This window comes from Haliotis rubra, unplaced genomic scaffold (assembly GCF_003918875.1).
Source record: "Haliotis rubra isolate DU_JTF1 unplaced genomic scaffold, ASM391887v1 Scf725, whole genome shotgun sequence".
NCBI classification, from domain to species: Eukaryota; Metazoa; Mollusca; class Gastropoda; order Lepetellida; family Haliotidae; genus Haliotis; species Haliotis rubra.
Window position 1 is genome coordinate 1 of NW_025767441.1, and position 72,089 is coordinate 72,089.

The 72,089-nt window shown below is 39.4% G+C and overlaps 3 protein-coding genes across 3 annotated transcripts; all 3 read left to right on the forward strand.

Annotated features, from left to right (window-relative positions):
- The first annotated feature begins 5,062 nt into the window (after positions 1–5,062).
- On the forward strand, positions 5,063–10,736 carry LOC124259498 (tyrosine-protein kinase STK-like). Its single transcript, XM_046693628.1, has 7 exons — positions 5,063–5,116; positions 5,683–5,841; positions 6,593–6,739; positions 7,544–7,804; positions 8,018–8,168; positions 8,562–8,693; positions 9,224–10,736. Exons 4-7 carry the CDS (start codon positions 7,577–7,579, stop codon positions 9,436–9,438), a joined length of 726 nt encoding a protein of 241 aa, XP_046549584.1. The 5' UTR covers positions 5,063–5,116; positions 5,683–5,841; positions 6,593–6,739; positions 7,544–7,576; the 3' UTR covers positions 9,439–10,736.
- A 4,053-nt stretch (positions 10,737–14,789) lies between these two features.
- On the forward strand, positions 14,790–26,655 carry LOC124259497 (tyrosine-protein kinase STK-like). The gene is made up of 10 exons (XM_046693627.1): positions 14,790–14,993; positions 17,865–17,961; positions 18,969–19,073; positions 19,507–19,607; positions 20,127–20,282; positions 20,943–21,077; positions 21,548–21,795; positions 23,209–23,356; positions 24,433–24,567; positions 25,551–26,655. Exons 1-10 carry the CDS (start codon positions 14,891–14,893, stop codon positions 25,730–25,732), a joined length of 1,410 nt encoding a protein of 469 aa, XP_046549583.1. The 5' UTR covers positions 14,790–14,890; the 3' UTR covers positions 25,733–26,655.
- Positions 26,656–28,376: 1,721 nt separating this feature from the next.
- On the forward strand, positions 28,377–41,760 carry LOC124259496 (tyrosine-protein kinase SRK2-like). Its single transcript, XM_046693626.1, has 14 exons — positions 28,377–28,506; positions 29,349–29,445; positions 30,117–30,221; positions 31,228–31,319; positions 32,294–32,449; positions 33,397–33,463; positions 33,759–33,782; positions 34,547–34,638; positions 35,185–35,343; positions 36,022–36,168; positions 38,532–38,791; positions 39,050–39,203; positions 39,965–40,096; positions 41,498–41,760. Exons 1-14 carry the CDS (start codon positions 28,467–28,469, stop codon positions 41,710–41,712), a joined length of 1,740 nt encoding a protein of 579 aa, XP_046549582.1. The 5' UTR covers positions 28,377–28,466; the 3' UTR covers positions 41,713–41,760.
- The last annotated feature ends 30,329 nt before the right edge of the window (positions 41,761–72,089 follow it).

Below are 72,089 nucleotides of genomic sequence, written 5' to 3' on the forward strand. Positions count from 1 at the left end.
GTTTGTTGACAAAGCACAATAATTATTTTGTTGTTATTTTTATGCACATTGTTGTTTTCTAGGTGCTTTGACAGCTTCACCCAAAGAGATCACTAGAAGAATGAATAATGTGATGTTCTATGTGGGTTTTCTTTTGTATGTAAACATTTCAAATACAAGGTGATACAAAGAAATGAAGAATTACTGAATTGTTTCCAAAAGCTGACGCCGACCTCAAGGACCCATCCATCCCTTTGTGTGAGATTGGGTGTTATCTAGAGGACTTTCTATACAGGCGATGTCTATCAGATCTGATAATGAGCCTGTATGTACCATCATGTGGCAACATGTATGCAGCCATATTTGTTCTTTCAAGGCTATTTATCTTCCTAGCAATGTATACGACTTTGAGAACTGGTCGCAGGGGATGACTTGTCTTTTGTGAAAGGAGACAGACTCAGGAAGGTTAACACCAAGGTCGAGTACTGACAGGTACTTCTTTCAACATTTCAACCATATGTCACAGTTACACTCGAATCCACCATTTTGTTATCGTTTTGGGCATGAGTCTCCTCATACATTTATGTTCCACAGATTTATCTCGCTCCCTATAAATGAAGAGTATTATTGTCATTGTTACTCACGACAAAACATGTATCATCAGTAAAGAGAGGCCTGTTTCTATAAATAGTTTCTGTCATAATACTTGAATATTATTTTTCCTTGAATACGGTATCCCTTATATAGCTGTAAGGCATTATAACTCAGTTGTGCACTATATGAAATAATCCTGTGGACCATTGGTGGATGCAGGGCTGGGGTGATGGACTGAGTACATGTTAACTGACCCGTGAAGATCCGGGTTAAATTGTTCTTCTGCAACGTAATAAAATTTGTATCCCAATTGTGTGAATCAGTTAGCTCATGATGTTAATCACTGGATTGTCTGGAGACTTTATTATTTACAGACCCGCTGCCATATAAGCTTGGAATGGTGTGGTGAGATTGGCGTTAAATGACAAGCAAACTAAACCAGAAACCAAAACATGCTTACTGCTCCAGTCACATTATGTCTTAGATGATTTAACCTATGTATATTATAAATTCTGGTTTAGCCACTTGCAGGGACACCTGGCCACAGAATGTGTATGCTAAATGTTTATTTATTGTTTGTGTGATGATTATTCTCTGTTGAATGATCATGCCCTATTGTTTGTTTAATTATTTGTTTTAGGAATTTGCTGACCCTAAACTTTATTGAATAACATCGAAATTTAGATAAAAGTCTAAAGAGATAAACGTCATCTTCATGAAGGGATCTGTTAACTTCTTCAGTTAAGGAAACGGGGGTGAAGTATATATTTTTATTGACCACTGTCACAATAAGTAATTTTTTACACTGTATCATAAATGTGTACCAAATTGGATTATTTCTGTTGTTTGCAGTGACACTGCTGATTGGGTGATCTGCACCAGACCTGATGACCAATGGGAAGAGAGGGATACATCCCTGTCAACTATGTGAAGGTGGATGATAACTCCCCTCAGGCTCAGAATTAAGATTCATCTCCCATTGAGTCTGTGACTTGAACCATGAGTCTCAAGCCCCTGAGTCCTAGTAGATTCCTGTTTGGATAGAAATGGCAGCTGAAGGGTGGATTATCAGCACAAACTCTACAGATATGTACCCCAGATACATGTATGCACAGAAATGTACTCTAGAAACAAAGTCAAAGTACAGAAGCATTACCTGGTATGCTAAAAGTCGGATGAGCCCATATTCCATAAAACCAAATGCGAGAAACCGTATGTAGTTGTTCCTATTCAGCTAATTGTGAAGTGGTGTTGACTGCACCCGTGAAAGGACTCATCATAGGCAACATTTTTGAATACAGAAGCATTGCATAGATTACAAATCTGTCAGTGCCGGCTGCCAACAACAACCCCTTCAGCATAAGTAACCGCGGCTAATTACAGTACATGTGATAAAACTTGACACTACTAGAAAATGATGCTGACTCGTCTCAGATGTTTTTGGCTAAAATGGCAATTTTCTACTTCAAGATAAAACTGTTTTCATAGATTCAACAATGTGAATTTCTATTTTATTCAATTAGATACCAAGAATGATGTTGTGAATTTGAAATTTGAATCTCCATTCTACCATGCCAAAATATATATGAAACCTTTAAAGGTGAAAAGGAAGGAAGAGGCATTGGTTGAGTCATTTGGTTGAATGGATTAAATCTTGGGATCAATTATTGATGCTGTCAATCCTAAATATCACCATAATGCTTAGATCGCACTTTTCCGCACCTTATCTGCATCAGCTCTACCTCATTCATACCACAAACTCCCCAGGAAATAGATGAGCCCAATCCACTGCTGGGGTTCTTCCTGCTGTGTGAAGAAGGAAGGAAGGATGTGAATCTACCTGTTAGTCGACCAGAAACGACTCGAGATAAAACCCCCTGCACTGTGAATATGACACCCCTGGTGAAAATGTTTCCTGTTTAAGATTGTTTGACAAGAGTTGCACTTTCCACATCTATTAGAATACTAGTTGTGACTATCCACAAATGACTGGATGCCACTAATTACATACATCATACATACTAACATTTTGTATAAGCCCATATCCAGCTCAGCTCAGCTGCTCAAAGAAGCTTTGTTTTCCCTCGTTCACTGGATGTCAATCTCAGCGGCACATCGTATTGTCAATCTCTCTCAACTCCCTGGGGGAGCATACAGCTCTTGCAGCCACTAGGTGCACCGAGTTATTGTGGCATTCCCATCCTTACGAGGTGTTGGGACATGTTCCCCAAGTGGTTGAAAGTTGGTTTGTTTTAATATAGCCGCTCTCAGCAATATTCCAGCTATATGGCGGTGGTCTGTAAATATTCAATCCAGTGATCAACAGCATGGACATTGATCTACACATCTGGGATACGTTGACATGTGTCAACGAGGACAGCGAGTCTGACCCCCGATCCTGTTAGTCACTCCTTCACGACAAGCATGGATTTCTGAAGATCAATCCCTAAACTGGATCTTCACGGGACATGTTCCCCAAGTGCCTCATGGTGATACTGTGTTGCTGACTCGGTGGCGGTTCGCGTAGCTTCTTTAATGATGTAATTCAAACAGGGTTATCGTCTGTCTTTATGGTGCATCATGACTTGGTTCTTATGTATAGACTTGCACTCTCTTTAAAGGGCATTACAGATTTTTATACAGCATAGGCAAAAGCCGCACTATGAATGCAAAGGATGCAAAATCAGTAGTTGATGCCAGGACACAGTATTCAACTTAATAGAATCAAATGGTCCGACATTGACTCGTTACAACTGCAGGGTTATAACGAAGAATAACATCCAACTAAAACATTGGACATAATACAACACACTTGATATGGATGTGCAACTTCTTTGTTATTTACACACGACGTTTCTGGGCTACTACTTGCCCCTTCAGTAGGTGAATGACAGAGAATAGTTACAGAGGTATTACCCTACCAACTTCTAAATGCCTATCAAACATCCGATTGGACATATTGTACCCAGTGATATAAGTTTAAATCTTTTGTTGCCATCTGTTCTCATTTACATTTATTGCCCTAAATTCCCTGTGTGTTATGATGATATGTGTAACGTGTGATATATGTATGATGTTATTCACAAACATTGTCAGTTTTGATATGTGCTTAAGTTTGGTCTGTCCATTTGTCCACCGTCACCTTGTGGCTTGCGGATATGGTTAACCTGTTTGGTCATTTCATCAAATATCTGACCTTGGATTGAAAAGTCCATAATTTGAATCCATCATAGAATTTTAAAGGCCACTACACAAAGTGAGTGAGTGAGTTGGATATTACGCCACTTTTAGCAATATTCTAGCAATATCATGGCAGGGGACACCAGAAATGGGCTTCACAAATGTAACCTTGTGGGGACTTGAACCGACAAGCAGCTTTAACCACTGGGCTGCCTCACTACACAAAGAAGGATGCTCTGGCTAGCTGCTGACACTATTGTCTGTTGCCAAGGTTACATAGAGCTGTCCCCATATCTTGCTGTGTGTGTTTATTTGTATTCAAAGTTATAAATCTTTATGAATACTGACTGACTGAGTTTGGTTTTGTGCCGCTTTTAGCAATATTCCAGCAACATCCGCGATTGGGGACACCAGAAATAGGCTTCTGCACACATTGTATCCATGTAGGGATTCGAACCGGGTCTTGATTGTGACGAAGCCAGCGCTTTAACCACTAGGCTACCCACTGCATGCCCTTTATGAATACATTGTGAAAGGAATTAATAGATAAAATATGTTTTATGCAGCAGTCAGCAATATCCTAGCTATTTAGGGACTATGAGCAGTGAGGGCTTATGGATTATCTGTCAGAGTGATGGAATGATGTTAATCTCAATCCATGGCGAGCATCTGACAGCAGGACTTGTTGGTTACAAGTCACTGATGTTTTGTAAGAAGTGAACATGAAGAGAAATTGTATAAAATGTCAACCCTACACACAGACTTAATGTGGCCCTGTTGTTCAGATGGTAACAATTTGGGACACTGGAACATCATGGATGTCAACCCAAATGTTAAAAGAACAAAGCATTGTACATATTTGGTCTCCATTTGATGACCAATCAGCATTGAGAATCACTAAAATTCATGTGTGCAAATATCAGAGAGTTATTACACATATTATCTTTCTGTCGAAAGTACAATGGATTGAATGTCAAGTGTCCCTTTTTGTTGTGTCACAACACCCGGATCATGGCCATTGTTCAAATGTTACTGGAGACAATGGGCCCTTGTTAATCATTTGTTCCAGGTGAAATTATTAGTCGCTATTATCTTGACTGTCAAAGTATAAGCGTAACTTCCTTTGTGTGGGTCATATAGATACATTTCCAACAAGATCATCCAGAAGGCAGGGTGTTTGTACAAATGAGGTGTTACTGTGCATTGTGGGACTGTAGTATACCTGCATGATTTCCTGTCTGCCATGGTTCAAGTATTGGTGATGGTTTTCAGCTGGTGGTTTGACTGTAGCCCGGCATGATGGGAGGCATGGCTGAAAGGGAGAGCGTGATGACAGGCAGCTTCCTTGTTAGGGCTTCGGCAGGTGAGACACTACCCTACACACAAACTGAGTGAGTGAGTGAGTGAGTGAGATTTTATGCTTCTTTGAGCAATATTCCCGTAATATGAGAGATGTGGACAGCTAAACTTGGCTTCCCGTTGTGTGTGCAAGTGAACCCACACACTGGTGTGACAAGCTAACACTTCAACCACAATGTTACATAGCACACTGCCTGGGAAGTGTTTGAACACATTATAGGAATATTTCTGTAGTTCCATTCTTCTAAGGTGCTGCAATGTACTGTACAGAGTGGAGTCCTTGAGGTGGGCCAGCGATCATACCACAGATGGGGACATCTGTATTGAGATTCATCAATCTGACCCACATTGTGCATTTACTAGATCATCATAGAGCTTTTTGTTGTGGTAGGTGAACAGTTAATAGCCACTAGGCTGTGACTGAGAGACTGAGCAAGTGAGTTAAAACTTGACATGTCATTGGGGATTTTTCTGCCATTTTAGTAAGTACATTTTCAGGACTTCATGCTAACTTTGGAGATGAGCTTATGGTAATAGAAATATATAATCTAAAGTACTTGTCATTTTCAGACAAAAATTCCTATGCATTGTCTGTGCGGTGTCTGGAAGCAGACGGCAGAACACCGTCTATCCGACATTACAAGATACGTAAATCGACTGATGGGCAAGTATACATTGGAGTTAGAAAACTCTTCCCTGATGTCATCAAGCTTGTGGAACATTATCAGAGTGAGTGTCATTTGCATTGACTTTGATTGATGCTTGGAGCATGTTCCAGTGGAAAAAACAGTGTTTGGAGTTGAACCTTGACCTGATTAGTATGTAGTCTAGAAAACTTGTAAGCATCATCGGGCAGCCATCTTGGATTTCTAAATCAGGCAATCATCTTGAATTTGCATAATTGTAAAGGACCATTCATAATTTATGCCTAGTGGGGGTGGGGTGGGATGAAGATTTCTATGGAGAAGCATGCATGTTCAATGGAAATGCCCCCCCCCCCCAATTTGTGTGCATAGTAAATGACCCCCCCTCCTCCTGCATGTCATGTACAAAATCAATGCCCCCCAAAAATAAATAAAAATCAATCATCATCACCCCCTAGCCATAAATTATAACCAGTCCTAACTACCGTTACAATAGACCAATATGCAAGGCCTCTTGATCCTGAGAACACATTTCACCAAGAGTGAATGCAAGTGAACAGTTCAAGAACAATGGGACTTTTGGAGCTGAACCCAATTGTTCTCTCAAACGTTTGGTTTTTGTTCGAATTTTGAAGTCACATGTTTGTATCAGGATATGTCAATGTCCCAAAATACCTGGTGTCTGTGCACACCTTTGTATCACGTACATTGGTTGGACAATTAAGTGAGGTTATTAGAATACACTAAATGCAGTGTTTAAACCACAGTATTTACATGTTTTCTAAGAACTATGGAAATCATAGTAGCTGTGACATCACATGGGCTTGTGTTTGCAGAGAAGGAAGATGGTCTGGTGTGCCGACTCACCCAACCCTGTCCCAGGACAGCCCCGGTCACCCATCTCCGCAGTATGGAGGTGAGCCGAGAGAACATCCGCATGTCAGAGAAGCTTGGTGCAGGATACTTCGGGGAAGTGTGGAAAGGTATTACTTTGATCATGCTCTGAACTGTCATAAATGTAGACAGTGAGACTTGTTCTAGTTATATCACAGTGTGTCGACTTCATGATGGAAGAAAGCCCTAAGTAATGCAGGTCTTGAACATAAATGTATCTAAAGCATGTTGTGATTCTGAATAGGTAGACTGCAATCACTGCTGGGACAATGATGATGATGACGATGACAATGATGATGACGATGACAACAATGAGGATAATGATGATGACAATGATGACAATGAGGATGGTGACGAGTACAATGATGATGATGATGATGACAATGAGGACAATGATGATGATGGTGATGAGGACAATGATGATGATAACAATGAGGACAATGATGATGATGGTGATGAGGACCATGAGGACAATGATGATGAGGAGGACAATGATGATGATAACAATGAGGACAATGATGATGATGGTGATGGGGACAATGATGATGATGGTGATGAGGACAATGATGATGATGACAATGAGGACAATGATGATGAGGGACAATGAGGACAATGATGATGATGATGGTGATGAGGACAATGACGATGATGGTGATGATGGGGACAATGAGGACAATGATGATGAGGACAATGATGATGATGATGATGATGATAGGGACAATGATGATGATGGTGATGAGGACAATGGCGATGATAACAATGAGGACAATCATGATGATGACAATGACAATGTGGACAATGATGATGACGAAGATGGCAATGATGATGGTAGTGATGATGGATGTGATGATCAATGTGATATAGATGATTGATGTTGATTGTTATTATTTCAGGAAAGCTCGAGGAAACTTGACATTGCCATCAAGATGTTAAAGCCTGGGAGAATGACTGTGAAAGAATTTATCCGTAAAGAGGCGAGGACAATGAACAAGTTACGTCATGTTCGTCTGGTCCAGCTTCTAGCTGTGTGTACAAACTGTGAACCTGTGCTGCTCATCACAGAGTACATGGCTCATGGATCTCTACTGGAATTCCTCAGGAGAGAAAGGCGTTCCAAGCTGGATCATACCATGATGCTCAATATGACACGGCAGGTCAGTAGCACCAAATTTGACAACTTGGTATCCTGTTATAGAGATGAGGTGACTCTGAATTGATGAAATTTAACATGGAATAATATTGTAATTCCTATTGAGTTCCTTTCAAATTCCAGACATAAAGATCTTACACCCTTTCCCTGAACACTAACAAGAACATAGTGGCTTATTTGGATGCTATGTTACTGTTTGTTGATTGCATATACACAGGTAGCAGAAGGAATGGCGTTTCTAGAATCTCGCAACTTCATCCACCGTGACCTCCGTGCTGGCAACATCCTGGTTGGGGAACATCACGATGTCAAGGTCGCTGACTTCGGACTGGCAAGGGTAGTTGATGATGGCCAGTATGTTGCAGGAGGTAAGTGTTGGGCCATTCTACTCATTTGTCTTCATCCATGAGATGCAAAGTGGGGCAAAGAAGGTACCATGTATTTCTTACCATTTACCATCGGAACTAGCATGTGGTACATCCATTCACAAGAATAAGTCACTGATTCCCCTTTAGATTCAATAATTCCCCTAATGTAACACTGTTTCTGTGTTGATTTGCTGTCAAAGACATGGAATTTCCAATACCAGTATTTTTTGTGTGTGTTGTGAATGAGTGAATATAAGCTGTTGCATCAGATTCAATTCAGCCATGTAGCAACTTGCATGGTGTGTTTGGATATGTGTGAGTCAGTGTGTGGTAGTGGTATGAATCTATGTTGTATTTGTGTGAGTCTGTTTATTGGATTTGTTGTACATGCAGGTACGCGGTTCCCGATCAAGTGGACTGCTCCTGAGGGAGTGTTGTTCAGCAAGTTCAGCATCAAGTCGGACGTGTGGTCCTTTGGTATTCTCATGTATGAGATTGCAACATCGGGGAAGGAACCGTATGCAGGTAGGGAACTCACTGTTTTCTGTATGTTCCAGGTGAAATCCCATAGAACTGAATCAAGTAAAAATATAATGCAACAGAAATATATGCTTATATATATGGTGTCTGGGCATGATGTTATCAGTAAAGTTCAAATGGATAACATGCTTGCAGTAAAAATAACTAAATGAGATTATGAAATGATTTTAACACAGAAAACTTATACATAATTATTTATGTTGTTTTTATATATTTTGTCAAAAGGAGAATGCCTATGAAAAATCTGTTTCATAATATGTTATTGCAAAGTTTGGATAACCTTATTAGATTTAGATTTCCATTTAAAAAATACACTGTTGTATCAAAATACAATCCGAAAATATTGATTTTGCAAGAAAACTATAACAAATGAATGAGAATATACATGAAATAATTTCTTAATCATGAAGGCAAACACATTAGAAACAAATTTGTGACACACATATTTAGTAACCTGTTGCAGGGGTTGTATCTATAGTGAGTTGTGACCAGTACACCAATACTCTGTTGATCAGGTATGAGAGCATCTGAAGCTGTGGATGAGATCCAGAGAGGATACCGACTTCCCAAGCCACAAGAACACTGGCTTCCTGAGCAGATCGACCCGTACTATATGATCATGCAACAATGCTGGAAGTATGACCCAGTAACAAGGCCCTCCTTCTTCCATGTACACTCTGTGTTCGAGGACTTCAGGGTCCAGATGGAGAGAGACTATGGAGATGTGTAAGGATTCTGTAAGGATTCTGTAAGGATTCAGGGGCTAAGCTGGGGCCGTAGCTGCATGTTGAGAAAAGATGAGGTGACAACATGTGTGAAAGCACTGGAGACAAATGTTCAAGAGAGCTAGCTTCAATACAATGTGGGATACTAGATCTGAATGTGTTTCTGTAAACTTGGTGTTACATGTGTGGAAGTATTGACCTCATCAGCCAACACAACAGGATGTGAGATATGGCTGTGCCTCTGGTATTTCTGTTGGACACGGACCAAAGGACCAGCATTCAAATCAAGTCCACCTTCACTGACACCATGACACCAGCTTGAAAGATGTGATGGAGATGGTGATATTGATGTTGATGGTGATGTAGGCCGTGATGGAGATTAAGATGGTGTATTTATGTTAACTCAACATGGGGAACAAATCTCCAACAAAGATGAGTTACCCTTCAGCAAGCCAGTTCTTCTGCTTCATAATAGGATACCAACTGTGAATTTCTTCAAGTGATCCATTTTGGATGTATAAAGTGGCTTCTTAAAACCTTTTCAATCAGTGTTCCAAGGTACAAAACACCTCTGGGTGATTCTCTACAGTCATATCCCGTGATATCCACAGGGATTAACATGTGGTGAAATTTGAACTTTGATCTGTAGTCATTTGTGTCATACCTGATTAATGTTGACTCAGACATGTGAACATGTGATATCTGTTTTTACTTGTGATATCAATTAGCAGCATGATATCTGAGATAATAGAACCACAGTGACCATGGTATTAAAACTGCGATATCATGTTACATCATAGCTTTTATTACCTAAGATATGAGCAAGTACTTCCATGATATCACATAGGCTTGTGATATCCATGATATCTGTACATAACTTACATCAATGTCATTCAGTAATTATGTTAAAAGGTGTACTTTCAGTCAGTAGTTATTGACTCACAGGATATTAATATTCATATTTCTCATTGATCATCATGAAAGTGACTAATGGACCTCAGTGACACATACAGACTGACTGGACATTCACTTCTCAGAAGACATTTTGGCGACTGACACATTCTTCGGGAGACTGCTGAATGGCGATGTGGTGTTGTGACCTTGTGTGCAGGCTGACCGGGAAATGCTGTTCAGTGAAGACAAGGAAGAAAATAACTCACTCTTGACTGTGGAATGTGTGTGAACATACTAAGCAGATGGGCACTATTCAGAACATTAACCAATAATGCTCTGATCTGGCCGGTAATGAAGAGGCCAAATGAGATATAAATGTTATGAACTGATACACAATAGAAACCAACTGATATATATATATATATATAGGGTATAAAGACAGCCGAATATATATATATATTTAATCATCTGATAGACAATGAATACCAATAGAGATATATGATCTGATAGACAACAATCCAGTTAAGATAGATATTCCATTATCCAAATAACACTATCAACATATGTATTGTTTTTCATATGACAGAAACTGGGATAGAAGTTTTGGTGGAGACAAAACATATTTCAGTCACTGATTGAAAACATTAAATATACAATCTGTCCACTGCACACTAGTGATGCAGCCACTACTTTTAAACGTGGTCTTTACACTATCCCAGCAGAGCAACTGTGCCTACTTTTACACAATGACGCTACCGAAATTACATTGTTTAGTAAGGCACAGCCATAACATAATCCATGGGTGTGCCAACACTTCATTATGACATAAGCTCAGATCTGATGTTTCAGAGTATTTCTCAGTTGCGCAATGACCTCCAGTATCTTCTTGTGATGTTGGACCAGGGTCAGTTTCAGCATTGTTGGAGGACGTTTAGATGTAAATACTGGAATACATGTACTAGTATATTACTCACATCCATGTACATATTACATTGTTTATGTTGTTACATTGTTTATTTTGTTACATTGTTTATTTTTTCACTGTTTCTTAATACAATATGATATAAGCTGACATAAAATATATATACACTACACTACATTACACACACACACACACACACACACACATGACCGTTATAATGTGGTATGACACACACTACACTACAAACATACACACACCACACAACACCACACCACACTAGTATGTGGGTGTTTTATGTATATTATATTTACATACTCAAGTGTATATATGTTGAAATGTTTGGCTCACAAGTCCCTATAGTCTTTCAGGAATGTGTGACTGTATGATGGAAGGTGCACGAAGCCACTAACAGAGACACCAGTTACAAGGCTCTACTCTAGCCATACACTGTGTTGGATTACACTCTCAGCACTTGTGTCATGATATACACAACACTGTATGTAAATCTTGTCACTTGTCAGGTGCACAGACATGTTCCATCATGATGACCTCCAGCCAGAACTCACATAGTTACCTTGCATAGGTCAGAGCAGGGAGACTATATAACGTTGTAGATTATCCCTGGTCAGAGTAACAATGTTTCTCTTGTACATACCATCTGAAAATATCATACCTGCTCATGTATACCTCTAATGATTCGTGGGGTAGCCTAGTGGTTAAAGCGTTGGCTCGTTACGCAGAAGACCCGCGTTCGATTCCCCACATGGGCACAATGTGTGAAGCCCATTTGTGGTGTCCCCCGCCGTGATATTGCTGGAATATTGCTAAAAACGGCGTAAAACCATACTCACTCACTCACTCACTCTAATGATTCGTGCTGAAACATGGAAGGCATATCATGACACAGGATGTCAAGGGTGGCACAGTGGTTAAGGTGCTGCAATTCATTGTTTGTAAAATGTATGATATCCAGTTTGAATCCCTGTTTATCCAACACGTTCTATGTTTTGTTGGCGCTCATGGTTATTCATGTTACCTTCTCTCAATGGTAACATATAAGTGAGTCATATGAAAACAGATTTGTATTTCAACATGGAATGAAGGGCAAAACAAAGTATGGTAAGTCTGTTTTCAATGTAATTGAACATTGAATGAGTAAGTGATTTTAGTTTTACGCCGCACTCAGCAATATTCCAGCTACAATGTATATGGCGGCGGTCTGTAAATAATCAAGTCTGGACCAGACAATCCAGTGATCAACAGCATGCGCATCGGCCTGCGCAATTGGAAACCAATGACATGTGTCATCCAAGCCAGTGAGCCTGACCACCCGATCCCGTTAGTCGCCTCTTACGACAAGCATGGGTTACTGACGGCTCATTCTAACCCGGATCTTCACGGGTCATTGAAAGAACTGATGTTGAATGTTATGTTTATCTAACAATAATGTTCAAACAAAATACAAAGATGTAGAAGTATTCTTTGAGTGCTGAAAAAACATCAGTAGGGTACATTATTTGACATAATATTACTAACTTAAGGTAGTTTTATTTGAAAACCAAGCATAATCATATCTACTGAGAGGTATCTTTTGCTTGATTTATTTAAGAAAGTTTATTTTAAAAAAGACATAATAAAAAGATCCATTTTTTTCTTTTGTGAAATTTGTATATATGTGTAATAACTTAAACATTTCATGTATATTTATTAAATATTTTATGAAGTAATATTCATATTTCATGAGGCGGTTGTATTTCAGATTTGTTAAACGGTAGTTAACATATCCCATTGTGTGTGCGAGAAATCTGTATTCATCTTCGATACATCAGTTATACAACTTGAAAGAAGTTAAGGACCATCTGATTTGTTTGTATTTTTTTAGTTAATCTGTCATGGCATGAGAGAACCTGAGGCGACCCTTAACTTCTTTTGAGTACTATAGATCGTATGCCTAAACACATTGGAACACCCATCAGGGCCCTCATTATATAATGCTATTTGACAGATTCACTGTGAATATGTAACGATTTAAGACTAACCTGTTCTTGTGTGTTTACCTTGTATCAATGTACATACCCATTGTCTCACTGCCTAAACATTTGGACCAGTTTTTGCCTTTGATAATATTTAGATTTATAAACTGTGCTTCGTGCAATGTGGTAGACTTCTTGGTGCCATGTCATGTTTATGCCATTTGAAATAAACAGCAATGTTTTTATGTGATAGTGAAATGTTATATTTGAATCGGATTCACTCTCTGTCTCTATTAATTCACATTAATACCAGGTAAATGAAAACCTCTTTTGACTTTCTCTGAGTTAGTGAATGGAAGTGGCTGTCAAACTACCGTATATCCCTGCGTATAAGGCAAATTTTTAGTACTTAGAATTAGAGGATAAAGGGAGGTCACGTGTTGGTGTGCGTGCGTGTGATGTCACCACTGATCGACTGGCATGGTGCCCCATTTGCTTGAACATGTTGGAGTGAGTGAGTTCAATTTTGCGCAGCAATATTCCAGCGCTATATGGCATAAATAATCGAGTCTGGGTAAGAAAATCCAGTGATCAACAGCATGAGCATCGATATACGCAGTTGGGATACGATGACATGTGTCAACCAAGGCAGCGAGCCTGACCACCCAATCCCGTTAGTCGCCTCTTACGACAAGCATGGGTTAATTCACGGGTTCTATTTGATGTACCATGTTGGATGTTGTTCAACCGAACTCAGGGTTTCAGCTACACAAGGTAGAATATTAATGACATGAGGCAGTACTCCCAAACAAATTAATAGGAGTAAGTTTATCATTTTGTAGGCCAGTACTTTCAAGTCCAACGTGTGTGTGTGCGTCCGTGCGCACACCTTAACCAAAATTACCCCAATTCCAGTGTTATTCTGAAATCGTCTGAACCATCTATGGTTTAACTCACAGCTGGTGGACTTTTCGCTCATGCTAGCATTTCACGATGCAAGGGAAACAACTCCCACATCGTTGGAAACAAGCCAAAGTGTCAACAGTATATGCGGAGTTTGACTGCTATTTATAGCAGGCAAACAATTTCGAAATTCCCCTAATACTTACATCCGACTATGTGAATTTCACAAGTGGTTCATTGGCTATTGTGTACACCTCGCCCTGGGGTGAAAGAAAATCGCGATACGCTTTCACAACCAAAGCATGATTAAATCCGTATTACCATTAGTTCTATTCTACACAAAATGAAAGTTTATATTATTTTTCACAGTCATGTAAAAAGGGTTGGGATAGGAGAAGATATCACAGTTAATTGATCATACTAGCTGATAGTGATGGTGTCAGTCGGAATCGTGCAACGGACTCTGGGTTTCCACGTCTACGAACCAGTCTGGTCTACGAATTCACCTACAGCCTTTGTTACGATTATAAAAAGTTTAGTAACTTCCAGGACAGGAAACATGCGTTCGTCACACCGGGTAACCCATTGGTTTGGCTGTTCAATGTATTGAAATATGCGAGGCTATTGCCACACTGGCGTAGATCGAGGTCAGTAAATGCACTGAAGCGTACCCAGGTTTGTAGTGAGAGTTATGTTCCGGGTCGGTGAAAGTCACACAGTGTTAGTGAGACGCACTGGCACAGTGACAGCACTCTCTCCGGCTTCATGGAACCTCGTTGCTGTTTTTATATACCGTTTTGTTGTTGTGAAGAGTCAACATCCCAGCCCGAACTGGTTTCTATCACGTACCATCCTAGGCCTAAAGCAGGTAAATATAACAAGCAGTGTCATATACGCATACCTAGTCTGTCGCACAGACCCTGAAGCAAATATATCCAAGAAAGCCCACACAAGTCTAGAAAATGTGGCAAGTCTAGATTTCCTCAGCTTCAGGGCTCCTTTTCATTATATTTTATATTTTTTTACTATGAACTTTTTTCAGTAAAATATGTTCATTTCAGAGACTAGTTGTTAGTCTAACGCATACCATGCTGAGACCTCTCTATTATTTGAGCGTTGTACATTGTGAGTTAAGCGCCCCAGTCTGCTCAATAACATATAATACAATGCAAAGGGATAGATCTATTAGTAATTATGCCACTAACATTAAGTTTGCATCAAACTAATAAAAAAAAATGTAGAAACATATTTAAAGAACATATTAACTGTGTTAATATGAACGAATAAGGTGTTCTTTAATTTCTTTGGGTGAGTATTAACTGAATAACACAAAAACCCCTTAAATAACAGGATGTCAACGTAATATGAAAGAATTGGGTCTCCTTTATCAATATTTCTTTAAGTTAGTATAGATCACATACTACAAAAAGGCTTAAGGCACAGGCGAACTGTTATGGTAATATGAAATAATAGGGTTATCTTTAACATCTTTGAGTAGTATATGTCACAAAGTACTAATACTATTATCACGTGGTGACACCGCGAGAAAGAATACTGTCCCTTGTAGGTAACACCTCTCAGACTAAGGTCATGATGACCGTTACAATACCGTTACCTGCAGAGATTGTAACATTTCACCGTGAAGGTGCAGGAGTAATATCTTAAGGAACGGGTGGGTGACGCTTCTACATATATGTCATGCATTATCATTATCTAAAACATCTTTTTTTATGCAAGCATACTTTTCTGGCTACCTGATTGGTCTAGAGGCGTAGACGTGACCGTCGACTGAAAAGCATATTGACTCCAACCCAGGTCCGACCAAAAGTCATATTGACCTGAGTTACTATGACGTCAAGCTATGACGTCATTCTATTGTTTACATGTCGCAGTATTGTTGACATTATACAATTATAGACTGGTGATGAGGTCAATACCTGTTTTTATGGACCCGCGAAAGCAATATTGACCGAGGACAAAGTCCGAGGTCAATATTGCTTTTCGCGGGTCCATAAGAACAGGTATTGACCGAATTCGCCAGTCTATAATTGTTTTATTATGTAATTACCGAAAAAAAGCTTCTAAAATCGAAAACATGTCCATTTAGTCAAGAAAAGTAATTTTATTTTCACTACAAACCGATAACGTTATGTCAACAATACTGTGACATGTAAACAATAAAATGACGTCATAGCTTGACGCGAATGACTTCATAGCTTGACGTCATAGTAACTCAGGTCAATATGACTTTTGGTCGGACCTGGGTTGGAGTCAATATGCTTTTCTGTCGACGGTCACGTGACCGCCTCTAGACCAACCAGGTAGCCGGAAAAAATATGCTTGCATAATAAAACGTTATTATAAGGGTAATGCTATTTTTGAGGGCATTATGATTTGCAGAAGCCTGAGGTCTTCCTATTTTTGAGGGCATTATGATTTGCAGAAGCCTGAGGTCTTCCAATGGAACAGAACACAACAGAACTGATAGTGGCCCGTCGTTAATGTTGAGCGGTCCAATATCATTTGCAGCGGCCCGCAAATTTCTGATAATAGGAGGTCCGTTTCATGATAATTCCATGTATTTTGGCTATAATAACGGTAATGCTATTTTTGAGGGCATCATCATTTGCAGAAGCCTGACAAATTCCATGTATTTTAGCAATAATAACGGTAATGCTATTTTTGTGGGCATTATCATTTGCAGAAGCCCTCGGTCTTTTTCAACTGCCCTTCTTCGTCGGGCAGTTAATGGAAGACCTCGGGCTTCTGCAAATGATAATGCCCTCAAAAATAGCATTACCCTTATATTATAGCTAAATTACATGGAATTATCATGAAACGGCCGAAACAGTTGAAAAAGACCGAGGGCTTCTGCAAATCATAATGCCCTCAAAAATAGCATTACCGTTATTATTGCTAAAATACATGGAATTTGTGTTGAAAAGAAAAAGGAAACAATGAAGGAATTTGACTGTAAATTTACCCAAATCAACTTCTGACGGGGTTGACTGCCCGAATACAATTACGTCATCGAACAATTGAAGTGACGTCAGAACAGAAAGTGACGATATTCGACCTTGGCCTTTGACAAGACCATAACCTTCAACATGTCAAACTATGTCAGTGTTCGGTTTTGGTCCATCAACAGCCTTAATAGGGCAATTGTTAAGGTTAGCACCAACAAGAAAGCCAATATTACCGTTATTTAAAGCGCTAATTCGGGTTGCTTTGACTTGTTTGACCCAGAATATCTGCCAGTCGAAAGCAAATTAATGTCGAATGAACCGTAAGCTAACGCATCCAATATGACGTCACTTGACAACAGAACTGATAGTGGCCCGTCGTTAAGGTTGAGCGGTCCAATATCATTTGCAGCGGCCCGCAAATTTCTGATAATGGGAGGGCCGTTTCATGATAATTCCATGTATTTTAGCTATAATGGTTTTTAGTGAAAATACAATTACTTTTCTTGACTAAATGGACATGTTTTCGATTTTAGAAGCTTTTTTTCGGTAATTACATAATAAAACAATTATAGACTGGTCCATCGTCGGGCAGTTAATGGAAGACCTCGGGGTTCTGCAAATGATAGTGCCCTCAAAAATAGCATTACCCTTATAATATCAACTGATTATCATGATGCATTTCTGTTCATTATTTAGCATCGAGAAGTAAATTGTGGGATGTGTGGATGAAACAAACTTCAAATTTATATGTTATTTCATTGATTTCGATTTAGAGCATGTTATCTTACGGGCGATCTACGACTTCAATGGAGTTGAAGATGGCGACCTGTCATTCAGTCAAGGAGACCTCCTCAAGAAAGAAGACCCTGGGTTAGCATACCTTGACAGACAATGCAACCTCAACTTTTATAACTTGGGTTTGGTGAAACACTGTCATGTTTTGTCCAGTATACAGTGTCTGTGGTTCAAATGCAAGATTGGTAGGTTTCACCATAGTGGTAAAGAAAAGCACCCATGGGTACGGATCCGTTGTCATGGAAGCAGATGACTTCATTCCCTCAGTCGGGTATATTTTCACCGCTGATGTTTCCTTTCACGCCTAATGAAATTCGTTTCTTTGGATAAATGAGACTGGCTATTTTCTGGCGTGGGCGCTTTGTGTTTTGAGTGAGTGAGTTCAATTTAACGTCACATAGGCAATATTGCAACCATATCGTGACGAGGATTTGCATAATAAATAAAGCCGTAATAAATAAAGTCAAATTATAAAAACCGTGTCAACGAAGGACAGTAAAACAACTAAAGCATCACAGATATAGATATAAAACAAGTATGAAAAACTAAAAGCTTTTAACTATAGAAGACAATACAATATAAAAACAGGCTACATATTGCCAACAACTGAAGGTAGATCACCATACTGGGGACCATGGGGACTTACAGTACATTTGCTTCCTGCATAGGCCCCAGCTGGATTTACATCATCCCTTCAGTTGTTAGCAATTTAGAAGAATTTAGCCATACTTTAAAAATACGCATATTCTACGATTAAAATTGTGGAAAGATTTAATTGATTTTGAATGTTTTGGGACTTCCGTATTCTTTGTGTGTTGATGACCTAGTTGTAAGTCACGTTGACGTCGTGCCATGTCACTATTGTGACATATCTCTAGATACTGACACCAAATATGTGATACCGTTAAACTAGTATGCGTCTTTAAACTCCAAAAATGATGAACATATACACAAAGCAGCTATATTTTGCCCCCGTCCGGTGTCATTACCAGAAAAGTACTATTGTATTCAACATTGTGGAATGCCTTCACCTTGATGTAGATCTGTCTCACAAGGGACTACTCTTTCAATCATTTTGTCAGTGACAGATCCGAGTGGGTTGTTTGCATCAACATGAGCAACGGGAATGAAGGATACGTTCCGACCGAGTACGTCCAACCTACTGATATGTCTCCCAATGATGACGAGTAAGTAGGCGCGAACCATTTGCTATTTTAAATTATTGGTTACGGCATAAAAAATATAAAGTCTATGAATATTCCTTTTGCCGTGTAGGCTCTGTTGTATGGCGTCCCTGAAGCCGCGAGTACAATCTTAATCCACACTGATTCATAACATCGAAATTTCAGGCTGGAGATATAGGGATTGGTTGATCCACATCCTCTAAATGCCAACCCGGAGATATACATGTGTATATACAGGATTACTGATCCACTGCTTGTGGTAATAGTTCCATGCTTCTTGAACATCGATTCCTGCTTCATCATAAAAGTACTTGAGGGGTCAGACAAAGCCGTAAATCTAAACGTTCTGCTAGCATCAAGCCATTTTGATAAAACGAAGTATTATGAAAAGTCGTGAACATTTCGAAGCTTTTCAAATGGAGTTAATATGAATAAGTTTCAGTTGGTGGTTTCACTGTGGCAGGGGCGAGGCTGAGGCATTACTGATGAGATACAAGGTGCCCAATGGAAGTTTCCTCGTCAGGAGGTCAATCAGCCGTGAGTATCATGCTTTAGAAAATGGAATACATTTGAATTAATGTTTATAACAATAATAATATAGGGTCTATAACAGTCCAGCATATTATTATTATTATTAAATATGACAGTTGCTGGTAACGATTCTCAATTAGATCAGATTAAACCACAAGAAAGCGTCACGTGACTCTGGATTACATTGGCGCATCTTGTTATATGTAAAGTACTTATTTGAGGAAGAAGAAATCTTTTGAACATTGTTACAACCGCATTATAAAACTAGCAGGTAGAAACAGATGGCATGGTAGTGTATCAATATTTACCTTTCGAATGTCATTTTATACTGAATGATCGGGACGTGGTCGCCGTTGTGGGAGGTGTCTTTTGAACAGTTCTGAACATACTGCTGACCGTTTTAAGCCTCTCCCACAAAGTTATCAAAGAAAGCTTTTTTGTAACGCGAAAAGACTTAAGATGATGGTTGATATATTCATTGAAAAATTACATGAAATGTTTAAGTTATTGAATCCTGGTTTCCAGAGAGCCACAACGTCTTGTCAGTTAAGTATCTGAAAGAGGCTGGAAAGACCCAGTCTGTATTTCATTACAAGATACGTCAGGCGGATAACGGAGAGGTATATGTATCAGCTAGGAAGGTGTTCCCTGATCTCAGCACGTTTTTGGCACATTATAAAGGTACGTCAACGAAGAAACAGCTATGATGAATAGAGTATGGAAGACGACAACTCTTATTGGTCATTATGTCTTTTCAGGTAGATCAGTTTTTCTTTAACTGAGCCCTCTGGTTTAATTTCAAAGGATGAGTACGTTAGATGAAGGCGTAGTAGAAAATAACAATCACCTGGTTCCAAGTGATTCTATTAGAATTTGACGACCCGTGAACTTGACAATTCATGATACTTAACGACAAGGTAAAATTGGACTACACAGTGGTCAGATCTGGAACCAACCAATAACATTTGCACTTAAAAGCAATTTCTGTGTTCTGTTAAATGTTAAATTATAACAGCAATGTACAATACACAAACTTGATTGTATCAGTTGGATTCTAGGAAAGCACGTATGGTTTCATTTCAATTAAATCGAATTGAATGTATAACTTGTCTAATAAGCCGAAAATATCGGAAGTGGATTAACCTTTTCCTTAATATTTTTAGTTCTGTATAATATCTTAGCTAAACTTGTATGTACTACCACAGATAAAATGTAGTACAATAGTCAACCCGTATAGTTTAAACTTTCATAGATGTCATTTCTTATGTTTTGTGAGGACAAGATTGAGGACAAGATGGTATCAGTGGTAAATTAATAGTTAACTTCCTACGATGGTTACAGAACATCAAGATGGCATGAAGTGTCTTTTGACCGTTCCTTGTCCGAGGATGCCGCCTATTAGACATCTTCGTAATATGAAGGTAAACAGAGGGACCATCCAGTTGAGTGACGCCCTGGCAAAGGATGTCTGGCGAGGTGGAGTAACTGACGATCTTAGCTGCTTATCATGCACTTATATGTCTGCTAATTTATGCTCTACTAAAGGAAATAGTTCTACTGAAAGTGACTTTATTTTAGATAGAAACAAATAAAGGAATTAATTATGCATGCACATACTGTCACTATAAGGACAGTGTAAGCATCTTCTGATTGTTCAACGCCGCAGTCAGCAATATTCAGCTATATGACGGTGGTCTGTAAATACTCGAGTCTGAACCTTACAATCCAGTGATCAACATCATGAGCATCAATCTATGCAGGGATACCATGGCATGTGTCAACCAAGCTAGCGAGCCTGACCACACGATCCCTATAGTTGCCTCTTACGTCAAGCATGAGTTGCTGAAGACAAATTCTAACCCTAATCTTTGCGGGTAATCTACTAATACTGCTGGTAAAAATACAAATACTGTGAAACTGTTAAGAAAACAAACACACATCTTCAGGAACGCTGTACGGTAAACTGGATGTTGCGGCGAAGGAGATGACATCTGGGGACATTATTAACACTGAGTATTTGATAATGGAATCACTCCGTCACGTCCGCCTGGTCCAGCCTCTGGCTGTGTGTACAGACTGTGAGCCTGTGCTTCTCATCATGGAGTACATGAATAACGGATCTCTACATGACTTCCTCAGGAAAACAGACTGTCCTCACTTGGAGTTCAACATGGTGAAAAGCATGTGTCAGCAGGTGAGGAGATTTTGTAACAGATTTCCACAAATGTTATCAACATGAAACAGTATTGTTTCCTTATAGGATTTGGTACTGACAAGCTACTCGTGAAAAGTCTTTCGAAAATGTTATTATCAAATGCGTGGGTGCAATTTTCTTACGCAACGAAGACAATAGACTCCATAGTTTGATACGCACAGGGAAGATATGTTTTTGAGAGACAAGACAAGTTGTCTAATAACTCAATAATTGGTACAATCTTTCGTAGGGTAGGTATAAAATATGGGTCCACAAAACATGTGTGTATGGTAAATGGGCTCACCATCACAAAAAGAAAAGCATCATCCATTTGCTGTGAATCACGAGTAGATTAATTCAATATTAGCGAAATGTACAGTGTATACGTATGTATACAGGCAGTGGAGAAACTGACTCCCTGGATTAAGGCATCGCAGTCTATACCGTTGGTATATCAACGTCATACACATTATCTCAAGTTTCATAAAAGACCTGTACCACCAGTTTTTGCCCTTAACCCTGAAAAGCTGCAGGGCCTAAGGCCCCAGAACCATTAAAAGTTGTGGGTCCTGATCAGAATGTGTTGGCTCTTTATTTTAGCCACAAGATACGTAATTCCCACAAGCAAAAAATTGTGACAGCTTACAAACGGAGTTAAAGAGTTTAATTTAACTCTATTGATTGACTAGTCTTTACAACAAAATCAACATCCATGTCAAGATCCAAGTCTTCTGAAAAGTCTGTAATTTTAATTGCTTCACTTACAGACAACAGCTACTGGTCGAGATAAAAACTAAAAATTACTGAATGATATTTTCTGAGAAATAATAGTTATTGGGGATGAAAAAACTGTCGCACACAAAGACCTGCAGAAAACAAAAGCTGTGTGTCCGAGTTTTTTTTTCAGTCGGCTACGGGCCTACGGACCGACATTAATAATATTGGAACGCTTTGTACCACCTATCCTGTATTACACGACACAGTGATGTACCTGAAATACTGTGGAGTGAAAACCAACTGGCCCAGAAAGAGAGAGTGAGTGAGTTAATATTTTACGTCACATCGGCAATATCTCAGCCATATCGTGACGAAAACAATTTATATAATACAAAAATGAAAACCTTGTGAAGAGTTAAACCTGTCGACGATGGACAGTAAAAATACTAGAGTATCACAGATTTGAACATAAAACTAGCATGTAAAACTAAAACTGTGTAATTAAAGAAGACAATACAATATAAAACACGGGCTATAGATCGCCAGCATCTGAAGGTAGATCACCATACTAGGAACCATGGGGACTTACATTGCTTTTGCTACCTGCATGGAGCTGGCCAAGAAAGAGAGAAACAGTAACATATGTACCCCATAACCTTGCCTGTACACTATAGTAATGTGTTTTGTGTTATATAGATTGCAGAAGGAATGGCGTTCCTGGAATTCAGATCCTTCATCCATGGAAACCTGCAGTCATCTAACATATTAATGGGAGAACACCACACTGTCAAGATCACAAATGCGTGGCAAGGAACGTATGACAGCCAGGAGTGGGTGGATGGAGGTATGGCGGACAGAAAGATGACTTGTTTGAGTGGCATTCTAGAAGTTGGTGGTATAGGGATGACAAGACTTTATGGATGAAGTTGGTGGTATAGAGATGACAAGACTTTATGGATGAAGTTGGTGGTATAGGGATGACAAGACTTTATGGATGAAGTTGGTGGTATAGAGATGACAAGACTTTATGGATGAAGTTGGTGGTATAGGGATGACTCGTCTTTGGGGATGACGTTTGTGGTATAGGGATGACAAGACGTTATGGATGAAATTGATGGTATAGGGATGACAAGACTTTATGGATGAAATTGGCGGTATAGGGATGACAAGACTTTATGGACGAAGTTGGTGGTATAGGGATGACAAGACTTAATGGATGAAGTTGGTGGTATAGAGATGACAGGACTTTATGGATGACGTTGGTGGTATAGGGATGACAAGACGTTATGGATGAAGTTGGTGGTATAGAGATGACGACTTTATGGATGAAGTTGGTGGTATAGAGATGATAAGACTTTATGGATGAAATTGGTGGTAGAGATGACAAGATTTTATGGATGAAATTGGTGGTATAGAGATGACGACTTTATGGATGAAGTTGGTGGTTTAGAGATGATAAGACTTTATGGATTAAATTGGTGGGATAGAGATGACAAGACTTTATGGATGAAGTTGGTGGCATAGGGATGACAAGACCTTAGGGATGAAGTTGGTGGTATAGGGATGACAAGACTTTAGGGATGACGTTTGTGGTATAGGGATGACAAGACGTTATGGATGAAATTGGAGGTATAGAGATGACGACTTTATGGATGAAGTTGGTGGTATAGACATGACAAGACTTTATGGATGACGTTGGTGATATAGAGATGACAAGACTTTATGGATGAAGTTGGTGATATAGGGATAACAAGACTTTATTGCATAACAAATAGGTAACAATATTTAAAAAATAGCATTAAATGTATTCAGCCGAAGTTGCCTCCTTTTTACTTTTTGAGATTAGAATAAGCGACTAACTTTTAACTGTTCATGCATACCATCAATGGTTTGAGTAACACGGATATGGATGTGATATAGATGACTGGTCTCTCAATAAATGGATGGCGCCCGAGGTTGCTTTATACAAGAGGCGAAGTGTCAAGTCGGACGTGTGGTCATTTGGTGTCCTGATGTACGAAATAGCCTCATCAGGGATCATACCCTACAGTCCAAGTAAGTCACGCATAGAATCAGTTGTGGGTCAGAGGAAACACGCTCTATAGTTTGTTAAGGCAATTAGAAGTGATACATATACGGGATATAGATTTATAGACCTTTCTTCCTTTATTATAACTTAAGGAACAACATGTGTAGGGGTATATGCTTGCTCCGTCAGCGATAATAAATAATTTGAAATCCATAACTTTCTTTTTTGTTAACTTTGAAATGTCCTTTTGAAAACCTTTTGAAAGTTTACACAGGCCTAGAATGATGTAACCTGACCATTCAGCATTTGAATCGTATGACGCTCTTTCAAGTCTTAGAAAGAGCTCGATTGTACCTTAAACATGAAATGTGGACGCCATGGAATATTGGTTGACACGAATGCCCTTTGCTACAGACCGTGAACTACTTCAGTCATAACTTAAAGTCGGCTATTTTATTCTGCACATGTGGGAGAAAGTTGTGTCTGTCTGCAACAGTTCATTGACCATGTGAATAATAACATGATCCTTCATTTTTCAAAGTTCTTGTATCTGAATGCTATCGCTACTCTAACTCTTGGCCGTCTACAATAACAAATTTAGCCAGTGACATTCATGGAAGTCACAGGCAACCTACACCTGGTGTAAATATGCACGGACACCTGGTGCACTTATGCACGGACACATGGTGTCATCGCTGACTTCCAGTGGTACATTCATATACGTTTTTTGCCTCATTTGCCTCTTACAAACAATACATCTGTTTGGGCATATAATCGAATCCGGTAATTTCCTGGCGTTGGCTTTTATATTTGGAAGGGGTGCAGACTGGTAGCCCAGTCGTTAAGGCGCTGTAATATTCACTGGTTAGAGTAGTTCCCCTTGGGCAGCCAGGATCCTGCCATAATACCCATCACATCGCAGGATCAGCATAATAACCATGCTCGTGAGCTTCACCATAGTAGTATGAATTAAACTAACCACGTCGTTACGATTCACTCTTTTCTTCAGTTGGGGATCTGCACAAGGTATTTCGTGAGATTGAACAGGGGTATCGCCTGCCTAAACCCCAAACACACTGGCTTCCGGAGCAGCTCGATCCATACTACAACATCATACAACAGTGCTGGAACACCAGTCCGTCGGACAGGCCCTCATTCGTCCATCTACAAAAGCAACTGGAGCACTTGTAAAAACAATCTGGCGTGTTCTTGTGATACTTTTTAAAATGATGACATTATTGAAGCAAGATCTTTGACACTCTTCCTTGCAAAAGATATGCTTTGTTTGTTTTTGTTGTTTAACGCCACAGTCAGGTATAGTCTAGCTATATGAGACCGATCAGACAATCCAGTGATTGGCGTCATGACGTCTACTCAGTTGCGATACGATAACATGCACAACCACGTCAGTTAACCTGACCCGCCGACCCCTTTAGTCACGTCATATAGCAAGTATACCGGAACTATAAGTATGTCTTTCAGGTTGTTCTAATACTGACTGCCTTGTGGTAATACATTACTTTTTCCTTTCTGGGAACAAAATAATCCATAATTTGAAATAACGTTTGATTTCACAGGTCCAATATCATATTGCTGCGTGTTGAATAAATGTTACATTTTAATCTCAATGCGCATATTGACCCATCATTGATGTATAATTTACAAATGACAAATTAATCGAGGATGTTCGTTTTGATGAGATATCAGAAACGTTCGTATACAAAATATACCGTACACGAAATGTAAATTGGTTTGTTATTATAGTGACAGTGATCTTACCTGTAGATTGAAATTTAGCTTGCCATCAGTAGAGTGTTATGAAGTGACTATATAACCGCAGTGCATGCAAATGTCTAGTTATACGTTTAGTGCAGACCCGGGAAGATCCGGGTTAGAGTTGGTCTCATGCTTGTAGTCAGATGTGACTTAAGGGATCGGGTGAATGCATGTATCAGTATTCTAGTTACGTCGATCTATGAAGGTTCTCGTCCAGATTCGACTATTTACATGTCTGACAGTGGCTAAGAGTGAAACATTTAAGAAATGGATATTCGCTGAAGACATATCTGATTCGATGACCATGGACTATATTGCTCGTGCTCGTGAGCTTTACCAAAATAAATATATATGTATATATATGTATGTGTGCGTGTGTGTGTGTGTGTTAGTCATTTTATTAGACAGAGTAGTTATGTTGAATTTCTGTTAATTGTTTTATTTTATGATATTTTGCTGGTTGCAAAATCCCACTGATGGCAAACCCTTTCCAAATATACATTTTGAAATAAAGTGATTTTTCAAATTCTTTGAATTGTCTTATTTCCCCGTCTATCCTATGTCAGTGAGTTGTCTAGGAGACCAGACACTGTGCACATTATAAATTCATGTGGAGTAAAAATACTATTATAAACAGGGATACCTTTTTGAAAATTAAATTTAGCAAAGACCTTTAGGTATGATGAGTGTGTATTGCTTTACGCCACAGCAACACAGCAACAAATTGCCATCAACACCTCACATACTTGTCAATAAACGAGTCTGGATCACTGGTTGCTGGCATCAGAAATGTCTTACATAATCTAGGTTTTATAAAGTAGTAACAATGTTACCCTATTTCTTGTGTAATTTATAGTGTAAAGGTGTCATATTCTGCTCTGGAACATCCAGAAGAGCCCCATCACACAACAAATAACTTTAACTCGCATTCTAACATTAGAGTTCAAACCGAAACAACCAACAAGATTGAGTATAGACGCGATTGTTTGTCGATAGAACTCAAAATATGATTTAGAAGTTACTTTTGAATTCCCTGAAAGCTGGACAGGTGAACATCAATAATGGTATTGGGCATATAACAGAGTTCACACCTGTAAAGATATATGCGCAGCTGAACTCCATGTCATTCAAATCTGACTCCAGCGATTTTACTTGCAGTGTTAACAATTTTGTCTATTTTAGATTTGAGATGAACTGAGAGAGACCCGTACCAACAATGGAAGGAAAATGTTAAATTGTAGATTGGGGAATACCCCACAGCTTCCAGTGTTGCGATGTATATGATCCATGAATACAACACCATACAGAGAAAAGAATATATCTATTCAGTTGATGCCTAAGGCGTACCCTGGTTTGTGATAAGGGTTGCATACCGTGATAACAGAAATATCCCCCTCAATACAAACATACGTACGAGGAATGTCTGTCGCACATGACTTGACTTGTGATATTTTATCAATCTTTAGAAAGTCAGCCCATGATTATACCTCCGTAAATGGACCTGCAACTGCGGGAAAATAACTAATGGTGTCCTGCTTCACCTTTAGTCCCAACAACTTATGCATGCCCTACACAGACAGCACGAGACAATGCTGATGATACGAAGTATCAATACTAGGTGTGTCTGATCCATACTCCATTGCTGACAAACCGCTGTTATGTAGCTTGGCTATTCATAAGAGAGGCTTTCAGCGTCAATCAAGAGACATACGGCAAGTGAGTGACGTCAGTGACTCCCCGAGACAAACATGTTTACCTTTCTGTCAATAAAAGTGACGTTTTACGCAGCAGCCATAATTGAAGTGAACTCCATTCGAGTTGCACAATGGCCTTTGAACTGTACGTATTCCTCGGAGTTCACGTTGTTCAGCTGTACTCATGCACAGCGTGGGCTCTCGTATGAATGTATGAACAGACCATTAGCAATAACTGTGCTCGGAAACAGTAAGCCACAGTGAGAAGCTAGATCCTTTTGCGAACACGGTGAGCTGGTAAATAGACGACGATATAGGGTCCTGTTTCAATGTTCAAGTCTACATATGTGTTGGAGTTCCAACATACTCCGGTGGACAGATCTGAGTCGGTTATGCGAAGGGTCGGAAGTGTCTGTGGTCATCAGAAGTTCACCTTATTTGATTAATTGCTCAAAATGCCGTTGACGGGATGTTCACAGGCACACAATTCAACGGGTGAGAAAATATTTTCAGAAATACAACATCCTATGACTTTTGTAGCGGTTAACGTGAAATCGTAGTGAATGAAATGTTCAAACTGTGCAGATTATTATTTCTTTATCAATTTCAGTATTGTTTAATTGTAATGAGGTGAATGAGACGTGAATGCAATTGATTTGTATTGAATTGGCGTGAATGAAGCCAAGTGTTATTGTGTGGTTTGAAAAAAAGACAACCCTGATTCACATTAAATCTAATGATGATACAATATATAGTGTAAACATATTAACTACTTGGTCCAATTGCCTCTGAAACATAATGATCAGCTTTGACCAAACGTTTGGTCAAGTGACATATTCATTCACCTGTGATTGGGTGTAGGCAGAGCATGAGTTCCGTTTTTCACACCTAGTTTTCGTTTATGATGTGCTGTTGTCAGTAGGGGGTCTCGTTGGTGGGCCAATCGTGACAATGACTGTTAAAACTTATCTATGGGCCTTTGTTAACTATAGAAACTCCAAAGACCTAATAACAGATCGAGTAACTCGGTTATTTATAGCCCCGAGGAGACGTAGGGGAATCCCCTAATATATTTCATACAAGTAATTAATATGAAGATAATCTGTACTTTTGCTTACGTTAACGAAGAGGTACATAAGCAACTCATCGCGGTGAATAGCTGCAAAATGTCTGATGTAGCGTTAAGTAATATTCATTCACTGACAGAAGCGATTCTTAATTTATTGCATTGTATGGGACGTGATCTAATGTAAGCAACGGCTTATTCAAACCATGGCCCTTGCATACATGTGTATATAAAATAAACCTTTCTGTCATTCATTGATTATGGATTCTAGCACCAGTTATCTACCTTGCCTTGTACGACTTTGAAGGAAGTTACGTAGATGACTTGTCATTCAAGAAGGGGGACAGACTCAGGAAAGTGGACGCTGAGTAAGTTGACACATATCTACATATGATACCAGTCACAGTAACAGAACCATGTTTAACTAGATTCTGCATAAGACTATGGTATAAACAAACGTAATAGTGAACATGACGATATATTGAAATTGTTGGCGCTCAACTATTTTCCTTTGTCCATGAAAACGTTCGGCAATAACTATAACCCTCATGTTACATGGTTAAATCAAATTGCTTGATATACGTTTGTAACTTCAGGGTGCCGTTGTACAAAGCAATCTTAGCGCTAAGGTGACCGTAGCTCCCATACCTTAACATAGACTTAAGGTAGTCTTAGCGCTAAGGTTCTTTTGTACAACGGCACCCTGAACTATAAACGCATTAACGCGAGAGAATAGCAAGTTTCGATGACCCACAGAAACAGTAAAAATCACATGATTGGATCACTTAAATCTCTGTCGACATCGGGTGTTAGCGAAAAGGCTAGACATGCTCTACCCTACTTTCAGCATTCGACACAATTAGCTTTATTCACGTGTGTTTGTTGCCGTGCGCCACATCGAGCAATACACCTGCCACGTGACACCGGTCTGTAAAGAAACCGCCTCAAATAGAAGCGACAAAACCCTTTCCACCTTTCATAAGAAATCTCTGCCCACAAAAACACGATACTAATCCATCTTTCTTTCGTCCATACACAGCGAGACATCTGACTGGGTGGTATGTGTCAACCTGACAAATGATGAAGTCGGGTACATCCCGACCAACTATATGAAGGTTGAAAACAACTCTCCAGAGACTCAAGTGTACGTGTTTCAACATCATTTATACTTACTAACGTTAGATATAAATATGCAAATTGGTAATTTCAGTTTTTGCATTCAGCACAGACATACGTTTCAAAGCGAAGACGTGCTTTGAACCATTTTACTTTATTCATATGTTATGAATGAAGAGACATAAACTTCTTTAAGTACAACACACAACAATCAAATTATCTTCAGGGTGTTGAACTGAAAAAGGGGCGGTGGGGGTAGCCTAGTGGTTAAAGTGTTCGCTCGTCACGTCGAAGATCTGGGTTCGATTCCTCATATTGGCACAATGTGTGGAGCGCATTTCTGGTGTCCCCCGCCGTGATATTGCTGGAAAATTGCTAAAAGCGGCGTAAAACGAACCGACTCAATCACTCAACTGAAAAATGTATGTCTCTCTTAGAAAATAAGTTATATAGAGACAGTCAATATTCAGAAAGATAATACATTTATTTCTTTCGTGCGTCTTTGTCGGAAACTGGTATGTTAGATCATTATACATATCGTAGTTCAAGGGGGCGGTGGGGTAGACTAGTGGTTAAAGCGTTGGCTCGTCACGCCGAAGACCCGGGTTCGAATCCCCACATGGGTACAATTTGTGAAGCCCATTTCTGGTGTCCCCCGCCGTGATGTTGCTGGAATATTGCTAAAAGCGGCGTAAAACCAAATTCAGTCAGTCAGTCAGTCGTAGTGCAAGACGAACGACCTGTGTTCTCGTATGTGTATTCAGGTGGCGGTTCACCTCTACAAATACATGAATACATGGATGCGTGTTGCTGCTGGTGGTACACATTTATGAATGTATGTTCATCATCAGACTAATATTTGTATAGCGCCAATATCCAGCTGAGCTGCTCAAAGGCGCTTTGTTCTTCCCTCTATCATTGGATGCCAATGGCAACGGCACATCGTATTTTCAATCTCAACTCACTGGGGATCATGCAACCCGTGCAGCCACAAGGCGCACCAAGTTAGTGGGGCTTTCTCATTTGTGTTGCAGCTGGTGGTTTGCCTGTACACGGGAGAGAGGGGAGCAGAGACTGTTGAAGGAGGGTTTGACTGATGGCACCTTTCTGGTCAGACCAACGTCAGGTAGGAGCACTGCCATAATACGTCACTTGACGTTCATTTTGCAGTTGTTTTACATTTTCTTTCTTCATAAGTAATAAAGCGTTTGAGTGTAGACATAACTTCGAAGGCAATAAATTACACTTTATAGTTCTATATATATATATATACTATTCACACTTTGCTAAGGATCAAATCATTGATTCAACGAAAAATATTATGTGGGGTCTAATTTGGTTTAAATATCTAAGCTTATTGTAAGCATGGATCCTAGGTTTCAGTATGTCACTGCATCTTGTGGATCCCATACCTGCTATTGACAGGTGTTGTGTACTTGTTAATGACTCGTTCCATGATTTGCAAAATGGTTGATTGGTGCCATGAAAACCATTTTGATGTTACTCATGTATCAAGTGCATAAGGTTACATTAAAGTGGCTGTTAGCCTAAAGAGGGGTTACCATATCAATATGTATCATGCTTTAAATGGATACAATTTCAAATTATAAATCTATATTTAAGTAAAGCTGGGAATTATTGTGATCCTTAGCAAAGTGTGAGTAGTATATCTGCGCCCCGTAATCATGTTGTCAGTTGACCTGTTGGCAGAATATAATGATTATCGTTTTGCCATTTTTGTCACTTACTTGCTAAATATTATTAACTGCATTTAGTACAGGTCTGTTTCTATTTGGGATTCTTATGCAGCTTCACGATAGCCGAAGGTTGACCCACCTGGTGCAATCAGTTCGACAGAAGTAAGGGTATCCTCATCTAGAAGCTAACAATCAGCACAGGGTCAACCTACTGATTCTGGTTATATTGTTTGATCGGAAGTTGGCGACATACAAATGTAGGCCCTCTTGTTACGATCCAGATACAAAGCTTCCACTCAGTTTACTGTATATCGGTGGTGCTGCACACCATAGCTATAGAACATATGTTCCTGATGGTAGAAGAATGTCCTTGTGTAACCCCATCAAATGTTTCATCTTTAAGACACAAATTCCTACACATTAAGTGTGAGGTGGCATGAAGGGGATGGGGCGCCATGTGTCAAACATTACAAACTGCGCATGTCAGAAGATGGGCAGACGTACATCGGGCTCAGAAAGATGTTTCCTACAGTCAACATGCTTATAGCATATTATCAAGGTAATACCATCACAAAGCTGCACATTCCTATTCCTTATGCTGTTTTAGGCGAGGCGGCGTGGAAGCCCAGTGGTTAAAGCTTTCGCTCGTCACGCCAAAGGCCCGGGTTTGATTCCCAATATGGGTACAATGGGTGAAGCCCATTTTTCTGGTTTCCCCCGCCGTGATATTGCTGGAATAATGCTAAAAGCGGCGTAAAACCATACTCACTCGCTGTTTCTGAGACATGCTTACTCCAATTTTGTTTAATTTCCATATGTTTCGCTGGTTCACTTGTTAATCTTACTCCTCAACATGCAGTGGTGTGTGCTCAAATATCGTTTTCTATATAGCATACCCCATATTGAAGTATAAGGTGTGACTTTGAATAACACATATACTGGATTTATCAATTGAAAGGTATTGATCTGTGCTTCTGTGCCAAGAACATGATACTGACGAGTCATTTTACGAATACTTCACTCGAAAGCTTTGTCGCATATTTCGAATTTGAATATATTTGATGTAGATGCATACATTTGTCGCTTGGTTTGCTGACACAAACTCTTGGCAAGTGTTGTATGAAAGCAAAAATAACTAAAGACACGTGTTATTGTGACATATGTTTATTCAGACATATGCTTCTGTCACATGTTATTCAGACATATGCGTTTGTCACATGTTATTCAGACATATGCGTTTGCCACATGTTATTCAGACATATGCGTTTGCCACATGTTATTCAGACATATGCGTCTGTCACATGTTATTCAGACATATGCGTCTGTCACATGTTATTCAGACATATGCGTCTGTCACATGTTATTCAGAAATATGCGTTAGTCAAGTACTTTACAGACAGTTTAGCACAGGCTTTACATACATACGTGTAGAGACACAACCTTTTCACTGACACTCTCTATGTTCATATAGCTTGCAAACATTTACTTCACCGATTGTGTTTACAGTCAACGATGACGGTTTGGTGTGCCGCCTTACCACGCCATGCCCAAGGATTGTAAAAGCCCAGCAGGGGTAGGTAATAGCGACAAAACCCTTTCAATCTTCACAAACAATCTCTGCTAAAAGTTGAGTTATTGTAAACGTATTGTTAAAAACGTTAACACTATTAACATTATTAAAACATGGGCTTCCATTTGTGGAACCATGTGTACACAGCTGCCCGGTTATGATGTAGTATATTTAAATGTATAACGAGAAGCGACAAATTGAAAATGCCACATATTGAAAATGAAATAATCTTGCTAGTATACAGTACACTTATATGTTCACCCTCAAACATAATACTTTTGACATGCTTTCTCCACAGAAGCCGGTCAGTCAATGGCGAGAGGTAAATAAGCATTGATTCTTTTACTGCTCCGCAATATAGTGAGTGAGTGAGTGAGTGAGTGAGTGAGTGAGTGAGTTTAGTTTTACGCCGCGCTCAGCAATATTCCAGCTATATGGTGGCGGTCTGTAAATAATCGAGTCTGGACCAGACAATCCAGTGATCAACAGCATGAGCATCGATCTGCGCAATTGGGAACCGATGACATTTGTCAACCAAGTCAGCGAAACTGACCACCCGATCCCGTTAGTCGCCTCTTACGACAAGATAGTCGCCTTTTTATGGCAAGCACATGGGTTTGCTGAAGACCTATTCTACCCCGGATCTTCACGGGTACCGCAATATATACACAGTCACCAAATTATGAGAAAAACACTGCAAAAGTAGAATGGTAGTTTTCCGCAGCAGGACATTACTCTGAGTTGGCCATATAATATATATATATATGTGTGTGTGTGTGTATGTATGTGTGTGCGTGTATATGTGTGTGTGCCTGTCTGTGCGTATATGTGTGTGTATGCGTGTGCGTATGTGTGTGCATGCGTTCCTGTAGGTAGGTACGTATGGATGGATGTACGTGTGTGTGCATGCACGCGTGTGTGTACGGATGTGCTCTGGGGACAATGACATACGATCATTTGTCTTTTTTCATATTTCACTGACGCTGACGTCAGACTCAGTCCAGTTAATTACGTATTTTTCTCACATATGCATGCATTCGTACATGTATGACAGACCGTGTGAAACATACGTTGTTATACTTCTAGTTGGTGGTTTGATGCGGGGCGCCATGATGCAGAGGCACTGTTGTTGAAGAAAGAAGTGGTACTTGGTAGTTTCCTCATCAGGCCCTCCGCGGGTGAGTCTGACCAGCTGAGGGGCGAACGTTGTTCCCCTCATATAATAATACATCTTTTGTTAATCTTTAACTATCGATAGTGATTCTAAAGATATCTCTCATATTGGTGGGTACTACTTCTCTACCTCAGCAGTCCACATCTGAAGAGACTCCTTCGAAATATATCACACCTTAAGTAACTCAAAATTCATTTTAAAAATTCCAGAGAAACAACGTTTTACTGAATTGAAGAATAGTTCAGATTTAGTCTAAAAAGGAAAGACAAAACTGATCAGGTTTTAGGTGAATGCTTTTGAGTTGTTAGTACACATGGCATTACGTTCCCCACAAAAGCCATCCTTCAGTCAAGCAACAGTAGCTTTAACAATCTGGCATTAGATAGTATAGATGAGCATCTATCACATCCTTACGAACAGTGTATTGTTGTTGCATTGTTCAACTGCTTTTTCGTATCTCTGAATCTGTTGTTTCAGGTAATAGACCATTTACTATTATATATACGGTTGTAATTGACCTGGTATATAAATTCTTGGTAAATTGTTCCAGGACCAGACTCATATGCCCTGTCTGTGAGGCTGCAACACGGAAACGCCGAATCCCCCTTTGTCAAGCACTATAAAATACAGACGGCGACGAACGGACAGGTGTACATTGGAATCCGAAAGATGTTTTCCAGCATCCACGCCCTTGTAGCGCATCACCGAGGTAGATGCACATTCGGTTTAATATACTATATCACTATATGTAAGTACAGTGAAAATGCACTGTGGGACGTCCCCACTTCGAGATATCCGAGGTTTGATACAGCCGCAAAATAATGACCAAATGAGTGAGTGAGTTGTGTTTTACGCCGCACTCAGCAATATTCCAGCTATATGTCGGCGGGCTGTAAATAATCGGATCTGGACCAGACAATCCGGGGATCAACAGCATGAACATCGATCTACGCAAATGGGATGCGATGACATGTGTCAACCCAGTCAGCGAGCCTGACCACCCGATCCCGTTAGTCGCCTCTTACGACAAGCATGGGTTGCTGAAGATCAATTCTAACCCGGATCTTTACGGGTCGATGACCAAATGAGAAATACGCAGGGACCCATTTTTCCTTCGAGAAAACCGTACGTTCCACACAATTATAACATCCACATGTGCGTAAACGGTATAATACACACATTAAGACATCGGAAATCTATCTGCTAACATTCCCCATTCCTTAAAGATATTTAATTCAAATATTTAACAATTAATTCATTTATGCACAAATATTTTTATAAATCTTAAATCGGCACCAACTGCATGCATATGCGTACTGTTTAATATTACAGCAAGAAAGAAAGTTGGGTAAGAATTCTGTATGATCATGCTCTGACACATTGCCAGGGAGGGAAGACGGGCTGGCGTGTCGCCTCACGGAACCATGTCCAAGGATGGCTCCAGTCGTCCATCTTCGTAACATGGAGGTGGACAGAAGTCACATTGACATGACGGTCAAGCTGGGATCTGGCTACTTCGGCGAGGTCTGGAAAGGTACATACAAAGGGGATGATCATTGTGATGGTTTGATACCGAGTGCTCTGTGTTCAAAAGTCAAAATTGAGCAAATGGCGTACACCTTCGGGCAAAAGAATAAAATGGTCAAAAATGCTTTGATCGGAATTCCAGAAGTTTTTTTTATTTTTTTTTTAAAATCTTTTTGTTTGTTCCCATAATTGAGTACAAGCATATAAAGTAAAGCAATAAATGCATAAATACTTGATCAAAGTTCATTAGGTTCAACAAAAATGTTAGGTCAACTGATAGCATAGAGAGAATATACTCCAGTAAAATTATTCCCCTTTGATTAAAGATTACGTCAGAAATTAAAGGTCACATGCAACGTAAAACACAACTTTACAGATTCTGATACCTTTCGGTATGGACATACCGAAACAAATCGTCAAAAATGCAAATTCAACTTATAAAGTTGAAAAATAACGCGATGAAAAAAAAGCGCGAAATCGGAGTTCAAACGTTTCACTAATTTTCCCCAGACTTTTCTGGGGAAAACGGGTTTCAACAGCTGGGCTGCGCTCATAGCACGTGCGCAAGTAAATAGGTTCGCGCAGCTTGGAAGCGGGTTGTCTGGTGAATACTCGGTGAAGGCTTTGGTGTGAGCTATTTTTCTAATGTTTTGTTGATATTTCACAGGCGCGAGCTTTTTATATGTTATGACAGTAAATTAACTGTTTATATTATTTCATTTGTCTATTTCACCACACGTTCTTCTTACCGAGTCACTTTCTCAGTTCGATACTTAAAAGCAATGTCATTATTTAGCGTTGACAGAATTTCAATATATAGATATGTCGTTGTCACAGACAAAACTCAATGTCTTGTTTCATTGACACCTGTGTGTCTGCCTGCCTGTCTGCTAATGACAATATTCAATACACAGCTGCTATCACTGACCACATGCAATTTGAACTTAACACCAATCAGGCTATACATCATAAACAAAATGCATTGATTTATGACCCGAGTTCGGTCTCTGTCACATTATGTAATTACACAGACAGGCAGGTGTGATACTTGAACACATGACATGTTATGATGTCTGTTGATTGCAAAATGTTTTACACAAAAAATGAGCATGTATTTACAAAACCCAACATCTCAATATATATATACACACAATTAGCCGGGAAGGCATCTGCAAATGAACCAGCCGTTACACTTGAGTGCACACCCACCCGCTCTGACTGGGTTCGGTATCCCGGCTGCTTCGTTTCTCGGGAAGTAAACCGAAGTTCACAATTTTGCACTTTCGATTTGCGATTGTACGCTTATAATTTTGTTTATATATTTTTTCGTAACCAGCAATGTATATTATATGTCATGAATAAGTGATAATGGTGTTTTAATTATGTTTGATTTTTGGGTTGCATGTGACCTTTAAATATTGAGAATAAAGGAAACTATTTATCTGAAAATTTATCAGATTTATTGTTCCTTCTGGATATGAAATTTTCAACCGTATAAATGTCTTTCAAAAATTTAAAAAAATTATTAACTTTTGGAATTATTTTCTTCAAAATGCAAGTATATATATATTTTATAGCAGATAAGATTATATGATTTAGTAATGGCTTATTACCCAAAATTCCAAACCTAACCATGGTCTTTGTTATTTCAAATTTCTGTATATTTTGGATTATCCAGTTTTCAAGTTCTTTCCAGAAGGTTTGGGTTACACATTCCCAATATATATGACATAAAGTTTCACTATCAACATTACAAAGGCTACATACTGCTTTGTCAACCAGTTTCATTTTCATAAGTTCTTTTTTTGTATAGATAATTCCAGAAGTTGGTGAGTCAATATTGAAGCTTACAACATTATGGATGACAACTGTCAAGCTTGATGTAAACTTCATTATAAACAAAAGAAATTGGTTATTTGACGGTGAAGTACTTTGTTATATGGGTATTATGGTTGTGCTTCGGATTAACGGTCACTTTAAGTATGCAATGTTCGAGGGACTACTTTCAGTCTAGTAACGTTGTGATAGCATATTTTATTTCAGTCCTGTGGTCAAACCCACTTTTTATGTATATGCGTAATTTGCCGGGCAATTTTACCATGTTGAAACGAATCTGATGACAGTAGTGATAGAACTAAATGAAATGGCAATAATGATTGCCTTACTACGAAAGCAGATATTAATAACGACATTCTTGTTGTTGAAGAGTATGACGATGGACATGACATATACCAGTCCGGGTACCCTATCAACAAAACCTTCGAAGCTATAAGCTATTCGTAAGCCTAGTATGATAAAGTATAGGGATACGGTAGGACGTAACGTTTTGAACTCTAGATCGGACCCTGAGAAAAATATATTTCATTCTAGGAACGCTGAACGGAAAGCGTGATATCGCAGTTAAGAAGTTAAAACCTGGCAGGATGACTGTGGATGAATTCATGACCGAGGCGAGAATAATGAACCAATTACGTCATATCCGCCTGGTTCAGCTTCTGGCAGTATGCACAGATTGTGAACCTGTGCTGCTCGTCACTGAGTACATGTCTAACGGGTCTCTACTGGACTTCCTCAGGAAAACAGACCGTCCTAAGCTGGAACATTCTATGATGATACACATGTGTAGGCAGGTGAGCTCAAAACATCTCGCGAAACAGAGTACATCCAATGCCATTTAATTTAGCTAAAGTACTTTTGATTTTCGTTCGGAAGTTGACATATTATTACACTTTCATAAGTATTTGAAAAAGCAACATATGAGGCAAATGCGGCCTAATTACTGATGAGTCTTTGCTTGAAAGTTATCACAAATGTAAATATAAGTTGTTGCCATGAACATACAAAAACACCGGGCTGTTAGTCAATACAATAAGTCGTTTTTAATACAGATAGCAGAAGGAATGGCGTTCCTAGAATCGCACAACTTCATCCACCGTGACCTTCGTGCTGGCAACATCTTGGTCGGGGAACATTACGATGTCAAGGTCGCCGACTTTGGACTAGCCAGGATCGTTGACGATGGCGTTGATTATCTTTCAAAAGGTAACATACTGGCAACATGTCATTTGTTCTATTTATTGGTTTGTTGTTTACCGCCGCAGCAATATTCCAGCTATATGGCGATAGTCCATCAATATTCCAGCTATATGGCGATAGTCCATCAATATTCCAGCTATATGGCGATAGTCCATCAATATTCCAGCTATATGGCGATAGTCCATCAATATTCCAGCTATATGGCGATAGTCCATCAATATTCCAGTCTGAACCAGACGATCAAGTTATCAACAGCATGATCTACGCAACTGGGATACGATGACATGTGTCGGCCAGGTCAATGTGCGCGTGCGTATATATGTATGGGTTTCTCTCTCTCTCTCTCTCTCTCTCTCTCTCTCTCTCTCTCTCTCTCTCTCTCTCTCTCTCTCTCTCTCTCTCTCTCTCTCTCCCCCTCTCTCTCTCTCACACACACACACACTTTATGTGTAAACTAAAAAAGGGGTGCAATAGCGGTGCTGACTAAAACTTTACCTCTGCTCTTTCATGGTGAACTCAATATTGAGGTCTAATCAGCAAGACCAAGAATTGCACCGTTTTTCAGTGGCATGTGTGTGTGTGTGTGTGTGTGTGTGTGTGTGTGTGTGTGTGTGTGTGTGTGTGTGTGTAATTTTTCCATTAACGATTGTAACACATGATAATTCCAGAATGTATCAGAAATTAGAATTAGGAATGTAGAGTTTACATTCGAAACAACAATTTGTGACTTTCACCAAGTGTTTTCACACTGATCTGTGTCCATGTAGGCAGCCGTGTACCTATCAAGTGGACAGCTCCTGAGGGAATTGTATACAGGAAATTCAGCATCAAGTCAGACGTTTGGTCTTTTGGTGTGCTGATGTTTGAGGTTGCAACGTCAGGGAAGGATCCTTATGCAGGTAATGCCGTTCTGGTTAGACTTAATCAAAGGTTCAGAGAGTGATCGATTGGGAAACTGAGTGATTGAGTAAGTCTGTCAGTCACTAATTGATGGTTTGATTGTTGTTTAACGCCGCACTCGGCAGTATTCCAGCTATATGGCGGATGTCTGTAAATAATTTCGTCTGAACCAGACAATCCAGTGATCAACTGCATGAACATCGATCTATGTAATTGGGATACTATGACATGTGTCAAGCAAGGCAGCGAGCCTGACCACCCGATCCTGTTAATTGAGTCTTATGATAAGCATGGGTTGCTGAAGACCTATTCTTACCCGGATCTTCATGGACCGGTTACTAAACTGGGGTGGTAACCCTCAAACTTGGATTTAACCCACAACGTTCATGCCTACTAATGTGTATATATAAGGACCACAACTTTAGAAGAAGGTCTCTCACTCAAATCCCGATAAAAAGAACTCACTCTCCTACCCAGAGTTCCATGCGGCAAGCCAGCATAGTACCTCTGCCACAGGCCAGAAAAATGTGACGATTCGTCACATCTTGCAATGTCCATTCAATATTATGTACAGATTTCTTTTACTCTTTTACTTTGGATGAGGCTACACATCTAACTAAACATCTTTAATTGAATGGTTTAGTTTCACTGAGAAAATATCCAAAAGCATGTAACACTATTTCGATTTGCGTAGCGATCCTTTGTTTACATTGGTTGTACGGCTCCACGTGCAGTCATCGAAGCCGACGGAGAGCAAACGATGCAGCAAGTTTGATATCTAAATATGTACTGCCATACACTTAACTGTCGCAGTTGTGGAAGAATATATATGTAACAATGTAAAACATTATATAGAGAGCGCCGAAAAGCTTTCGTGAGTCCAGTCTCTTCTTATTTTGAATATGCGCGTTTGATTACAAACAAGAGAAAAGTCCGGTCACGTGATATGCAAATTAGCCTGTGGCAGTGATGTTATGTTAACTCATCGCTGTGCCGGAGAAAAGAACTATGGTATATTCGTTGCGGAAGCATTGTTTCAGTTTCCTTTTATCTTCATGCTATATGTTACATGTTATATTTATGCACCTTCCAACCCCAAGTACCCGTGAAGGTCCGGGTTAGAATGAGCCTTCAGTAACCCATGCTTGTCGTAAGAGACGACTAACGGTATCGGGTGGTCAGGCTCACTGACTTGGTTGACACATGTCATCGGTTCCCAGTTGCGCAGATCGATGCTCATGCTGGTGATCACTGGATTGTCTGGTCCCAGACTCGATTATTTACAGACCGCCACCATATAGCTGGAATATTGCTGAGTGCGGCGTAAACCTAAACTCCCTCACTCACTCCAAACCAAGGTTGTATATGGAAAATATCACGGACTCTGTTCTCTGATACAGGTATGAAGCCACCAGAAGTTTTGGAACAAACAGTCAAGGGGTATCGCTTACCAAAACCACAAGAACACTGGCTTCCTGAACAGATCGACCCCTACTATGAGATCATGCAACAATGCTGGAAAGAGGATCCCGCAAGCAGACCCTCCTTCTCACATCTCCACAGTGTATTTGAGGACTTCAAAGTTCAGACAGAAACACCTTATGATGATATCTGATATCAAATTATATAGAAACGGAACATTATTAAATAAGTTAAGAAGCTATTTGCGTTGGTAACATTTTTGGTTACGGTAGACACCGGACAGTGACGTTTTCGGAAGCTCGAGAACTGCAGTAGATCAGTTTGCCTAATTATGTTGACATATTTAGACTGGGCAGAAGGTATGCAGGGGTAACTCTGATATTGTTGTCATTGGTGGAGCATAGTGTGTGTGGAGAACTGCCATGAACAAGGGGAGTGCAAGGGAATGTGTGATCAGAAAGTGACATGGTGATCACGTTTGTAGCAGGGGAATGTGTGTAACGAACATTGTCATCATGTTTGTAGCAGGGACATGTGTGTAACGAACATTGTCATCACGTTTGTATCAGGGGAAATGTGTGTAAGGGACACTGTCATCAAGTTTGTAGCAGGAGAAATGTGTGTAACGGACATTGTCATCAGGTTTGTAGCAGGGGAAATGTGTGTAACGAAATTTGTCATCACGTAACGAACACGTTTGTAGCAGGGGAAATGTGTATAACGGACATTGTCAACACGTTTGTAGCAGGGGACATGTGTGTCACGGACATTGTCATCACGTTTGCAGCAGGGGAAATGTGTATAACGGACAATGTCATCAGGTTTGTAGCAGGGGAAACGTGTGTCACGGACATTGTCATCACGTTTGTAGCTGGGGAAATGTGTATAACGGAAATTGTCATCAAGTTGGTAGCAGGGGCATGATTGTAACGGACATTGTCATCACGTTTGTAGCAGGAGACATGTGTGTAACGGACATTGTCATCAGGTTTGTAGCAGGGGAAATGTGTGTAACGGACATTGTCATCAGGTTTGTAGCAGGGGAAATGTGTGTCACGGACATTGTCATCACGTTTGTAGCAGGGGAATGTGTGTAACGGACATTGTCATCACGTTTGTAGCAGGGGAAATGTGTGTAACGGACATTGTCATCACGTTTGTAGCAGGGGAAATGTGTGTAACGGACATAGTTATCACGTTTGTAGCAGGGGCATGTGTGTAACGGACATTGTCATCACGTTTGTAGTAGGGGACATGTGTGTCACGGACATTGTCATCACGTTTGTAGCACGGGAAATGTGTATAACGGACATTGTCATCAAGTTGGTAGCAGGGGCATGATTGTAACGGACATTGTCATCACGTTTGTAGCAGAGGACATGTGTGTAACGAACATTGTCATCACGTTTGTAGCAGGGGAATGTATGTAACGGACATTGCCATCACGTTTGTGTTGGGCAAGGTATGTATTGAGTAAATGTTGTCATCACTAAACTGGCAATTGCAATATGTCACTTTCATGCCATCGGGAAATTATAACAATGTTGTTAAACACGTCGTTTGTACGTGAGTGTGTGAGGTAGGTGTTGGTGAGGAGGAAGTTGTTAGATGGGTTAGGGTGTTTTTTGTCACCAGACTTTTAATTAGATGTTTCGAAGGAAACCATGTAATTGTAATTGATGTTTGGGCTTACAACCGGTCACTGAGGTTTCATCGCATTATAGATGTTGGCCAATCACAATCGTATCTTTGCCTCTGACAATCTTGCCGACAAGCAAAATCTGACGATAACACACTCTCTACATTGGTACTTTGTTGTGATCTCACCCATGTTAATCACAGTTCTAATATCCACAGAATCATCTGGGCCACTTTCTGTTTCGAACTCTGATTCACTGGCGCCTTGCAACTATTTGGAAATCACATCACCTTTGAATTGACAATACCACCTCGTGTAATAACAAGCAATAATTAAAATTTTCACTGTCGACTCACAAGGATTCTTTAACACATAATACCTTCACAAACTGCCCGTGTCGCGTCCACATAACTTAGTTTCAGGGGCTCTGTCGTCCATCCGCCATCTTTCGTGTTTTAAACACACACAAATAACCGTTTAAGCTGCCATTAACTGTATGGCGAAAAAGATAAAGATACATGCAGTGTTACGTGGCAGTGTTATTATTTGTTAGAAACCATTGTTTCTGTTAGAATTCAATAGTGTTGAGTGCCAGCATCGCCAGTTGCTATATTCAGACTGTCAAAAGTAATCTGGAAGCTTCAAGAACAGTATAGCCTAATCTATCATGTCACGGTATCTTCTGAAAGTCATTTATACTATATATATCATATGAATGTCGCAATTTTCATCATAGAAATCCAGACAAGAACGTGTACATGAATGACATGTTTGCTGTTTGTTGATTTGCCAGCCAATGTATTAGTTTAACTTTGAAATGCACACGTAGCACGATATGTGTACCAAATTTGAATAAATGAATAAAAACATGTTTAAACATCACAGTTAAAACTATTCTAGCCATGTACATCACTTAATACCGGTTGTCAAATTTTGATATTTGAATACATTCGAGTTTGTGACCATCGAAGTGCAAACATGTTTAATAGTATATATAACTTTATTCAGAAGAAAGGCCACAGGCCCATCTACAATATATATTACAATACAAAAGGTATGATGTGCACAATAACTAAAACATATTTTTATATATTCACAATAATAATGCGCTACGTCGCATAAACGCTTCCTTAATATAATTTGCATACATATATAAATAATTGCTATTTTCATTTTGAAGAAGGCGAAAGAGAGAGTTTCTATCTTTACAGTCAATATTTAACATGTATCCTGTTCTTAAATCATCATATTGTGGGCAAATAAACATAAAATGAATTTCATCTTCTAAAATGTTCTTACAAAATGGACGAAATCTTAATTCTCTTTGGATATTATTGCTTCTGCCTGTATTCTTCATAATATTTAATTCACCGAATCTTAAAAGTGATAAACATCTTCTTAAATCTTTGTTATATAATGTTGACAAGTATGATTCCATATTAAACGTACTTTTGACACATGAATAGAACTCTAAATTAGAATGTTCATTTAACATAGAAAATATACACTGGATGTTACAATCTTTAACTCGTTGAGAGAACTGTTTACAAAATAAATCAGTGTTAACAAGTTAACAAGTTAACATGAAGTGATGGGGCCACTGTTCATGCCTTTGGTCTATTACATAATTATTTTATCTCTCCTTCCAGTCTCAAAACAGTATCTGGTAAGATTACAGAATACCGGATACCTTCCTAACTCCTAGGGTTAGGGTAAGGTTTAGGGTCAGGGTTAGGGTAAGGTTTAGGGTTAGGGTTAGGGTAAGGTTTAGGGTTCGGGTTAGGGTAAGGTTTAGGGTTAGGGATAGCGTTAGAGTTAGATAGACGTGACATTAACAATATGGTTGGTATGTATCCGGTATTCTGTAAGTGTACCCTGTATCTGTTCCTACTACATTTCATCCGTTAACTGAGTGTTAGGCCCATTCACCACAAGGAGTGCATTTGCATAGTTGAAGTGACTGGATGTAGCACGATTCGTGTCCATGATTAAAGACCTTACCTTCTCCAAACACTTGAACCTCGCACATCATCACGATGATATATATCGTAGGACACTTTCACTTACCTGGACATAGCCTCCTGTCCACACGTAACAGTCTTGGATGACCTTCTGGTTGTCACAGACTTTCGGGGAGGCTGCAGAGGGTAGGATGCTGAACAATGCCCTCTATACTCAAAACATGCGGGTAACCAAAACCAGCATGTAATTTATGTTATTATGCTCCCTTCCTTCTTGATCAGAGAAACCCTCCCATTACACCATCAACAGCAAAGAAGCCATGTCACCAAAATCCGTAAAAATATTGGGTTATTCGCACAGAAATTAATGAATACGTTTCGTACGTATCATGTTTCTCAAAATTGGGGCGGTGGGTAGCCTTGTGGTTACATCGTTCGCTCATCACGGTGGAGACCCGGGTTCGATTTCCCACATGAGTACAATGTGCGATTCCCATGTTTGGTGTCCCCGTTGATACTGATATTTAATATGTTATAATATTACGATAATTAATGAAGTTAGTAACACCTCAAGTTCAATATTATTGAACTTTTGTTCAAATATTTTTGTTATCATCCAATAAAACCATTCTCTCAAACTCTTAGATTTGTTATTGGTCATAAAAATAAATCTCTTAATTTCTGAGTGTTTGGGCTGGTCCTTTGTATGAAATAGGTAACAGGCAGGAGGTTAGCAACGCACTGGACATGAACTTTGTTGTAATAAGCTGTAGGTTTATGGGCTGTAGGGCTTTGGGGAGGTTACCCTAAAAGTTGCTTTAAACCGCTTTTGGCCATATTTCGTTGTGTATAGCAATTTCGGTTACCAAAATATAGAAATATGTCTGATCAATATTATGATAGCTGTAGGTATATGAGAAATCTGGTACAAGTGTCGTAAAATATAATACGTCCGGAAAATGTGTAGATTCTGGCTGTCAGTAACGCTGGATTTAGTGAGAGTTTGTCAAGTATCGTTTTTGAGAACTGATGAATGCAAATGTCATTGTGGTTCAATGAAAACTGTCACATGCGAACTCTGCATAAAATACCAAATGACACTTTTGTTAGTTGGACTACGATCGTGCGTGGAACTATCTAATAGAAATACAGACCTTTACGTAATTCCACCGACATTAAACATCACACTCACCAGATGAAGGAAAAAAAATATACTCCGAAACGTCGTGTTCCTCAAATAGAGAAATTGACATCCAATTGACATCCTTTATGGTGTATCACTTCTAAATGACGTTCAAAGACGAAATGATAAGAAAAGTAGGAATTTCATAACATTCTGGATACGTCTGTCAACACTGTTGAGTATACAGTATAAAGATATAATTCATGTAAGTAAATGTCTATATGTTAGTGAGAGTTCTTTATTTCTGAACTGTTGGCCAGAGGCCCATAGTACAAGTAAAAAACAGTTACAATGGGTGTGTGGTACAAGCGCGTTTGCGTTTTAACAGTGCATGGTGTATAAACGTAGCAATATTCTGAAGTAGCTGTATATTTTCTGTTGACATTAGTATGGTGAATTTGTAAAATGTGGGACAGGGCGTGTACTTTGATGGCATATACTACTTTCTTAGGTCTTCATACTGTGGACAGATGAGAAGGACATGGTATTCATCTTCAGTAAAATCTCCCTGTCACACATTTTGCAAGATTGGCTCTCAGTAACATGACATATTCTTTTAAAATACATTAAATCATAGTAGCCACATTGAAACTGCGATAACGATACTCTTAATTTCCTTATACTTACGTCTGTTAAATACTTTTCACACATAAAATGTTGTTTAAACAATGAATACGAATAAGAACATTTTCCAGTTTGAATATTTCTGATCCACTCTTGCTGGAAGCAATCCTTACATCGTTGTTGAACAATGGATAAAAAAGCTGTAGCATCCCCAACTCCCTGTCCAACCCATGCATATCCAAGACCACGTTGGAACAATGTCTTTTTGATTAACATAGCCCAGTTGTGCTTATTTCTGGCCTCGCTAGCATTTTCAACCAGATACAGTAGCATCTTATAGGCTTTTAAGGGGTTGCGGTGAGGACGCATTGAGATGACTTTCAACCAATATAAGATAGAACGTTTCAGTGCCAAGATATAGATTGGGTATCTTCCGCATTCACCTAATACAATATCGCTGGATGTTGATCTGCGGATGCCCAGAAAACGTTTACAAGCTTGCAATTGAATCTTTTCAATGCTTTCAAATCTTTGAACACCCCACACCTCAGAACCATATAATAGAATTGGCAGGATTTTAGTGTCAAAGATTTTAAAATATAGTTCATATGAGAGATTTTCAAACTTAAACAAGCTACGTTGAACGGTTATAAGAGCCTTCTTAGCTTTAAGAGTCAGATTGTTTATAGCTGCGTGCCAAGTGAGATTTCTAGTAAATAGCATGCCAAGGTATCTATATGATGATGAAACTTTAATTGGAGCAAGTTTGTAGGTCCACTTTTCCGTTCTAGAAAGTCTGCCCCCATGTTTAAATACAACAATACTTGTCTTGTTTAAATTGACTTGGAGACTCCATGTTTCGCAGTAATTCTCTAAAATATCAATTTGTTTTTGGAGTCCAATTACCGTATCAGAAAACAGAACAACGTCATCAGCAAATACAAGAAGGAACAGTTCGAGTAGGTCAGGGAATAACTGAACGCCATTTGTACAAGTGGACGTGATTTGATCGACCAATTCATTAATGAAAAATGAGAACAGAAATGGACTAAGAACACAACCTTGCCGTACCCCTAGAGGACATTCAAATACTTCTGTGTTTACGTTATTCGATGTACGCACACATGCTTTCACGTTTTGGTACACACATCGCAACACTTTATCCATTTTTTTACCCTAGTCCGTTCTTTTTGAATAGATACCAGAGTGAGTGAGTGAGTTTAGTTTTACGCCGCACTCAGCAATATCCCAGCTATATAGCGGCGGTCTGTAAATAATCGGGTCTGGACCAGACAATCCAGTGATCAACAGCATGAGCATCGATCTGCGCAATTGGGAACCGATGACATGTGTCAACCAAGTCAGCGAAACTGACCACCCGATCCCGTTAGTCGCCTCTTACCACAAGCTGGTCGCCCTTTATGGCAAGCGCATGGGTTGCTGAAGACCTATTCTTCCCCGGATCTTCACGGGTCGAATAGATACCAGAGCTTTTGTCTGTTGACGGAATCGAACGCTTTTGAAAAATCAATAAAACAAGCAGTTTTCCACCCTTTTTTGAGAGGTATTTACTGATAAGGGCCTGTAGGGTAAAGATATTATCAATGGTAGAGTATTCTGATCGGAATCATCTTGTTCCTCTTTAATTTTATTGCAGCACTCGGCCCAGAATACAAGTCTATTGTTTCAGATACTTGTATATAACTTGCCAAATACACTGAGAAGTGATATGGCACGTTAATTTGCAGGCAAGGTTTTATCTCCATTTTTATAAAATGGGATAATGATAGCTTTGGACCAGGACAAAGGGAACTCTCCTTTATCATAAAGAGAATTGAATGAAATTTCCAGAAAAGGTAGGAGAAAATTTGCTGAAGACTTAAACATTTCGCCAATTATGTAATCATCCCCAGACGCTTTATTTGCCTTGAGCTTGGTAATACTGGAGTACAAATTATATTTCTCCTATACTAATTGGTGAATCAAATACATCATCAGGGGTTTGCAAGTCACATTGACTGAACAAGATGTAATCATCGAACGATGGATCGTTGCTGGGGTCATTCTGGTTTTCAGCAAACAGGTCCCGAAAGTAGTTAAACCAAGTCTCTGGAGATATATTATTTGTATCCGATGATGAAACCCCACCGGTTAGGTGTTTCAGCTTTCGCCAGAACGATTTAGGGTCACCCACTGAATCATTCAATTCAATTAATTGCTTATCGTCCTGGTTGCGCTTGGCCGTCTTACAAGCTGATTTGTATGCATTTCTACTTGTTACATAAGCGGCTAGAGACGCCTCGTCTTTGCGTTCACGAAATATGTTCAAGAAATGACAGCGCTGATGTTTAAAAGATCGACACGCATTGTTAAACCAAATATGTACCTTGCTGCGTGACGTAACAACTCGCTTCATACAATCAGCTGACCTCAATAATACGTCAGTAAACATGTTAACCCCTTGATAAATATCAAATAAAGAAATATACGTTGCATCATTCAAAGAGTCAGATGAGCTTTCGAGCATTGACACATACATATCTTCGAAATCGTGCTTCCACGTGTACTTGGTAAAGCATGAATCAGAAGTAGCCGTGCTGTTATCAGAAATATTACTCGAACCTGTATTGGTAGGTAATGAGAATATAATTGGCAGGTGTTCAGATTCAGGTTTTGAAAGGATGTCGAAAGATAGTATTTCTCTATAAATGGGTTCTGATCCAATGACATAATCAATAACGCTGCAACCATTTTTACTAATAAAAGTAAAATCCCCAACACCCTTATCGCTTCCAAAGTGACCATTGAATATGTGCAAATTATGGAGTCTACATAGCTCGATCAGGTATTTGCCAAATACATTTACTCCGTTGTCACAAGAGAACCGTCGTTCCTTAAAATGATCAGATACGTAATCATTGTCTATATGTTGTATGCGTACACATATTGGGGTTTCTCTTTTACAATGTCATAGCGAATGTTAACTTAAATATGATTGTGTATTTCGTGTGGTGTGTGTATGTAGTAAGATTTATTATTACATTATATACTCTTAAAAAAGGTAGGGGAAATTCATATTTAATTTACGATTGAAAAACTGCGAGATATATCGGAGTCAATCAATGTTGATGTGATAATAATGAATGTTGTGAGAGTGCATCACCACTTGCACTTCCTTATGACCATAGTTGTTGGTACAGTAATCGCTCTTGAAAGAGCATGTGTACGATGTGTGCATGTGAACACCGGCTAGAAACAAACACTAACAACTATATGATGCAAGCTGATTGTCAAAATTAATGGTCTACATAGAGAATCTCACCCAAGTGTCTACTGATATCAATTATATCAACACAAGTTGATAAAGTTACAAATATCCGAGGCTTGCCGAGGATATTTTTACCTTTATCAACGAGTGTTGATATAATTGATATCAGTAGACACGAGATTGAGATTCTATTTATCATCAAAAATCATTCTTCATTAGTTTTTATTGAAAAATGTACATATCTCAACACTGTACTATCATTAAACTTGCAGTGCAGTGATGTCATAGCATTGTGACGTCATCACGTTGATGACGTCATAGCATTGTCAGGGCATTGTACAAAATCTACTGTCAAAACGATATCTCCTAGGAGATATCATATGATCTTACACAAGTGATATCTCCTGTGGAACACAGTTTTGGATGATAAAGTGATTTATCTACCTTCTTGAATACTGTCAACATCAAGAATGACATCCCATTCACGTGTATGTTTCTAAACGCTTACACCCCCTTTTCAAATCGAAAGTTCAGGTTCCCCTACTTTTTAAAGAGTATAGATCGCGTTGGGTATTACGAGTCCTGCCCGGAAGAGGTTTTGTACTATGAAGCGATACACCGAATGTTTACTGACTGTATTAAAAAGACAAAATTGCACTTTTGACATGTGCTGAAGCACGTTTTTAAGACAAATATTGAAATATTGACTATAATACAACTAGCCTTGCTCACTTGTGAAGGAGAACTTTTATGTATCTACCATTTTCCCTTCTTGAGAAGATGTTCTATATAGTTATAAACAATCTGCATTTTGAGCATGTTCACTGCGGTCCCATAATGCGCGCCATCATACGCCATCACTCCATTCGTAAATGGAAATGTGTCCAACACGTCAACATGTAACTCTCTTAGTTTGGTATTAATGAATTCGTTATAAAGCCGCAAGTGCTCGTCACTTTGATTATAGAATCTTGGAATCTTTAGTAAACCGTGAGCATGTGGACTCACCCACACAAACTTCGGCCATTCTTGCTTCGTCTGGTTATAGATATGTACAATTGGTTTCAGGGCATGTTCCCACGCATCTTCTTTGTTATACCCACCATGGATACCTTGACCTAGTAAAATGATTGACCGATTTTTTGAACGCAGGGTGTTAATCAAAGTAAAGACGGGTCCTGCTTGGTTTGGTAAATTCACTTCTATATGTTTTAAAAGGGTATGACCATCACACACTCGTTTGACCTTATTGATGCCGTAATTGAGAAACTGAAACTGGCCTTTGTATCGCTTCCGGTTTTCTGAAATAATTAAATCATCTGTGGTCAGTTCATATGTTACAATCGGTAAACCTCAAAAAGAAAGAGACTATCTTTTACGCTATATGTTGAATAGGTTTTCTAACAAACACAGGACAGTCAACTTATATTCAGACAATTACTATTGATGGTGTTCGGGTACTTACGTAACGCTTCGTTGGGTCTGAAAGTTGAGTTCTCATAATTGTTTGTCAAATGCATTATAGCCATTGTATGCATCTGTCTCAAATAGGAGTCACCGATGAAATATATCTCAGACCCATACAGGAGTTTGCAGGATGAGGGGGCTGTGTGATTTTTCACCTGACACCTGGTGTGTCTGGGTTTCCATGTTGCATATTCGGCATGAATCCGCTGCCGCATGTCGAAACAGGTTGGACAGGAACATTCTTCTTCGCTTCTGGCAACGCATTGATTGTTGTAACAGCAAGGAGTCTTCCCCAGGGGATCACATAAAGCTCGAAACTTCAGAGCAGGGTGACTTTTAAGGCCGGGAAACCCAACATTCCCACACTGTTTATCTGCTCGTTCCATACTAGCAGAGACCTTGTAGTGAGATCGAGCTTCAATGAGAAAAGCGTGGATTTGTTGAGACTCGTTCTTTGTCAATGGGCGGGTAATCCATGACCCTTGTGTCATCCCCGACATCACATCCGGGCAACTTCCACTGGGCGAAGCTGGGAACACATTTTTTATATCGATAGGAGATACGGTACAAAGTAGGCAGATAAAGATAATGCAGATCACAAATAATATCTTCAACACACGGTACATGTTCTGATTTGTGACAACGCTTCGTGCCTGGTGTTTGAATCCTGGAGAACATGGATTCACGATCATTTTCTTTAGCGTCATCTGCAAAATAGACGAAATGTGCTCATTAACTAAGCATCACATAGTCATACCATGTCTGATATATACTAGGCGTCATCAATAAAGGGTTAAATGATATATAGCACATGTAAAAAAAAAGTTTCTCAGAAATAATAGAACTAAGAGTGTCATCCTAATGTTTAATGTGTTGACAAACGTGACACATCGTGACAAACAGACAAAACGTTCAGACTGCACTAGCAAACATCAGTTTTATAGACCAACCCCCCAAAATGAAAATGACAAACATGAAGCACGCGGTCATTCAAAATCTTGTGTACCCTCCTCGCGCGTCCAAGACACAGGTGCACGTTGTTTTTATGCTCCTTATCAAGTTCATAAAGAAAGCTTGCGGAATCGCATTCCATTCCTCTACTAGAGCTCTGCGGAATCCTGGGAGATCCATTGGTGCTGGGTGGCGTGTGTACAAACGTCGACCGAGTTCATCCCAGGCATGCTCAATTGGGTTCAGGTCTGGCGAGCATGCTGGCCACTCCATCCGCTCTTCACCCCGCTGCCTAACGAAGGAATCTGTTAAGTAACGCAGCGTTAACCATGTGCCTATCATCTCGGACTGTTTTGACTCGGGGGGAGACCTGGTCGGTGTGCATATTCCACAGACCCATTGGCTTGAAATCTCTGCCACAGACTACAAATAGCACTCTGACTCACATTAAAGCGGATAGCAACCTGCTATAGCCTGACGCTCTATAGCCTGACCGATTTCAGCAAGTGTCAAAAAACGACTCATTTTAAGCTGCGTTTTCAAACAGGTACCTGAACAGTGAACGACAGTGAAAAAGCATGTATGCATGTCTATTGGACTCTAGCCCCGCCCCCTGTTGTTACAAGCTATTAATTAGTACCTCTAGCCCCTCGCCTGGCTGTTCTGTTAGCTGTACTCACTCCCCCGTAACTGGATTAACTGCCACAAATAATTAACTCGGTAGGTCAGGTGTTGGTTGACCGGTAATTGGTATAGATATAGTATGACCAGAAATTATTGTTAATTTTAGGAATATTTTTAATTGGATTTCTAGTATAAACAACCTTGACCAGCTAGCAAGTGCTTGGTTTCATTCAGGAGAGACAACTCCGTTAATCCTTTTTCATTAGTTTGTGAAGAGTTATCCCCCTTTGTTTACTTGCAAGCAGACGACATTTTCAGTGATCCTCAGTAGGGATGATTTAGAGAAGAAGAAGTTGATTTTAGAGTATTATAACAAGGACATCAGATCAGCTAAAGTGATTTCAAGTAGAACAGGCATCCCTTTGTCCACTGTTTATCGTGTTTTGAAAAATAATGCAAATGGATATGGCCATTGAGCACCAGGGAGGCGCAGGTAGGCCCAGAAAATTGACTGTCGGTGACAGGAGGCGGCTTGGTATTCCTGTTTCTAAAAACAAACGAAGGAGTTTAGAAAACTTAAGGCTGGATATGATTGATAGAGGAACTGTGGCTGTCTGTAAGGAGACAATTAGAACTGAGCTGCATGCAATGGGTTTGCAGAAACGTCGAGGAATTCCATCACCGATCATGAAACCTGAACAAAAGGAGCGAAGGTTGAACTGGTGCTTACAGCATAGACATTTTAACTGGGACAATGTGATTTTCTCAGATGAAAGTTATGCGTGGCTGTTTCCTAATACACTGAAATTCTGGACCAAACAAACTGAAAAACCTTTGTATCAGCGCCCAAAGTACAGCCCGAAATTTAACATGTGGGGCTGCATATCTGTGTTAGGGGCAACACCCCTCTGGTGTACTTGAAGGGAATATGAACAGTGAGCGGTACACAGATATTCTCGAGGGACATTTACTTCCATCTGCTCACGTGTTCTATGGACATTTTTGGATTTTCCAGCGGGACAACGACCCCAAACATCGTTCAAAGCATTCACAGGCCTGGTTTCGGACCCAAAATATGACATTATTAGATTGGCCAAGCTATAGCCCTGACCTAAATCCAATAGAAAATGTTTGGGGACTTATGAAGGAAAGTGTCAATAAGAAAACTCTGACAAATATTGCTGAAATGAAAGAAGAGGTGGTCCGATATTTGGACAGCATGGACCACGAGTAATGAGTGAATTTTTTTTTTGAAATTACAATCTTTAAATTCCCAATAATTTCGGGTTGTACTGTAATAGAGAATCACGGCTCAATGATCAGTATTGATCAGTAGCTGATCACTGTTGCTAATAATTGACAAAACAAACATGAAGATTCTATATTTATTTACATTCACAAATATATTAATTCAAATCTTGACACATTGTCTGAATGCAGATTCACATCAGTTGTTTTTACGCAACTTACATATTGTCCATCATATGTCCTATGGCACACAGATATGAGTTAAGATTTCTTTCACATAACATGTACTCTAGTTCAAAGCGTTTAATCTTGTCATCTCTTTCTACATATTGCTTCCTGCGTTTGGGAGCAGACTGTCCACACTTCAGTTGCAACCATCAGCTGCTAAATGAACATTTCCTCCTGATCAGTGCTCCATGATTCTCTATTATCTCCCTAAGTACCGGCAGTCACCAATTCACAACTAACACCTAACCTAACGAGCTTAGTAGCAGTTAATCCAGTTACAAAGGAGTGAGTATAGCTAACAGAACAGCCAGGTGAGGGGCTAGAGGTACTAATTAGTGGCTTGTAACAACAGGGGGCTAGGGGGACGGGGCATAGAGCGACTCATTTACATTAAGTGGCATGTGGATTTCCAAATTGACAATTTGAATATAAAATGTGCTATTTTTAACAGAATGTCTCGGACGTTAAAGAACGTAATAATGATATTTCAACGGCCTGATGTGTTTTTTCTACTGTTGAGAAAGTTTGTATATCATTATATATTTCAAGCAAAAACGAAGATTTTACTTTTAAGAAATAGTGTTACCAATAGCTTGACCCTTCATTAATGACGCCGAGTATATGTATATGTATGCATGCTTTCTTAACGACGTCTTTGAAACTTGTATGAGAATAGGTAAATGTTTATATGTATTGTATAAGAAATAGGCCGCATGTTTGTTATGTGAAAACGTGTCTAGTACATTATGAGGACCATTTAAGAGCTATATTATTCCATTTATGGTCTGCTAAAATATGGACAGTATTTGTCCGAAATATGTGGTCAGGCCTGAAACAACATTATAAAAAGAAATAACAATGCACGTTAGAAAACAAGACAAATCCCTTTCCATGTTCATGCGAAACCTCCGCCAAGAGCAGAGAACTATATGATCTTGCATTTATGAATCACTATTAAATAGCGACGTTACCAGATGTTCGTCAAAAGGTGAACACGTGGGTCACATCAGGAATGGCATTGTTGCTTCATTAGACATGTTTTCCAGTCAGTCGGTACTATATTGGAGCAAACACGTCATTTTCCCACACATATGTGCATTATAATTTAGAAGGCGGAATAATTGATTTTGGCAACGTACAGAACGGTTGTGGCTGGTGTCTAATTATAATGAGAGTAAGGTTACCTTACGTTTAGCATGGCATACATTCTCTTAGCATTGTCTCTTGAAGCATCTCATCCAAGTTACTTTGCTGGGCGCTGTTAATCTGGAAGCGATATGCACATGCGATCATTAATCGTGGTGATGTGCACATCTGCTTGGCGTTAACCCTTGGAGTGTGATGGTGTACAGGTGTACCTGTTGGACAGCCCAGTTTTCCTTCATACTGTCTGCTTCCTTGTTCTGATTCTCCTGATGGTAATTAAAGACTATCAAAACATTTGCGTGGCTTGGAATTTGGCATCACATTCAGTATGTAGTCTGGACAGGTAGAAGATGTAACCTGTCATAGGTTCCTGTTGATGATTCATGTTCTTGTATCCTTACATCAAGGAAATGTTGGGGATGCCGACACAACCTCGCTGTCAACTCTTTAGGAGATTAAGTGAAAAGACACTTCATTTCAATGTTGTAAGTATGTTACGTAATTCCTGTTAGTATTCAGTATAGTCATTGGTGGTCTTACTACTATGTGTACGCCTAGTCTATATTACACATGAAAAGCCGTTATGCGACGAAGGATCTTGTGCACCAAGAGGGTTTTGACCACAATATTTGGACACGATCTTTATATAATTTACACTCATGTCTTACTACTATGACTACGCTTAGGATATATTACACCCGAAGAGCTGTTGGACGTGGAAGGGTCTTGTGACAAAGAGGGGTTTTGTCTACAATATCTGTACTATTTTATATAATTCACACTCATGTGCCTGAAGAAATCACCTGTTTATATATAGTTTATGGTGTATACAGTTCAAGACGTCCAGAAGAGAGTCAAATTCATTCGTTGAAAACAACAACGTGACGACGCTCACTGAAGACTTGAGGAAGTCATGATGAGTGAGAAGTTGGAAATAACCAACAACACTTTATAGTCAAGGAGCTTATGGGATTCCGTGAAAGTTTTTTGATGAAAGCAAATCATATATTCTTTTGTGTTTATATGTTAAAGAAGTTTAAACAAATGTTTGGTTCCAATCTGAATATTGACGCGAAAGCTATTTTTAGCTCAAAATCCGAGATGGCCGCCAAAATTTAACCGGAAACTGAAAAAGTTGCAAAAACTCGGAACAAATCAATGGTTTTATTATCAAATACCATGCATATTTGGTTACGGAATATATTTCTTATATGCTGAAAGTCACCAGATCTTTTTAGTTTGATTGTAGTCTTAAATTTACATAAAAGAGTTATGTTTAGCTCTAAAAGTTATAATGATGAATAAAAACCCCATTTCTTCACAAGGCATATATTTTGTATAGAACTAGTACAGTATGAAAAAGGAATATAAACTCTGTCAAAAAAGAAACGCAACCCATGTATTTAGAGATTTTAATCTTAAATGTTAGGACTACACAGCATTGTTATTATTTAAGACAGAAGTCTGCAATTTGGCAGAATAATAACCAAGATGGTCATGTTTAAAATTGTCATTGTCAAAAGTCATCTCACAGACACCAGTTTGTCACCAGGGGGGGCGTCTTTCTCAGTATCTCGTATGAGCACCACGAGTTGCAATCACTGCACGGCATCTCCTTGGACAAGAACGGATAAGACGCCGGATCCTCTGCTGGGGAATGGCTCTCCTCTCCTCCTGCAGTGCAACGGCGAGCTGTTGCAGCATCTGTGGCGGCGGCTGACGTTGACGTACCCGTCGATCCAGAGTATTCCACAGGTGTTCAATAGGGTTGAGGTCTGGTGATTTAGAGGGCCATGGCAAGACATTGACGTTGGAATTCTGCAGAAAGTTCATTATTGCACGTGCAGTATGAGGCCGGGCGTTGTCCTGTTGAAAAATCTGTGTCTGTTGGTCAATAATCGGGAGAAGGTGAGGCTGTAACACGTGGTTGATGTAACGTTGGGCTGTCAGGTTCCCTGGAACGATCACCAAGTCTGATTTCTGGTTGTATGAGATGGCTCCCCAAACCATAACGCTCTCTCCACCAAATCTGTCCACCTGTCGGACGCAGACGGGCGCAAAACGTTCATGACGTCTCTTATACACACGCTGTCTTCCGTCGTGACGTTGCAAAAGAAAACGTGATTCATCAGAAAACCAGATGCGCCTCCAGTTTTGTAAAGTCCATATCCTTACGTTGTTGCACCACCTGAGTCGTCGGCGTCGATGTAGGGGGCGTAGTACAGGTCCAACAACTGGTCTACAGGCACGTAAACCCGCTTCTTTCAGACGGTTCCTAATCGTTTGAGCTGACACTCTCCTCAAACCTGGTATTTGTGTGGCAGTCACGGTTGGTAGGGCATGCAGATTACGCAGGTGATGGACCCGGATGTACCGATTTTGAAGGGGGGGTCGTGATTCTTGGCCTTCCACTTCTCGGGCGATCGTTGGTCGAATTGAAGTTGTTGTAGCGGCTCCAAAGTCGGGATATCGTTGTTTTGTGAACATTTAGGTGCCGTGCAACAGTTCCAAAACTTTCTCCGGCTTGAACACGACCAATGGCGATATTTCGGTCGGCAGCACTCAATCGTGGCATGTTTAACACTGCTTTTCGGCAACAAATGAATGAATAAAATACGAAAGCACATGAGCTTTTATACACCCCTACATTAACTGCCATTTTCATGATTCGCACGTGCATTTGTATTTTTGTGCGAAGTCATTAAATACGTGTATAATTTCAATACATTTGAATCAAATTTAGTTTGGAAGCAATAACTTTATTCAAACGAATTTTTAATATCTGAGGACAGGGGTTGCGTTTCTTTTTTGACAGAGTTTACTTTTTTACCCTGTTTATCAACTATAGAAGAGGTATTTACATGAAACTGCGACCCAGAAATATACTCTGCAAAAAGAAAACACACCAGCCAATTACTGCTCGGCGCCGTCTCGGCACAGACTGTGTAAGTTGACGAAGTAGCTCTTATCATTGTAGGCGATTTCAGTTTCCATTTTGACAACAGGATAACCATGACACTAAACGAATACTTAATCTTCTTGAATTCCACAACTGGGTACAACTCGTGTCTGAGGCAAGCCACAGAGGTGGACACACTCTGGACTGGATAGTTACCCGTGCTTCAGACGTTTGTGTCAGTTGTGTATCTGTATAGGATCTACAGCTCTCTGACCATTACCATATCTTTGTGAGCTTGGACCTCTCAATACCCACTCCAAATGTGAAGATTACTCACTGTAGGAACATGCGCTCTCTGGATATGGATACTTTTAAAGACAATTGGTTGAACTCAGACCTTATACTTGAGCCACCATCTGATGCTGAGTGTCTCGTTCTGCTATACAATAAAGTTCTGTCTGAGCTGCTATATAGACAAACATGCATCAGTGAAGGACAGAGTCACACCAGTCGCTAAAACATCTGTTTGGGACTTCACACCTGAAGTTCGACAAGCGAAAAAAGACAAGAGGAAAGCAGAACGCAGATGGAAAACAATCTTTCCTGGAGATTCATCGCCAAATGTATATTTCAGCCCCAAATCACTCAACAATGGTCATCAGACAAATCAACATCTCAATTCTAAGATTGAAGCCAACGAGTCAAGTCCAAAGTTGCTGTTACAAACCTTTGTTCAGTATCTTGAGTAAACACTTTGAATCGACACTTCCGACATCTGATGACAATGAAATAATAGCACAGACATTTTCGGATTATTTCTACGAAAAGATCCAAGAACATTCATGACAAGATTTCGTCTTCTGCGGCTGTGGATGAAGCTGATATTCCTCCAAAAATGTTTGATGGCACGCCCCTTACTCATATTGATAGTTTCACTGATATTTACCAACACTAGTGCTGATTATTAACTCTTCTACTTCATCTGGTTATGTCCTAAGTATACTCAAGCCAGCTCTAGTTAGGCCACATCTGAAGAAATCAAGCCTTGATTAGGAGGATCCAAAAAACTACAGGTCTGTTTGAAACTTAGCATTTATATCCAAACTCATTGAACGTGCACTCTCCAGTCGTCTCATGGGCCACCTTTCCTGGCATAACTTCTATGAGGTGTTCCTATCAGCCTGCAGAGCACACCACAGCACAGAAACGGCTCTGCTGAAGATCCTGAATGATCTACGATGTGGTATTGACACAGGAAAAGTGGCCCTGCTCACATTACTTGGCCTAAGCAGTGCCTTTGACACGATTGATCACCAGAGACTCCTCCAAAGACTTGATACAGAACTTGGATTCAACTTTATCCTGGCTGGCATCTTATCTACAGGACAGGACTCAAACCGTTATTGTTGGTGAGTCTGTGTCAACCGCATCTAGGCTTGAGTGCGGAGTCCCTCAAGGATTTGTGTTTGGTCCGATCCTCTTCACCCACTACACTGTTCCACTTGGCTCTGTTGTAGCAAACCTTAATCTTGACCACTTCTTCGCAGATGACACGCAGCTGTGGAAGTTATTTCAACCAAACACAGAGTCAGCTAGAGCGTCTCTCTATCAGACCTCAGACTGTTGCCAGAAGATATTCATGGATGCCACCAAATGCCTTGAAATTAAATTAAGAGAAAACAGAGTCCATTCTTCTTCTGGGACAGGCTGGAAAACGTAAGCAGTGTGACATTACTAGTGTGTGTGTCTGTGGAGCAACGATTCCTCTTTCTTCCACTGTCAACGATCTGGATGTTGTCATCGATCAAGATCTAAGTATGACAGAACACGTCAAGTATGTTACTAAAACTTGCTACTAACATCGCCACAATATCAAAGGCCTCAGCGTAGTTACATCTCGTATGGACTACTGTAACAGCCTTTTGGCCGGATCTCCATCTTGTTTCACTGACCAACTCCAATGCATACAGAAGTTATCTGTTCGCATTACCTCCCAGATCACCAGAAAAAAGCACATCACACCAACTCCAAAGGGCCTTCATTGGCTGCCCGTGAAACACAAAATCTCCTTCAAACTATTCTGTCTCGCATACCAGTACATGTAGCTAACACGGCTCCAGTCTACCTTTCAGATCGTCTTCAGGCTGATGCACCATCTAGATCTCTCAGATCAGGGAATCAACACCTTGTTATCCCCAAAGTCAAACAAGCTAAATATGGACACCGTGTCTTCTCCTATCCTGCTGATAAAAAGATTTCTCCCCACATTTATTTGTATATTTTTTTTTAAAGATTATAACCATTTTAGAATGATCCGATCCGATGACTTGAAAATTATTTCAAGGGATTTAATTGAGAGAGTGTGAAGCAGAAAATAGTGTTTTCTCCCCATCATTTCATTATAGTCTTATCTATTTATAAAAGAACTCTGCTTTTAGAAGAAAAACTTCAAGCGTAATAATAAGAAATTGATAAATCATAATCTGATATTGACCAACTGATATTTTGAAATAAGGACTGCTCCCTTACTGACAGTCTCACCAAACAAGAATAAACATCTCAATTTTGTATCATACATAACTGTTCTTTAATAACTTGATTTACATTGTGTGGATGAAATGAAGCAACCATATACTTACAAAATGCACAAAACCTACATCTGCTTAAATTCGTCTGCTAGCTGCCATTTTGAGAGAGGGAGTGTTCACTATATATTTTATTTTAATTTAAAAAAATATATTTGGGGGTTTTCTTTTAATAAAATATTTCATGAAATAGAGAAACACACTTGGATAAAGTTAATAACCTCAAACTGTAAATATTCAACTCTCCCATTATGACCTTCTGACCTTTTAGCAACCTTTTCCACAACAATTTTGTACAGTGCTCAAAAGTACTATTTGCACCATATTTCAACTTGTAACCAAACTTTTTATATAACTAGCATGTCTGAAGAATACAACAAACACAATGTCTTGCTTTCATCACAAAACTTCAACGGGACTTGAATGCTGTACCCATCCTACCAGACTATTACGAGAAATTCTAAAAGACATCAAGGAGACAATTAGTGCAAAAACTGATGCGGGGAAAGACAATAAAATGGGAGGAAAGAAAACGTGTCCAACGAAATGCAGTTTCTCAAGGAATGTGAAATCTTAATTGAAAAACAGACATAAATATGTTCTAAATATGAAGCATATGTGTTACAGAATCGCATATATTCTAAAAGGCAGAGTATCCTTAGTGAAATAGAAGCGACAAAACCCTTTCCTCATCTATAAGAAATCTCTGCTAAAAGCAGAGTCGAGTGTACAGTTGTGACTATATCATGAGTATATATTTGTTTCAGCAGTATTAGCGCTGTACGATGTTGTTTGTAAACAAATCAGGTATGGACCAGACAATCCAGTGATTGTCACCATACGATATGATGGCAGAGCATGTGTTTATGAATCACTATGAAATAGTAATGATACCAGGTGTTCGCGAAAGGGTGAGCGTATCCTGCCCCACCGGTGACACCCGTCATAAACATATGTAAAGCCTAATCAATTGTTCACCTGAAATAACTGGGGAATGTATGGTACAAGTCAGAATGGGGATTTGCATCGGACATCCGTTTTGTCACTGATGCGTCAAATTTCCTTCACAGGTCTATCATAAAACTTCTTGAAAGCTTTACTGAGGACTGGAATGTTGTACCCTTGATCAAACAACTTCTGAGCAAGCTGTATGACGCTCTTTGAAATCCTATTATAAAAGCACGCTCGATTGTACCTCAAACACCAATGTAAACACCAAAGGCTGAAGCTGTGTGAATATTGTTCGACGTGAAAGGGAAGTTCACCATTGGAAAGATGAAATCATCCCTTTTGTCATACAGCCTTGTGGAGAGTTTTGTGTCACTCTGAATCTTTATGCATAGATCTATATATGAAACAGTTGAGGCGGTCTCACTGGTCTTCTTAATTTCAAGTTCAGTTGGGTAAATCAGAGGAAGGCAATTGGCTATTTGATGGTTAATGAACGATGTCAAATTACTCTACAAACACTTTTACTGCTGCTGAGAGAGTATAGGAGTATATAGTTTTATTTGAACAGGGCCAGACCCACTGGAGAAGGTGATATTAACTCGACTTTACGTAAATCTTTTCAAAATCATTTCTGTATATACTTTCATCTCATCCTAATATCAACTTACTTAGTGACACCCCTTTGGAAAGATGTAGACGCCACTGCCTCCAAACACTGACTTTATATATTCCATTTATGCAATTGTACATTATGTTTAGCACTACCATGTAAAACGTATTACCAGCTGTGTCAACACATTACCTGGAGAGGTATTTACAGAAGCAAGTTTTGCTTTTTAACCGATCCAGATTTCTTTGGAAATATAAAATATATTTAAACCACGCCCCTTTAGATAGTATTGTGGTTACATCACGGCGTGTTACCTTACTGTAGGGGGAAAGTCAGAAGTGATGTAGACGTCGACGTTTAGTTTTCGGTAAAACTGACGAGCAGAGGCATAGTGGGTGATGAGACTAGAAACAGGCGGAACGGGATTCGAAACCACAATTATAGGTCTCTGACGTGCCTGAAAGTTGCAGTCCTGCGCAACGATTGGGTGGTCTTAGGGAATATGCCTCCCGTGAATACTAATATCGTTAGAAATATACTGAACATACCAAACAGTGAGCATGTGTAGTCCTTGTTTCAGTGAATACACTGAATACAATGTATTATACCACGGATGGATACATACCTTAGCTACATATACATACATTTACATACACACGCAACCATCCACACACATACACCTACATATACATACATACACACACACACACTTACAAGCTGGGACTCGTCATGCAGGTGTTAGTGGAAATCCTTCCGGGGGCGGTGTTGGCGGTTCCCGGTGCCATCACGCAAGATCCGACAAGGAAGCAGAGCAAGAGGAATCGAACTCGACATAGGGACTCGGCCATGGTTCGGTGAACGACATGCAGGTTTCTGAATACATGGGACTCACTGAGCAGGACACCAGTAAGCACTGTCTAGTACTAAACATCTGTTCGTGGAACATTCAAGGGATTCACTCGCACCTAAATGACTGTGATGTTGTATTGTTCTGTAAACAGTTTGAAGTGCTTGCTTTCATTGAAACCATGCTACAGGACTGTGAGTTAATTAGACACTTATTTGACAATTATATATGTTTTCGATCCCCATCACGAAGGGTAAAGCGCTTCGGTAGATACTCAGGGGGTGTTGCTGTATTCATACACTCTGACAATATCTCTGCATTTACGAGAATTCACTCAGAATGGAAGAAAAGTGGGTTGTTTCTTGTTAACCTTGTGAACTGTAACATTAATACCTTTGGTCTTGGCTTTGTTTATATCTTGCCGGAAAAGTCTCCTCTATGTGATGACCCAGCGACTGACGGTATCGAAGAACTGGACTCCAAGGTAGCCTGTTTTAAGCAGGAGTATGGCATGGACTTGGAAATCTGTATAGTGGGTGACCTGAATGCGAGGGTTGGTAATAAAGATGATTTCATTCTGGAGGACGACCGAGATATTGACGTTCTTCCTTTACATGACATATACCCTGTTGACAATTTCTCATTTCCTAAATGTACACAAGACTTTGTGGTCAATAAGTATGGGCTATCGTTGCTTGAATTCTGTAAAACCTGGGGCATACATATTGTAAATGGCAGACGATCTGGTGATGTTCATGGTTCATATACATATATTAGTAATCAAGCTACCAGTGTCGTTGATTATATGCTTGCTTCCAGTGATATATATTAATCAAGTTATGATTTCAGGGTACATAGTCGCACTGAGTCTGTTCACTTACCGATTTCATGTGTGTTTAGTTTCGAGTTACTCCCAGCTTCTTCTGGTGATACTGATCCTGGATAGTAACGGGCAAGTCATCTGAAAGTCCATTAGTGAAGTATAAGTGGCTAAATGATAAAGCCGATTTAGTGTATACACGCATGGAGTCGGAAGATGTTGAGCAAGTTATTGAGACTTTTAGTGGTCTGTTATATACTGATATCTCTGCGGCAGCTGAGAAGCTGATTGAGGTTTTTTACTATGCAGGTTCCCATCTTAAATTAACAAGTTGTTCGCATGGAGGAAGGCAGCAGACTCAATGGTTTGACAGTGAGTGCCAAGAATCCAAAACGCAGAAATACTATCAATGAAATCAGTTTAGACGTGCTAGGTCTGGTGTCTGTCTACAAAACTACCTTGCCGCCAAAAAATCCTCCCGTACATTATGTCCTGACAAGGAGTTGCAACACAAACGGGTTGTTATTGGCGATGCTCTAGAAACGAAGGATAATAAGGTCTTTTGGGGTAAAGTACAGTCTCTTTTACGTTCAACAGCCTCTCAAGTGAATATATCAGTTGACACATGGTTCACGTATTTTATGAATTTATTAAATCCTGTCACGCTACCATCAACAGCTTTTGATAAGTGTGTTGAAGGATGTGTAAACTCCCATGATATTGAGCAATGTAGTGATTGTAGGGGACCAGATTTTCTCTCAGATCCTATAAATCAGGATGAAATTATGAAGGCAATAGATTCTCTGAAGTGTGGAAAGGCTCCTGGCATGGATGGTATCCCTCTAGAGGTTTATAAGTTTCTTCCAATGATTGCTCTATACTTAGAAATGTTATTTAATGCAGTGCTGGATAGTAGGATTTTCCCGGATAGTTGGAATGTTGGAGTCATTTTTGTATAAGAAGGGTGACAGGCAAAACCAAAACAACTACAGGGGGATTTCTTTATTAAGTGAAACGGGTAAAATATTCACTAGTATTCTAGATACACGTATTCGAGTTTGGCTGGAATCACAGGCAGGCAGGTTTTAGAAATGACTATTCAACATTTGATAAAATTTTCATCCTACAGTCGCTTGTCCAAAAGTACCTAAGGAAACCTGGTCTTAGGTTTTATGCTTCATTTATTGATTTTCGCAAGGCCTTTGACTTAGTAGATAGAAATAAGTTATTGTATGTACTGTTAAGCAAAGGTGTTCATGGTAAGATCTTTAGGCTCTTAAGAAACATGTATAATGAGGTCAAAGCGTGCGTCCGAGTTGGCAGTAATAGGTCGGATATATTCACAACTTCACATGGCGTCAGGCAAGGGTGTATGTTGAGTCCGGTATTGTTTATATTTTTCATAAATAAGTTAGTAGAGGAAATGCAAAATAGTGGTATAAGGGGTATATTTGTCAAATCGGAACTGGACGACATTTTACTGCTGCTCTTTGCCGATGATGTCACCTTGGTAGATGATTCTGTCGTAGGGCTGCAGCGAAAATTTGATTTACATAAATTTTGTTTGAAATGGGGTCTGGAGGTGAATTTAGATAGACTCAAATTATTGTCTTTAGAAATGGTGGCTATCTTAGAAGTACAGAGAAATGGTTTTATGATGGCCTGGAAATGAAAGTTGTTAGCTATTATAAGTATTTGGGTGTCAAATTTTCCTCAAGGCTAGTGTGGTCTAAAGCTTGTGAAACGCTGTCGTTAACAGCATTGAAAGCGAGCTTTCCTGTTAAAAAAATGTTGATAAAGTATGACGCACCTCATGAAATGGCTAAGAACATATTTGACATGAAAATAGCACCTATTTTGCTTTATGGCGCTAAAATTTGGGGATATACATATGGAGCAGATATTGAAAAGCTTCAGAGCTCGTTCTTCAAGAGGTATTTAGGTTTAGGAAAATTTGTGTCTACAAAAACTGTGTAAGGGGAGTTGGGCAGATATCAAATGGCTGTTAATTATTTTAGTCGTTGTATCAGGTACTGGTGTAGACTCGTGAGCATGAGTAGCCATAGGTATCCTCGAGCTTGCTATAGAATGCTTAAAGTCTTTGACGAAAATGGAAATGTTAACTGGGTTTCTCCTGTTCGTTCACTATTGTTTACATTTGGATTTTCTTTTGTGTGGATTACACAAGACTTTGGCGACGCAGATGTATTTATGACAACGTTTAAGGAACGCTGCAATGATATCTGTTTCCAAACTTCGAGCTGTGATATTGGTAGTAGTTCTTTTCTTAAAGTTTATTCATCGTACAAGTCAGTTTTGGAACCAGAAGTGTATATAACTGCGTTGTACACAAATAGAGACTTGAGGCGTATTTTATGTAAAGTTCGTTGCTTATCGCACAAATTGGGTGTCCAACAGTTGCGTTTCAATAAAGACAATGTCGATTAAACTATAGCAATATGTATCAAGTGTCATCTAGATGTCGTAGAAGACGAATACCACTTTTTATTAGTATGTCCTTATTACCATACAAGTCGGATGCAGTTTATACCTGGATATTATCATATACATCCATCTGTCTTTAAGTTTAAGCAGTTAAGCAATATGATTGTTATTAAAAGTCTAGCAATCTATCTGAAGAGAAATCTACCTGTTTGACTGCTATATATTGATGTACTATATTTATATATATATATTGAATGCGCACAAACAAAACATTATGTATTTTTTGTACTCTGGGCCTTGGGGCCATTATGCGAATAAACTCTCTCGCTCTCTACGTACATACATACATACAAGCATGCATGCATGCATACATACAAGCATGCATGCATGCATACATACATACATACATACATACATACATACATACATACATACATACATACATACATACATACATACATACATACATACATACATACATACACACATACCATACATACCATAGATACATACACAACCTACACAACCATGCATACAACCATATGTACGTACGTACGTGCGCACACAACCGCAGGGATAAAAATACTTTATTTTCTAAGTGTGCCTTAGGGCGCCAGACAAATATTTTAGGTGTGCCTTTCAGAAATTGAGTATGCCCACATGTTTTTAGAATAAATGACAATGATGATGATCATTTGAAATGTATTGTTAAATAAAAAAATGGGCTTATGAGCATTCAAATATGTATGGTATTATTTAATTTGGAAAAAAATAATTGTTTTGGGGATTAAATGACAAAATGTGAGTTATGTCTCTGAAAAATCATGCGTGTCAAAAGGGCAGCGAGAACATTTTTTAGCCGTGCCATTTCAATATTTGCCGTGCCATGGCACACTAATATGTGGGGTATTTCGAACCCTGCAACCTAAGGCAACCACACGTGCATCCACAAGCTAGCATAACTGAAGAGATACATATATACATGCCAAAAGATGTTTCCACTTAAATATGAAATACATTTCATACACAAGTACACACACATACATATATACATGCTTGCATACATGCTACACAATGTCATGCCAGTTCTGTCTCCACAATTCTGACCGCCTCCGTAGTGTAGTGGTTAGAGCGTTCGCCCGGAGAGCGGAAGGTCGCGGGTTCGATCCCCGACCGCGTCATATACCAAAAGACGTTAAAATGTGGTACTTGTTGGTCCCTACCTGGCGCTCGGCATTAATGGGTACAACAAGGACTGGTCGGCTCGGAGTCAGTATAATGTGTCTGAGTGGGGTATTCATGCTTCACTGCGGCGTGGTATCTCAGTGGGCTAGCACTATAAAACAAGCTTAAGTCTGGGCTAGTACAAGCAGCCGCACATACACATCCACCCGCATGCACGTCGTCATATGAGCGAAATATTCTCAAGCACGACGTTAAACCCAAGTTCAACTCACCTCACCTCCACAATTCTACACTGCTGAAAAGAAATCATGACATCTGTCCGTTCAGACTGACAAGGATCTATAACATAGCACCACCCCGAGCATAGCATACTTCACTTATTTCAGCACATTCTTAAAATACTTCAAAGCATACAGCACACTATTCAAAACACTGTGCATACATGTAGTGATAGTGTGCACTGATACCCATTCAACCATACACTATTTGTACAGAGATATAAAATGGGCACATTAAAGGTGAACGATAATGTAAGTATAAGCTATGTTAATATCCATATTCTGCATTGAATAGATTAGTATACTTTTGGGATCCAAATGATCAAATTCAGGCACTTCTTTGGATAATTGAGAGAGAAGTTCATACCTAATGTCACTGTAGAACGGACAGCATGTGACAGGATGTTCTTCGTCTTCTACACACTGAGTGACGGAGGGGAGCTTAATCTGCACGTTTTAAAGGCTAGTTAAAGGGATGCATTGTAAGGTATCCTCCCATGTGTCAGACATCCAAATAGTCAGACAGGTTCAAGCAACAAATCACCTGGTTGGGTGCACAGCTAATCCCCTGCCTGTTACCTCTTAATGAAATAATATTATGGCGGAATAATACAATTTGACTAGAAAATTTACAGAATTAACCGAGATTTTTCATAACAGATATCTTTTTACATGTAAAGAGTGATTTAAAGATTAACATATACTCCCCATCAAAAGTTTAGACTCACTTAAAACATTCACCGTATGTTATGTATGTATTTATGATGAATTTCTCCACTACTTTGGGGGAAACAACTGCAAACCTTATGCAGATTAATTGCACGAGGATCATGCATCAAACTGCTGAAAAGTATATGCAAATATCGTGCATGTGAACAGCTGCGTTTTGGTGTAAAGTTTTGATCAGAATTCGCGATTTTTAACCGAGTTTCATCATTTATTGAAAGCATGACAATAATCTTTTCAACGTTATGAATTTGTTTTACAATACATCAGTTCATGTATAAACAGCGCCTTTAAACAGTATGGAATATTTTGCAAAATTTAGTTTAGAACAGTTGACTGAAGTAAGTGGCTACATGTGCACTAGTGAGTCTAAACTTTTGATGGGGAGTATATTTGGTCTGATTATAAAGGAAGCTGGTATATACATTGATCTTTCTTTTTTAAATTATGTGCATTTAAGAATATGATGGAACTCGCACCATTCACCCACATCATTCATAGAACATAATTTCCATTTTCTTTCATTTATTGGTATGGTATTCCATCTTCCCTCTTCAACTGGTAGATGGTGGCATGAAGTACGAAAATGGAGTAAGGGGATACTTTGTTAAACGGTAGAGACGTTACATAATTTTCAAATTCAAATTGACATTTCAAAAGAGAATGGAGTTTTCCATCTGTGAGCTCCAGATTTGAATAACACTGGCATTTAAAATTGAATGAGCCGTATTTTTTATCCAGGGCGATGAAATAGGAGACTGTGAAAGCCATACATAACTTAAACCAGTGTTATTACGAATATTCTCTATACATGAAATCCAGCTACAGCTGTGAATACCTTCATTATGACGAGTATATACAATAGAATAAAAGACTGAAGATAACTTAGATGAATTGTTTGTAAAAAATTTAGTCCAAAAAGTTGACATACGAGTTTTAACATCAACAGAAAGTGGGACCTAATTCCCCATTAAGCATATACAGTGGGGTACGTTACTCTACAGGTAATTATTTTTCTCGTAAATATGTACATTTTCAATTTGTTTTAAATTTACATATCCCCACATCACAACCCTACAACAAGATGGTGTTGTCCTAATTACACCCCAGTCCAGTGTAACTAATGGGATGTCTAACTAATGGGACGTCTAACTGGTTTACGGACAAGAAGTCGACCTTTTTGAAATTTCGCTATGGACACGAAGTCGGCCCGCGGTAAACTTTGATGTTGAAGGCGTTGCTAGAGTCACGCTAATCCGCTAGTAGGTGTTGTTTTAAGATTTTCCATAACCGAAGCATCGCGTAAGGCGTGAACATATTTCACTCAAAATGTCATCAATGTTATCATACATATGAGAGTGAATTCACAATGATGAACATATTTAAGGAAGGAACACGCGGTAGATTGCATTCAATTTCGATATGGCAAATACACAGTTACATCTCGTGGTGGAAGATACCTGTGTGTTGGTGGATTTAGGGGTGAAGCGAAATTGAATATCCTGGAAGTGCACAGAAAAGAAGTGTAAGCATCTTGTCAATCCCTGATATCAATCTGTTACTAAGTAAAATATAAAAGTAAAATAGATATATCAAATCTGAATAATGTATGTGACCATGTTTTGCATGTCGTTTAATAGATTTTGTTAACAATTCTAACAATTTATATATAGCAGTAGAGTGGTGTAACGTGTTCTGTGTAAAAGAATGTGTAAAAAGAAATAATAAATCTACTTTTACTATCTTTCAGATGAACCAGTTTGCAAATGGTGCATCTCACCTACTTCATGTTGGATGATTTTGTATACGAAATAAAATGGACGAATTATAGTACTTTTCTCCTGTTGTCTGTGTTCTCAACCGCATAATCTGGATTATCGCCTTGTGAAAACACTGGATTATTTCTTTGCCTTTTCTAATCCCCTGTTAATTGGCATAAGGTTAAATGGACAGGACGTCGACCTTTTTTCTTAACTGAACCGTGACATTTCACCCAAGGGTCGACGTCCTGTGCAGACACCGTCTAACTAAGGGGAGTAAACCAATTGTAAGTACCGCCAAGGATACGCTCATTCAACCGAGAAACGTCGCGGATTTAGCTTTCGAGGCCATCAACCTCAAGGTATACTGTCATATCGCTATATAAAAGGAAAGGGATGCAACTAGGTCAAGTTCTTTTCAGGCCGAATTGACCAATGCCCCATGTATTATAACTATGCACGCATTATCCCTGCTCAAATACAGAACGACACACATGTTGAATTGATGGCACTCCACAGCGGGCTAATCGACATTCGTTCGGAGACACAAGTAACTGCCATAATGAGTTAAAGTACATTTGTTCAAACAGGCCTGTCGTGCCCGTTCGCCATTGACGATCTTGGCCTTCACATGCCCTGCACGAACACCCACCAGCGATCTGATGGGACATGTTTTGTTTAAAGTCATTCAGATCGAAGCCGTAGTTTGGGAGCTAGAATTTTCGGAAGTTCGAAGTATTGTGATTTTTAGATTCCGAGCTAGTGTGGTATTTGGGTACATACTGTGTCCATTCGTCCTGAAACGAACTCAGCTCGTTGACCTTTTTACATCCCTTTCCTTTTATATAGGTCTCCGTTAGTGACAATACATAGTTTCATGTCAGTTAGTACGTAACGTGATCCTATGGTTAACGATAGTTCAACTACATGTTCAAGCAACTACAGACGATGTTGCTAGTTTAAGTAATTGTTTGAATACTTCTTATTAACAAAGTAGTGTACGTACGGTAATTTATAAGTGGTCCTCTTCACACCACCAACTCATTCCCCAGGCCGACAACCGCCACACAGCACAGTCAATGCCCTCTGTTCATTGTAAGGGTAGTCAGTGTACGCCTACATATAGTATGACCAGAAATTATTGAGAATTTTAGGAATATGTTTAATTGGGATTTCTAGTATAAA

Coding starts and splice junctions, on each gene's coding strand:
- LOC124259498 (XM_046693628.1), top strand. CDS start 7,577: ATGTTAAAGCCTGGGAGAATGACTGTGAAAGAATTTATCCGTAAAGAG. Junction 7,805..8,017: donor TGCTCAATATGACACGGCAG/GTCAGTAGCACC, acceptor GCATATACACAG/GTAGCAGAAGGAATGGCGTT. Junction 8,169..8,561: donor TGGCCAGTATGTTGCAGGAG/GTAAGTGTTGGG, acceptor TTGTACATGCAG/GTACGCGGTTCCCGATCAAG.
- LOC124259497 (XM_046693627.1), top strand. CDS start 14,891: ATGGAACCTCGTTGCTGTTTTTATATACCGTTTTGTTGTTGTGAAGAG. Junction 19,608..20,126: donor CGTCAGGAGGTCAATCAGCC/GTGAGTATCATG, acceptor CCTGGTTTCCAG/AGAGCCACAACGTCTTGTCA. Junction 23,357..24,432: donor CCAGGAGTGGGTGGATGGAG/GTATGGCGGACA, acceptor GATGTGATATAG/ATGACTGGTCTCTCAATAAA.
- LOC124259496 (XM_046693626.1), top strand. CDS start 28,467: ATGCCGTTGACGGGATGTTCACAGGCACACAATTCAACGG. Junction 31,320..32,293: donor TCTGGTCAGACCAACGTCAG/GTAGGAGCACTG, acceptor TTCATCTTTAAG/ACACAAATTCCTACACATTA. Junction 35,344..36,021: donor CCTTGTAGCGCATCACCGAG/GTAGATGCACAT, acceptor ACACATTGCCAG/GGAGGGAAGACGGGCTGGCG.